Below are 72,089 nucleotides of genomic sequence, written 5' to 3'. Positions count from 1 at the left end.
TTGTATCCTTTTTGCATTAGTTATGAATGTAATGGTATGCAAAATAAATCAGGGTATATAACACCTGATGGGTTAAGAATTGTAGTTCTGTAAACATATGCAGATGCCATTATAATAGTTGCAAAAAACAAAATTTGGATAAAAGAAGTAATATTTTGCATAAATGAGTGTGTATAGGTGATAGAGATGGCTTTAAATAAAAAGAAAAGTAATAGTCTGGCGATGTAATTAAGATAGGGGGTCTATAATTTACAATGTATGAAATTTCTGTGATGGGAATAAGATATAAGTATAATTCAATGGGTAAAAAACAATAGAAGAAATAAAACAAACCTGTCTTTCTGGATAACCAATATATTGTCATTCAGAAAAAAAGGCTTAATTGATAAATTCAGTACTGACAGGAAAAAATGGCATACTTAGCAAGTACATTTATGTCACCAGCAGTATTTTAAAAGGAATTACTGCATATATATATTTTTTTCATATATATGGGGCTCTAGATTAAACTCAGTAAAAAGAGGAGTTTTGTATGTAAATGAAAAAGAATGAGGTTAAGAATTAATTAACCCAGTGGTATATACTACTTTATTAAATTTGTTCAAAGTGTTAAAGTGGATAAATGAAAGACATGAGGAATTTGTAGCAAAATTGTATAAATATAAGTATGAAGTATGAGAATTTTGGGGGTATGGTAGAAAAGAGAAAAAAATAGCATATAAATAAAGAAATAAAATGTTACCAAGAAAAAATATTATTGTGGAAAACAAAAATTGATGATATAGAAAAAGATTAATAAAATGATATAAGAATGTAATGGGGAAATTTGATAGATAAAAGCATTAAAGCTATAAAAATACGAAGCAAATGATATAATCAGAAAGTAGAATGTCAAGATTTTTTGTGAAGACAGGTAACAGCTACATTGGCAGTAAAAATAAATATGTCATATAAAAAGAAAAATGATAGAATATGTTTACATTGTCAAAAAGAAGAAATTATGGAACACGTGCTTTTGAAATGGAAAATAGTAAAAAATATATGGGGAAAACTATGGAAAGATGATTTTTTTGAAGATACAAAATAAGTGGATAACATAAATATGGATATGATTAAATATGGTTATTATAAGAGAAGTAAAGAATATGTTAAACAATGGATAACAAGTTATTTATGTTATATGGAATGAAATAATAAATTAAACTATGTTTAACGGTAAATGGATTTTAGCTAATAATAAGTAAAATTAGATGTTGGTTATGGAAAAATGATTGGGCGTCTAATAGAGATGAAAATTTAGTATGATTGTAAAGGAAATTATGAATATGTTTTAGCAGATTTGTATATCTATACATTTGTACATTTGTGAATATTTGTAAATATGTAAATTAAGTTCTAAATAAGAGTTCCTTTTGTGTATAAATAAAGATCCCCTACACTTTTTAATAAGTGACATGGGATCTTTTACATCCACCTAAGCTACCACCAACTCAAGCAGATGGGACCTCAGTTTAACATCTCATTCAAAGGATGAATTTATAAATCCTAATATTTAAATCACCCTGAATGCCTTAGATATTTTTTTCTGGGTTTTCTCCACATGCTGATGGCAGCCAGTTAAAAGCTAAGGCTCAGACTTTTATTCTTTTTCACCCCTAAACCCCAGAAAACTGATGATCTTTACAGAAAGGTGGTGGGTTATGGTTAATAATTATTGACTATCTACATTATGGTCTATTATTTCTGGAAATTTTGTGTTTATTCACATGTTACGTGGCTTACCATAAATGATGTTATAACTAATCTTTTTTTAATCTATTTTCCTTTTTATCTTTAGCTTATATTTAAATTCTGATTTATGATATTGTCTTAACCAAATGAGAAGAAGAAAGTCTGCAATTCCATATCTAGGTTTGTTTATGTGGACTCTAGTAGCCCTGGTTAGTACAGCCATTGTAATCAAGCATATACCCCTAACAAACCTATTAAAGTTGTATTTATTAAAACACTACACAAAGGTCCTTAAGAGACAATACAGCAACTGCACACACAAGATCATTTGTTATTACTTTTAATCTTTAAGCATCATCATTGTCGGCTAGTTAAACAACAAAGGTGACAACTGAAATCAAGTTGTGTAAAACAACTGAAAGAAAAAAAAGTTTGAGAGCACTCATCTGTTTGCACCTGAAATGGATTACCAAAAAAAATTGTTCCAACAGCTACAGTTAAGAGAGAGCAGATAAAGCCCCTCTCCACCTACTGGTACTAGCACTATAAAATCTAGATATTAATATAAGTGCTTAGTTCTGTCTTGTATTTAATACCCATGTATGTTGCCTCCTGACATAGCACAAAATACAAGCTGAAAATAACACTCATCTACAATGCACCCCCCCAAAAAAAACATGTTTCCTACAACTTCAGGCAATCATGACAATTATAACATACTTGCATATCAAACAGAATCCACAAACAGCATTTCCTACTAAATACTGTCCAGCAACCTAGAAAGGAAATATCAATAATAAAGCTGTGCTAGTTGTAACAAAAGCCTAATATTTTGCCACAGAATAAAATGCTGACCAACTACTCTGCTCAAACCCTATACCCTAGATGCTCCCTCCTATCTCTTTTACTGTTACATCAACCTAATCTGAGTAAACTAAATTCTGTACCAGACCTAGCCATCCTAGCTTTGATTTTTCAGGGATGACTCTTACCCTTTTATAAAGTACATTTTGTAATGAGAATGTAGCAAGGCAAAACTTCAAAACAAGTTAAAAGTCTCAGCACTGCCCTGGTTCCACTTACCCACCTTTGACAACATTGAGACAGAGCTGTTTTTCTGAGCAAAGCCATTTGGATTCTTTTTTGACCTGATGTATTTCTAAAATCAGATTAACTTTTATCTAATTTCTTGCTTCATGCTCTCCCTGAAGCAAATGTTAAGGCAACTGCTGCTCATACTAATGTTTTTTCTCGCTCTGTCCATTAGCTTCTAGTTTACATCTTTATTCGAGTCACATTTCTTTACATTTTCTCATGACTGCATCAGCGCTCTATATTTGAGCAAGTTTTCAGGTGTCACTTCATTTCTGTATACACATTGTCTAATGAGACATATTTTGTATGCCAACTTTTGTACAGGACATTTTCTTGACTTTGAGGAGACACTGCACATATTCTGTGTGAAGATATGTATAATTTATATGTGAAGTTGAACATATGACTCATACTTTTATCTTTTAAAGCAATTGGGTTAGAGCCATACTAACATATTTTTGGTGAAATCTCCACTGGCAATCTGTGCTCTGTGATATGTCTATATTTGCTGAATGTCTTTAATCTTTAAATGCTCATTTAATTCTGCTTACATTTGCCTTTGTAATTCACTTTTTATTTGCATGTTCTAATGGTTGTTTCTAAGCTCAAATCCACAGCTTTGAAAGCTCTACATCTACTGTAATGGCTCAACTTTCTTTCAAATGGCATTTTAAGCAGATAAAAAATGGGTAGAAAGAAATAGGTGTGATCAAGATCAGGAAAGAAGATGTTAGAAGTTGACTGTGGAATTTAAATACAGGAATAAGAAATTGTATATAGAGCAAGAAGTTATAATCAAATGTATGCATAAAAATGTGGGGAAGGACTGTATAAGATGCAGGAAGTAACAAATAAGGAAGAAGGTTAGTGTCAGTACTATATTAAAGGATAGGTAGGGGATGGAGGGAATAGTATAAATCTATGTAGTGTGGCTTTATATAGCTAAATTGATCTACATTACAGACTGACAGAAAGGAAATGGATGTGATAAGTTGCACATTGGTGGACTGGATCAAATGCAGGAGTTTGTGGCAATTTTAAGCCTCCAAGCTCATGATAGTGACCACCCAGTTTAAATAATTACTGCCCACTTAAAGGGCAGTTTATTCAGAGTCATTTTCTCTCAAGCAAATGTAACGCTCTCAAGAGTCTGTTTTTTAAACCTTTATTGAATTTTCACTTAAGACATAGGCAAACATACATTTATATAAAAGAAAACAAACCATGTCAACATGTTCACAGTTACAAACATTATATATCACATCCATGCTTTTATACAATTATCATCCATCCAGCACTTCATAAATTGATCAATTCCTGCCTTCCCTTAAACCTCACTCCTCCTATAAACATTATTCTGCATGTATTTCCCACATTTTTGATTTTTTTCTGTTTAATTTGCTCCTGCCTTTTTCTAAAGAATCCACTTTAGATTCTTTTTTCTCTTATAATATTCATTACTTCAGGTCTTCAGGTAAAGTTGGTTTAGACTACGATCTCCATTTTTTGTAACTGCTTTTTGGCAGCTATGAGAATTAAACATAACAAGGCCTTAGTATGTCTATACAGTTCAGATCTCATATCTCAGCTCAAAAATCATTTCCTGAGTTACATCCATTTGCCCACTCAACATTTCTGACAAAATTCTCTCTAGGGGATTTTTAAAGTCTGAGAACTCATTACATTCCCAAGACATATGCTCCCAGCTACCTCTTCCTTCCCCACCAAACCTCCAATAGTTGCTATCTACATGAGGAAAAATTCTTTGAAATCTGTTTGGGAATAAAAATATCTATGCAAACACTCACATGTAAAAATCCTAAATCCTCTACACTTTGCTGCAGATTTGGGAGCCTTGCATATACCTTCCCATTGTTTACTTGTGAATTGCTTATCCAGTCTCTCTTTCTAATCTTCTGTAACCTCCTCTGATTGATTTCTTTGGTTACTGTGCAATATGTTATATCCCATGCTAATTATCCCTTTTGAAGCAGCATCTTCTTTTCTAGATTCAACTAAAAACTTTACCAGAGGAGGTCTTTCACTATGGATTCCCCTATTCCTTTCTCTTTGCCTATACGCTATCAGTCCCCGATAGGGAAGACAGTCTCTATCCTGCAGTCCAAATATCATGTTGGAATCTTCCTCTTCTATTATCTTTCTCTCTCTAGTTATTTGTTCTCAATAACTTGGTTCCTTTGACAGTTTTCTCCAGTAAATTCCAACACCTTCTTGCCTATTCTGTGTACTTCTAACTGTAGACATCTCTTTTGGCAAAATCACTTTTCTCCATTCTCACATTGGCTTAATTCTTTCAATACCTTCTGCAATTTTATGACTATAATATTTGTATTGCTGTTATTCTTCTTCATAAGGATATGCATCCAAACTCCCATTCTCTCCCTAGTTCTTGAATTTCTCCTCTGCTTCATCATCATCATCCCTTTCACATTGAATTGTAGATTTCTGCTTGAGTGTTAACTCTGTAACTCTAAAGTATCCATACAAATCAATTAATCCTAAAACACCTTGTTCTACTGGAAAGTTCAACTTATCCAACTTGAACTTTACCCTCTTCCCCTTCCAGACAAAATCCTTTAGCTCTTTATTAATGTCTGTCTACAACTTCTCCTCTGGTTGATAAAAATATGCCTGACCTATATATAAAACTAAAGGGACTAAACAAACTTTTATTGCTTGTATCTTGCTATCCATATCCATAAGCAAGATCTTCAAGTTTCCCAGTTTTTGTATTATCTTTTCTTTAGTCTCTTCCCACATATCCTTACCTGCTATAACAGAATCCTTTATATTTCATTTTATCATGTCCTCATAAATATGGGTATTGCTAAACCAATTCTTGTGTGGGTACATATTTTGCAGCTATAGCCTTTGTTTTGTCTGCATTGGTTTTATATCCTGCAAAAAATTGAAACTATTGCAGAATGTTCCACAACACTGAAATGTCCTTTTCTGGTTTTATCAACTACAAAATAATATAGTTAACAAATAAGGACATTTTTTCTTGATTTCTATACCAATTGTATCCTTGAATTTCTGAGTCCCTTCTTTTATTTGCCAGTGGATCTAAATATAATGCAAATAACAAGGAAGAAAGATGACATCCCTGCTTGGTTCACCTATTCAGATACAACTTACCATAGATGAACCCTCCTACATAAGTTTTTGCTTCTGTCTCTCAAGTATCTTCCTAATTAACCTTATAATTGTAACAGAAAATCCAACTGCTGACATTGCCCTACTCATAAAACCCCAGCTTACACTGTTGAATGCTTTCTCTGCATCAAGACGCACCAACAACAATATTTTCTTACATTCTACTTTCCTCTGGTTCATCATTGTTCTGTTAATGCTGTCAAATGTTTGCCACCCCACCACAAAACTACATTGAGCCATATCTATCAATTTTGGCAACACCTTTGCCTTTCTTTTAGCTATTATACATCTAAACACTTTATAATCATGGTTTAAATTTGAAATGGAACTATATGAAGCTGGGTCTGATGGGTCTTTACTGCCTTTAGGTATTACAGACACCACAGCTTTCTTCCAAGATGTTGGTGGTGCTCTTCCTTTTAAAATGCTGTTAACAAAAACATTCCTGATCTTTATCACTTTCTTCCCTCTAGTTTCCAAACTTCCACAGGAATATCTTTTCCTGGAGACTTTTATGCAGATTGCTTATACAGCTCCATCTCTATCTCATATCCTCCAATCTTAGCTAATAATTGTTCACCATCTAACTCTCACCCTGGCATACATAAGTCTCCATAAATGTTTCCATTTGTACTTTTTATTGATTTCTACATCCCTCTGTTTTATACATATTTTCATAAGTTTTCTGAAATATCTGTAATAGCTCTAGAAGATCTCTTGTTATTATTCTTGTTATAGGCTCTCTAAGTTTGACGACAACCCTTTCTACTTTATATTGCCTAAATCATTGTACTAAGAGTTTTGCATTCTGGAGTTATCAAACAATAGTTGCTTAACAGCAATATTTCTAAACTCATGCCTGTTATCCAGAAATTCCCTTATTTTCTCTTTAGCACTCTGCAGTTGCACCTGTTTTTGTCCTGAGAGATTCCCCTTATTCTACAATATATTAACCTTTATCAGCCCCTCTAAATAATTATTGTTACTTCTTAACCTTAACTTTTGTTTTATTTCTACCCTATTTTTAAACTCCATTTTCATTTTATCCCATTCACTAGCTATAACTTATGAAAACATGTCTAGCTTCCCTAATAGTTATTGAATAATTTCCAATACCTATTCCTTAGATTCCTCTATTATTAAAAGGCAGGTGTAGAAATGCCAATGTCTCATTCTTACTTTATTACCATGCACTTAGTTGTTGTTGATTCATGATGTAAAATAGTTATTGAATGCGTCTCAAAGCTTCAATTAAATGCATATGCTCATGTGAAATTTAATTTCTGTCTAATCTAGCCCAGTTATTGTAACTTGGGGAATTGTAATTTCTCTTCAAATTCCTTCTACTGAATTCACATCTTCCATACCAAATATTTTCATAAATTTCTTCAGAAATCAAGCCGCTTTTGTTATATTTTACCTTCTAGGTCCCCCAGATACATATTCACCGTTGTAAATAAAATTGCAGTCCCCACCTATAAGTAATATTCCCTGTTGAAAGCTAATAATTTCTTCCAAAATGTTTTTAATCTTTATAATAGCAGTTTTAGGTGAAATACAAATACATGCCAGTGTAATCCTCCTCCTTTGCCAATAGCCCCTTAATTCCACAAATCTACCATTACTATATTTTTTCCTCATCAATCACTATTGGAGCTCCTTTAGCTATTAGTACATGTAGTCCTCTTTTTCTTTGTCCCTGATTTTTCTTCTGAATATTTATCCTGAAACCCTCTTTATCAAATTCACATGCACACTTCTTTCATAATGTGCCCCCATAGCAGTGCTATTTGCACACTGCTTTTCTTAATATAATTCAAACTCTTATAATTTTCTCTATTCCCATGAGGCCATTCCCATTCCAGAATAATATGTTTAGTGTAACCATTATGACAAGAAGTTATTATGAGGAACCAAAACACCAAAAATAACTTAAAAAAATCCAAACCCTGACCAAGGAGACAACACACTTCAGTTAACCACCACATGTATGCAACCAAGTGAAACTTCTCATCACTTTGATTTTATTAAATATACACCAGAATAACAGGTCCTTAAAACATATAGACTAACCACGTTTGTCCCTTACCAACTGTAGAATTTCATCAAAGTTAATATAAAACTTGTGCATCTATATTACAAGATTTAATGCTTAGGTGATCAAAAACCTAAGCATTGAACTTGTACTATTGAACCCAAAAACGTTGAATGGTGCAGGAAAATATGTCGGTTGGTCATTAGAAAAAAAATAACTTTACACCCAAACTAAGAAAGGGGCTTTGCCCCCTCCATCCCCCGATGTGGGGTGGGCTTTGCCCCCCACACCACCACTAACTAAATATACCAACTCCAAGATCACTCTATAGTAGACCAAATGGCAAAATCCAGCGAACAACCAAGGGACATCTTTCCCTGCATTAAATCAGCCAGTCACAGTTCTTTGCTTTTGATATTACAAGTTCGATGATTAGGTGTTTGATCACCTAAGCATTTGATGTTGTAATATAGACCAAAACTTGCATCAATTTCCTGTCTAAAGACCAAAATCTCCTCCCCTTAAATCACATGTAGACAATTAATCTAATAGAATTGTGTAAAATAAATACAAAAATGTATAAATGTTAAAACATGAAAATAAATACATCAATATTTTATCCTAACTACCTATAACAAAGTGGCCAGATTTGCTGCAAATCAAAGCGATATATCTTATCAATATCTCTCTTTAAAACACTTAAACTGGCTGGAATTTCCCTACCTGTTACTCCTCTCTCAGCTTCAGCTTATCCACTCTATCTTGTATCAACCATCTTTCTGTCCTAACTTGTCCCCTTTAATCTCACTCTGTACTCCTTCTAGGACTCTCTGTAGCTCAGACCAAGACTTACTAAAAATCTATATACTCAAGACAAAAATTGGTCAACACCTCTACAGCTATTACCCTACTATTTCTTGGAACAAACTCTCTGGGGAAATCAGAACACTCCAACAAATCAAAGAACTTAAATCAGCTACCAATGACTACCTAAAATATTGCTGGTCATGCCACTGTACTCATCCTTAATAATCTGTCTCCCTCTCTTATGTAGCTTGCTTGTCTTCCCTCATTGGTATTTTTCTGTCATGTGATAGCTCTCCTAGTCATCCTATCTAGGCAATTACCTGCTACTTAGTCTTAAAATATTTCTACTTATATACTACCTGTCAAATCTATGCCAACTCCAACTAGACTGGCTGTACTTATTAACTCTGCATACAGTCCTTGTATCTATCTAAAGTTAAAGGACAAATTTTGCTCTGTAAATTATTTTTATGCTTTTACGGCACCAACTTGAAAATGTTTATGTTTGTATATAATACTGTTTTTTCACTTACAGTTTTATTGTAATTTTGTGGAGCTTTTCTCCTCAGGCCTCTGATGAAAAATGGCTATTAGCTCAGCTGGACAAACCCAGTCAACAAATGTAAAATAAATAAATACATACATACATACATACATACATAATTAATTAATTAATTAAATAAAATCTAATCATATATAAAATTGAATGTTTTGCTTTAAAAAAACATTTTTAATCCCCCTTACTAAATACATTCCCAATACACAATGCAGGGATAGAAGTAAAAAAAAAAAAAAAAAACTCATCATATAAATAAATGAGTCACACTTAAAAATTAATTGACATAATTTTAAGAATCCATGCCATGGAAAGTCAACCATTCAAACCATATAGTCCAATGGCATTTGTTTTTAACTGCCACATCAGTTCCTTGACCTCAAGCTTTATTTTCCATTGCTCCCTTCATATCTAATTTGATAACATCTATAAAGAAAAAAAAACTGAATGCTCTTTATATTGTTTGATACTCATCTATAATGCATTACTTTGGTCCTTGGCCTTAATGTCACAAAAATGTTCATAAATTCTATCCTTAAGAGCTCTCTCTGTCTTACCTATATAAAAACAGGAACAACTCCTACATTGTGCTACACATACAATTCTCTGTGTAAGGCAGTTAAAATACTTGTTATTCTTCACCTTCCCAAATCTATATATCTGAATAATTGCACACTCCTTTATGTGAGAACGCTATTTAGATCTGCCACATCTGTATATTCCTAGCATATTATGCACATTTCCAGAGGTTTTTCCCATTCCTTTCAGTGAAGTGTTTTAAACACCAATCCTTTCTGAATATGATTGAGGTAGCTTTACCCACATTTTGTTGATCAATTCCACTAACCTCAAATATCTTCCAATTTCTTGTTCTAATATCCCTAATCACCTCCACATCACTATTGTAAGTAACAACAAACTCCTTGATATACCACTTATAATATTCTGTTTAGTTAATAACACCTGTCCTCACTCCATCACCTTTTTTCAAACCTAATAATGGTGTACAAAATCCACTAATTCTTTCATCATACACTTCCAAAAAGATTTTTGCAAAATCTGTCAGGGCATCCCCTACTGGTCAACACAGATCTCAGTTTATCTCCCTCCTTGTGAAAAATATCCAAGGGGGATACCATTCATGCCAACCTAACTAGATGTCTCACCATGATCTTTATATCTCTCATGAACTTTTTGATTAAACAATTGGTAATCTTACAAGGCTTATTGAGCAACTTACCAAACAGTTTAATCAGTGCACCCTTATACTAAATCAATGACATACTGAGGATTACAGTTATTTTATCAATTAGCAAACACATAGTAGTGAGAAATCAACATTGCACAAGCACTGGGCTATTCTACCAGCACAGTGTTGCCTACCAGTGCTACCTGAAACAACAGGCTCTATGTTAAATAGTAATCAAGTTTTCAGTAATGGTCATAACTGGTGTGAGGTGATCAATGAAAGGGGTAATATAAACTGGGGTGAATGACTACAAGCTAAAACTAAATTTTCCAATTTTCAGAGTGGTGAGAATATGGTTGGTATTTCCTTATCCAAACAGTTAAACATTTCTGAGAATAAATTAGTCAAATTTTGTAAACATCAATTAGAAAATAGATTTTGGGGAATGTATAAAACTGGCATTCTACCTAAGGGATTGAGGGTATCGAAATACCCTACATAAAGAACTGCCCCAAGTTTTTGATCAATATGGATGTGGGTTTATCGAATTTCAAATGAGACACAACCAAATTGCCATGGATGTTCTTGAAATGGACATTAAATAGTTGAACAATGCTACTACTAAAGACTTACTTTTTGATCCTCATAAGAATGATTATTGTAATATTTTTTCACATGTTGACAAAATAGTTAGTGATATCATATTAAGAAAAAAAAGTTATGACGTGATGGAGGGACTATGAAAAACATATAGCCTATTCCAAACCTGTTCCTCAGGAGAATGAGGGGCTTTAGGTTAATGAACCTGAATTGTCTCACACACTTATTAAAAAAAGTAAAAATGACCAGCAACAGGAACCTTTGGATTTTTCAACCCTCAGGGTATTGGAGAGATGAAAAATTAATAAACAGTGAAAAGAGGCAACATTCATTTGCAGGACCCCAGGAGGGGTCAATCATGGGTGTCACCTCAACCCCAGAAGGGAAGGGGAGTGGGGAAGTGGTACCAAACACAGAACTAAGCAACATTATTACTAATAGATGGGGATTTTAAATTTTATAATCTTAATTCTGTGAACATTACCAACAGTTATGCTGGCTTATTTGAGAAGGGCATGACCTTTGTGCCAACTAGAAGATGTAAGTTGGCTGATAAATTAATTGACTTAAAATTGTAAACCAGGAAGTTGACTTTTACTTTATTATTTTTTATAACCTTGATTATACTGGGAATATAAATAATTTTATGAGACTTTGCACCTATAACCCAACATTGTACCTAGCAATTATGTTATGTGAAAAAGTGTGCTAATGCAATATTAGACAGGTGTTAAAAATCATCGTAGATTATCCTCCCAAAACCTTATTGGGGTGAAAGGGAGTTTTTGGTGAACATTTGTGGGGATTAGTAGAAATGAATACATTGGGTTACAACTTTAAGATAGAGGGGATTTTGTTATCTGATCAATATGAGGACATTTCTAATAACCAGCTAAATATTCTATATTCTAGGATCGACAGTTTAATTTAAGATCTACTTATACAGGAGCAGCTTTGTGATCAGGATTTTAATTATCTCCATGTTGGTTACCCCTGAATTCCAAGTATTTCAACATTCTCAAAATTCACAAGAGTATCATGGATCTCCCATGTGAACAATAGTGGATGCAAAGAGTTCAGAAACGTATGGGATGTCAAAATTTATTAATATTAGATTATAGGATGCTTTGAACTGAGTAAGGCATATTTATAAGGTTTCATGGGAATTTTTGAGGAATATTGGGGAAGATTCATTCAGTGAAGACCATTAAATCAATTGATACAACTGGCATTTAAGATCTGTTTTCAGTTAAACTGACCTATTGACCAATAGGCGGAACCTTGACAGATTTTTACAAAATATCTTTCTGGAAGTGTATTTCAATAAGTACGCAGTGGTTTGTTGTTACTTACAACAGTGATGCAGAGGTGATTAGGGATATTATAACAAGAAATTGGAAAATCTTTGAAGTTAGTGGAATTGCACAACAGAAGGTGGGTAAAGCTCCCTGCATCATATTCAAAAAGGATTGCTGTTTAAAAAATTGCACTGAAAGGACTGGAAAAACTATGGGAGTGAGAATAATAAGATTGAGACATAAAGATGTGAAATACGTAAATAGTATTCTCACATAAGGGAGGGTGAATTTATTCAGATATATGGATTTGGAAAGGTGAAGAGTTCCAAGTATTCTAACTGCCTTATACAGAAAATTGTATATGTAGTACAGTATAGGACAGAGAGAGAGATCTTAAGGATAGAATTTATGAACATATTCACAAGATTAAGATCAAAGACTAAAGTAATGCATTATGGAAATACATCCAACAATATTCATGTATTTTTTTTTGAATAGATGTTATTAAAATTGATATGAAAGGGGGGCCATGGAAAATAAAACTTGAGGTTAAGGAACTGCAGTGGCAGTTAAAAACACATGCCAGTGGACCATATGGTTTGAATTATTTGATGTCCATGACATGAGCTCTTAAAACTGAGTAGCTGGATTTTTAAGTGTGATTCATTTATATAATGAAATTTGTGTTTTTTTTTTACCTTTTATCCTCACATTGTATTGGGAATATATTCTGCAGAGGGGATTAAAACATGCTGTTTTAACAAAACATTTAAGGTTATATATGTTTTAGATTTAGGATAAAATATATATGTATTTATTTTCATGTTTTAACTTTTATAATTTTTTTTGTGTTTATTTTATACAGATTTATTAGATTCAATTAATTATATACATGTGATTTAAAGGGAATATACTTTGAGCTTTAAAAAGGAAGTTGATGAAAGTTTTATATTAACTCTGAGGAAGTCTCACAATTGATAAGGGATGAAAGCGCTTAGTGTATATGTTTTTAGGACTTATTATTCTGGTCTATATTTAACAAAATGAACGGTGAGAAGTTTTACTTGGTTACATGCATTTGTTAGTTAACTGGAGTGCATTGTCTCCTTGGCTAGGGTTTTAGATTTAAGAAGTTATTGTTCACACCTACTATATGACAGCTTTTTAAAGGTCTGTTTCCAGCTTTTGTGTTACATGCACCCACTAATATTTGGCAGATTGATATCTTTTATGGTTGTTTCTTGCCATCTCCATTTGAACATATGTAACATTTTATAAGCCCTCAACTGAAAGACCAAACACACCCCTACAATACCTCCATAACCTATTAACCTAAAAAAACACATAAAGGTATGTATATCTTCAAATAATGAACATTAACCCTACTGATAGGAACAATTGTCCCAAATTGGCAACTGCACACACAGGTATAACTTAACCCAACGTTAAAGTTATGCAGGCTAACATCCATGTTAAAGTCTGTGCTCCTACATAGACTAATTAGCACCGGTTCTTGTCTTATCTTCATTCCTCTCCCTGATGTGAAAAAACAACTTATATGTTTTCAGAAACATTAACCATTAGCATTAAAAAGTGTTCTGGCTTTTATTGCTTCCCCCTAAAGTCAGCTTCTCTCCATGGAAACAAAACTACTAACAGTACATACAACTCTGCAAACCTCTCAACTTGCATGGAATCTTTAATTGACAAAGGAAAACTTTTCTTTACATTCAGCATCCTCTTACTTGCTTACACTAAAACAAAAATGTTATTAGATTATCCAAAGGCCATAATCCAGATATCCACCTATGCAAAAGTAAGAGAGAGAACATATAAACTCTACATGTGATATAATCTGTGCACTTTTTGACCACATACACCACCTCTAGAACTCAATATTACAGCATATTAACTTAAACATTCTTTTGTCCAGACGTTCTTCTCTTTTTACATTGTAATTCCCTCATTTCTTCAAACTATAATAGAAGAGAAAAGACACTTATTTGCTTTATTATTTTTATCACATACAAAAAATGAAAATATTTTACTTTATAACATGGGGTTTGTATCATAAAATGTCCTATACAAATGTTGTTAGGAACAAAATTTAACTTGCAGTATTATAATAGTTAAGGTTTTGTCTCACAGGCACTAGGTATAGGGTTTAATTCATACCTTTTGTCACTGCCTAGTTATTGGCTTGGCATGTAATAGTCTGTGGGCTGATTGCCTTCTATTTACTGATGAACCTATGATGTAACCTAATGTAAACAATCCCTAAAATGTTTCCTTATATTTTATGCATATTGTGATTTAATGTATTAATGAAAGGCACTAGAAAGGACTTAGAGAAAACATGTCATTTGGCATAAAGAAAGTCAATGTAATCTATAAAAAAAAAGTTGAAATATTTGATCATGGGCTAGATTCAATTAACCCTACATGGCTCACTAAAACCATGCATTTGTTGTGGTAGCTTGCTGATTTGTATTCAGTAAATAGCTCTAAATAGTGTGTAGAGCCGCACAAACATGCCAAACATTGTGGAATGCTAATTACAGCATAAGCAGCTGAATTGTATGCTAATCAACTATTCCAAGATGGAGGAGCTATTTAACAACCTATAAAGCAATTCTGTACACTCAGTATAGGTTTTGGCCTCAAATTCCTAAACCTAATGGAATACGCCCACAGAAACTACATTACAGGGAAAGAATTTTAGAGACTGTTCTTTTCTTCTACATGTATATGTGCAACAGGCTCAACTCTATGCTGCTGCTAATAGACATTGGCCAAGAAAGATAAAAAGAAGAAGTGCATTTAGACCCTGTTTGACTTTTCATGGTCTGCATGAGGTGGAAATAGTAGAGCACTATACAATGTATAGAGATACACTACAGGAGCTCTGCAACCTCTATTGTCCTCAACTGAGAACAAGGGCAAACTGAAGGGAACCAATATCTGTGAAGACTAAGGTGTGTGTAGCAGTTAGAATTTTAGCTACAGAAACCTTCCAGAGATCAAAAAGGGACATGGTGGGGGAGTTACAGTCATCAGCAACCAGGATCCTACATCAATTCCTGAATGTTATGTTACAGCATGCCAGTGACTACATACATTTTTTTCTGTACCTCCAAGAACAGAGCTACAACTATTCAGGATTTCTACCCCATATCACACTTCCCTAAATTCTTGGGTGACATAGACTACATGCACACTGAGATCAAAGCCCCACCCGAGGAACAAGGAACGGTCTAGATAAACAGAAAGGGCTTTAACTCCATTAACTGCCAGGTAATGCGTAACCCTAAGGGAATCATCCTGAATGTGTTGGCTGGCAACCCTGGCAGTTACCACAACTCCCATATCTAGCACAACTCTTATTGTACCAGAGGTTTTCCAGGAGGCCTATCCCACAAGAACATTTACTGGGGGATGCAGGGGATGCACTAGAAGCATGACTGATGACATCCATCAGAAAAGCACACCCACTCACCAAAGAATGCTATAATGAGGCACACACTCAAACAAGAAATATTATAAAGCATGTGTTTGGACTGCTGAAGTCATAGTTCCATTTTCTGAATACATGGGGGGGGGTCCTGAAGTATGATCCCAGTATATGTGCTAAAATTTTCACTATCTGTGCTATCCTTTACAATATTATCCTGAGAAAATGATTCAACAGGAGCACCAAGGGGAAGGGGCACACAACCCACCACCACTGGCAAGGTCACCACAGCCATACACAGATGATGACTCAGAGGGGGAACCACCAGTTGCTTTAGATGTAGGTAGATGTAGGTGTGCACTATATACCCTCACCTTGGCCATGAGGCAATGGATAGCACACATGCTGACCACCTATGGGGTACAGTTTTCACCCTACGCACATACATATAGTGATGCCAGGCAATACTCACAACCTTTATTTATCCTTGTAATGGATGTGTACTGCTAGCATCACACAGAGTCAGACCCAAATTAAAACAGTTGTAACTGCAGGACTATCAAGGAAAGTAGTGAACCTGAAACAGGATGAATGTCAACTCCTTGCATACTGTTACTTGCGAATGTACCTAAGTAGAAGGTGCATGAGTTTTATAGCAAAGACATTAATATGTGACAAAAATGACTTATGTTAATATATGTCTGATATTTATCAACTAATAGGCCTCATGCATCAAAGATACACACAAGAAAGCAGTGCAATTTTCAAAAAAGCATCACAAACACATATATAGTAAACACTGCATCAGAAAAAAAAGACCTTGTATCTCTGAATGCAAAAGATAGAAACAAGGAGATGACACAGTTATCAATTTGCACAGGGTGATGTTTGGGGGGGGCAGGAGGCCAAGGCTGACACAAAACGTAGTAAGTGCATGTTAGAAAGGCATAAAGGCATAAATTAAGCTAATTACTAAATGACCACTGAGACAGAATGAGCTGAAAGCCTTACAATGATCCATGTACCTGTATTGTGTGTGTTTGTCTGTATGGGCACTCCAAATGAAACATGTGTTAGTGTCTGCAAGAACACAGCCAAGCTCTGTGCTATCTCTAGTCCTGGAATGTTGGACAGGTGTGTGCATGCATGATTGAGGTAACTGTTCATCATTATCACCCCAGACCAAGAGAACTGGCTCTACCAGGAGTTGCACTAGTACGTCCATGCACATGGACAGATCTTTTGGTGCTACCCACACCAAGGAATACCACTTTATTAATGTATTATGTTTCCTACTGAAATATCAAGATGCCTACAAATTTTCAAGAGAAATGCACCTGAAACACACTTTTGTTCTGGCAACACACAAATGGTAGGTGGCTTCTCCACTCCCAAAATAAAATAAAAAAACAAATGAAGGTTTCTACAATCCAAGCAATACCAGAAAATTAAATGGGTATATATGCTTTCCACATAGTTATCATAATGGGTACACGTTTGCAACAGAACAGTCAATTTATAATTACTGGTCACCTCTCACTGTGCCCACCACTCAGCTGGAAGTGGCCTTGCTCCATCACAGATGCATAACACCTGTGTCAGTGACATGTACATTTATTTCTCTGCAATAACACAGAAGAATGTAAAATACAGTTTCAACAATAATACCTGTGATGAAAGTTAATAACCTGTCTATTAGAGAAATGTCTGCCAAAAATGCCTGTGCCTACAGTAAACTATAAGAAGTGCATATAGATAAAAGTTCAGTCTTCTCCTGGATGTATACATTGCTTAGCAACATGTTACAAAATCTAGAATGTACTTGAAGGTTACAAACATACCTTAACAAAATTATAAGCCTTCTATGCAGATAAATCACCTTCAAAGGAATAGCAATCTTTTGTTTTATTCAAATACTCAAGTGTCCTCACTTTCAAGTTCCCTAGCAGCTAGGGCATAGCTACATGGTTACTTTTTTATAGTGTAGATTTAAGCCTCTGAGCATGGTGAAGATGCAAATGAGGTGTGAAATCATTAGAATCAGTGAATTCCAAACTTTTGACTTTATGTATCAGATGTAAACATAGTGTAGGCTGCACAACACTGTAAATTGCTAATGGCTTGCCATTGTGAATGATTAGTAGGACGGAGAAGGAAGACTCAATAGCAATTCAGACTACCTTCTCTGCAGTGGGTGTGTCATTCAGGATGCATTTACTAAGTGTAGAATTAACTTTAGCAAGCTTTTAAATGGAACTAAACAACACATAGTTATTATTTATGTTCAATAGCAGACAGACTGTTCTGTTTTTCACTCTCATGCAATTTTTATCATATAGTTAAAAGAGAATGATAAAACATGCACTATAGACTGCATGTCTGAGATTACAGCAGAGATAAAGGGAAGAATGAATACAATACAAAGAGAAAATAGAGCTGCACTTGTGGAAAGATATTCAAAAATGGTTGTGTGATCACTCATTGCACTAAATATGTAAGCCACACATGTACAACCAACTGGCATTTCACACTGGTCTCCCAACATCTACTTCCAAACATACATTGATGATGACATCTGCTATAAAGTGTTCTGCAACACTATAAAAGTTAAACTTGTGCTATGGCATTTGCATTAAGTACTGTGGTCTCTACCCTGTAAAATAAGTTAGGTAGGGGTTCTAATCTCACTGTGGTTAACGTGTGTGTGTGTGTGTGTGTGTGTGTGTGTGTGTGTGTGTGTGTGTGTGTGTGTGTGTGTGCACAGTCAGAAGAATATGAGTCTGTAATCTACTGTCAGCAATCAAGTCTCATGGAGAACAAAAAGTTTTGTAGTCATACATGACTACACAACCATTTCATACAGACGTCCCAACATAGATTCATAGGTTCATAGATTAGTACTAAGCTAACTGCCCTTGCGAGCCATTTTAAGCCTAGCCAATTATCCCTTGTGAGACTTAAACCCTGCACCTTGTATTTGTAAGGCAAACACCTTAACCATTAGGCCAGCCTCCCAACCCCTTCCAAACATACACTAATGACATTGTCTGCTATAAAGTGTTTTTGAAACAGAGAAAAGGTCAGACTTGGGCCTTGGTGCTTGTGTTAATTATGGTGTTTCCTACATAAGTAGATAGGGGTGCTAATCTTACTGAGTCAACTTCTGTGTGTGTGTGTGTGTGTGTGTGTGTGTGTGTGTGTGTGTGTGTGTGTGTGTGTGTGTGTGTGTGTGTGTGTGTGTGTGTGTGTGTGTGTGTGTGCATTTGTGTTCAGTTTATTTATTTATTTAACATATGATTACCAGGAAGGCATGACTCGGACAGAGCCCATTTTAAGTCAAGGCCCAGGGAGAAATGCTCTAGAAGATGTCTTTGGAATGTGGTAGGAAACCAGAGCACCCAGAGGAAACCCATGTGAATGCAGGGAGGACATGTAGACTCCATACAAAAGGCACTCCAGCCGAGAATTGAACTAGAGAACCTCTTGCTGTGAGGTGACAATGCTAACCGCTACACCAGTGTGCCACCCACCCATGCACCCCAACAGTTAGCTATCATTGTGGAGACAGTTTTACAGCAGTGTATGAGACAGTGCTCCTATCATCTTCTCAGCACACACACTGATGATGTCATCCTATATAAAGTGCACTCTGACACTGGTTAAGTCTAACTTGTGATGTGTTGCTAATGTTATGTATCATGTTGTATGACAATTGTGGTATGGCACATGCACACCATCATTAAATACTTGGTGAGATATATCAATATGACATTATACTGATTACATAGATACAAACATCTTGTTTCAACCACGTGGTGTAATGCAACAGCTGGAGCAATGCCAGAATTTACACACAATGAAGATACATGATGTAAACAGCAAGTCATATGCAGAAAGATTTAAAGCCCTATCACTGTATTTTATCTCCAGTAGACTACTAAGGGTCGATCTGTGTCTGGCCTACAGGTCAACCTCCAATCTGGCCCTGATGGAAATGTTCCACATTGTTAATGAAAACTGCTCAAGGTTCTCTCATTTCAAGTACATTAGCCTAGCTTCTGACATAAACCATGTCGGAGTGAGAGATACATCTCTCAGACACTACCTCTTCTCGGGAACATGCTTGCCATTCACATAAAGCAAAGGCCTTTCCTGATCCTCCTAAAGTGCAACCTAGATCAATGGCTGTTTAATCACAATTGTACTCCTGTTGTTGTGCCCATGTCCCTCATGGATACAGTCAGTTGGTATTAAATAACATAGCATAGGCACATACCTGTGTGAACATTGTTCACATAGCTATTGAAAATTGTGTATGGCTAAGCTTTTATTGGATCTTGATACTTTAGCTTAGTAGTCTCCTATAAACCTATGAAGTGCAATTGTTTCCTAGGTACAGCTATAGTGTGACTGTGCAGCATCACACACATACCACATCAGTATTATCACTTGATAGTTTGCACGAATGCATATGCATGCATGCAAGTCAAAATTTCATGGTAATAAAAATGTTCCTTGGCAATGTAAGGGTGACACTGAACATGTAGCACATGTCTTGGGTTTGACATTTGTTGACAGAAAGTGCGCTCCATGTATTGTTTGGTATGTAAACAATATCACAGTGACAGCTTCCTCGTTTATTGATGCTAGACTTTGTAGTGCTGTAGTTTCTCTGCAAATGGGCATAACTGATGCACTGCCATCACTCTCACATAGTGCTGTACCATTCAATATAGTGGATCACTTCTTAATTCATATATCAACTGCAGATGGTGCATACAATATCCATTGCTATTACATGTGGCAGATGCATGTAATACCAAGCTGTATGTAGGAAATCTACTGATAATAGTGTTTTTTTAAGTGTTGTTATCCATATGGTTGATGGTTATGTCCTCCAGGAATGGTTTTCTCAAAAGTATCACATTTGTCACAGTGAGATCCCACACATCCTGTTGGCCATATGTAAGTAGTCTTTGAGATGTGATGCATAACCATTAGGAGTCGACAGTGCAGACTTCCCTTCAAGGTGCTCTACAAAATGCCTGTGTGATACATCTTTCTGTGATGCAACCAGTAAATACACAGCTCATTGACAACATTGTTGGCATGGGTTACAGTCTTGAAGTTGGGGACTGTGGCTTATGTGACATGCAAACCTCTCAACTGGCCAGGATTGCCTCTAATTTAAACTGCATGTGTAACACTGCCCTTGTAACAGTGTGCTGAATTCCACTTACATCTTGCTCTTGCTCACACATCATTACAGTTGTACAAGTGTGTTCCTGTAGAACATGCATAAAAACTTACAATCACATATTTTATGTCAATTTCACAGACTAATGATGGTATTATTTTTAAATTTTGCATGGTTGTGCCTTCCTCTGTCTAATGTTGTCCATGAGCCTGTTGGTGTGTGTCCCTGATTGGTTGAAAGCTATGCTGACTTTTCAGTCTTATTCAAGCAACTCATTTTACACATCTTCACAATATGCACATACCCCAACTGTATATATTGTCCTTGCTAAATGTCCTTTCCAGTGATCATGTCAGGATGTTTGTCAGAACCAATCATCTCCATTGATATGTAACCTTGTGTGACAATCACATAGTATACTATAATGTGTGATGATAGAAATATACTCATACAGAATGTGTAAACAGCAGTATGTATTGTGCTATGTACATCACTGATTAATGTTATGCTACTGAGTTATCTTTGGAGAGTATGTACATTGAAATGCCCTTACCTAATGCACATTATCATGTTTCACATGTCCTCTTCCTCTTTCTTCATTCTTACTGTTCAAGTCTGTGGCCTTTTTCAATACGCAGTCTTCCACAGACTAGTGCATTTATACTGCATTCTATGTATCCTTGATAATCACCACAAATCCTTTATTTCAGTATGCCAAAAACATGTTGTAGTGCACATTGCACTGAGTGCACTATTTATATAATGTGCTACTACTGCATTCATTGCATTCATTTTAGCCCTAGCCCTGGTGAGCACTGTGGCTGTCTGTACAATTTTGCAGAGCAAGTTTGCCCACAGATAAACTTGCCTGCATGTTCTATATGCATTTGTGCTGCTTTACACAGTTTCCTGGCTGGCAGTACTGTTGCTAGCCACAAAACCTTGCTTGTATTTGTGTAAGCGCAATGTGAGTCATGCATATGGGATTAGTGCTGCTCAGCCTACACAGTATTCATTGAATCCCTGGGCATGAGTATTAAAATAATGTTCTTCAACTGACATTTAAAAGCATTTATAATGAAAGTCATAAAGGGATTGATTGTATACTATGTCTCATGAAATTATAAAGTCAAAACTATATTACTGTAGCTCCTTGTGGGCACTGACTACAAAGATAAATGTTATAATAATAGAGCACATCCAGAAAATATTAACAATGCAACCACCATGGATAAATTAAGGCAGCAACACAGATTATGCAGTCTGAATATTTTCACTGCATTACTGATAGCTGAGAAGTTACTAAATTTATGTGCATAAGGGCTTGAACAATGCATATCTGCTAGAATGAGAATGAACACCATGGTAACAACCTGTTTTAAGAAAGAGTTATCAATTTGTGGAATTCTTTACCAGAATGCATGAGGCATTCTTTACCATTAACTATAAGGTAAAATATAAACTTAATAACCTTTTAAGGCAGAATTAGATACAGGTTTGGTGAATGTTGTTATAAGGGGTCTACTTCACATGACTGAAATGTCATTTGACTGACTTTCATTTGACCGAGACCAAAATACCTAACTTTCAAAACACGGGAAACTCACTTGACTGAAACTCTGAAACCTTACAATGCTAAATTTCAAAGTACTAACTTTTAAACCATAGACATGCACACTTGCAACACCAATGACTAACTCTTTCCAGAACGTAAAAACTACTTACGTACCCTCTTAACAGAAACCAGATGATATAAATGCAAACTAGGTGGGGAGCTACGCTACCACACCACCCCTATCTATATATACTAACTCCTGGATCGCACTACAGTGGAGAAAGGGACATATACCTTTTCCTTAACTTACAGTAGTCTACATGCTGCCACTACTGCTGGGAATGCACAAAACATCTGCCATATTACTTGAGATACCTCCCATAAAAATGTACAAACATACCCACATTTAGAAATACTACAACACTACTTTCTACATAACTATTGGTATTTTGACAATCAGCACTATAAGCTGCAGTAATTCTTTTTATTACAAGCAAGTCACAGGAGAAGGGAAACCCACGTCATGTCTATTGCTTACAATTCAGTATAATGAGATTCAGTCAAATGAGTTTTCAGTATTTTGAAAATTCAGTATTATGGTCTTGGTCAAATGAAATTTCAGTCATATGAAGTAGACCCGTTATAAGATGTTCTGAGCAGGCATTATGAACAAATGCCATTGCCTGTATATGGGATGAGTTGTGAAGTAAATATAATGATTAATACCTTACATTACTTTCCTTTTTGCCTGCTTACGTCATGGACAATTTCGAGAAAATAAAAAGAGACTGATATGGTTCTTTACTGCCTTTAAAATAAACATAATAAACAACTGTAGTCATTCAACTTTTGGAGAATGTTATAAAATAAAGTACCATTTCCTTGCAGCTCACCTACACACACCCTTAAATTATCCGTGTTACTTATTATATCAAAATTTAAAAGTATGACTTGGAAGGTCATTCAGCAATCAAACATCATTTCAGCAATCAACATATATCAGAGTGACTTTGGTTCAAGAACCAATGAATAATCATCGTTTGGTGAAGGAGGAAAATCATTATGACTCTGGAAGTCTTTCCATCCATGTAGCTGCATACAGATACTTTAGGAATAGCTGAACAATCATATCTTTCATGTTGTAGAGTTATGGAGCTGTAAATACGGCCCACGCATGCCAAGATTTATTACTGACTCAGGTAATTGACAGAACTGGTAGGCAGGATCCTGAGAGAAAAGTTTTAAGCTGGTGGAGATGTATACACATCAAGCTCCTTGGTATGTGTGCATGTGTGTGGTTAAGGGGTCTGTGCTAAAGTGATCACAGGACATGCTGACTGGCTTAGGATGCACTTTGCTTTAGGGCCAGGACAGATACATCTTCACACGCCACATCTCAAGAACTGTATAGCCTACATGTACATGCACATTAACACATTATAAATAGTGGGCTAGGAGAAACACATGCTTGGCCACTTTATCATATCCCCGGGTCCCATGTTCCTCTCCTCAGTCATGGGAGGAATCATAGCTATTATGGCTGAAGAAGATGATCCTCTTCAAGGAGATGAAATCCATGCAGCAAGGGGTAATGGCAATATCATTCTATTTTGTTAGCCATGAGAAACAGAGGTAACAGAAAGGAAATGTGGGGTATGAATTTATTGAAATCCTGGCAATAAAACTTGTATATATTTTATCAGCCCAGAACAGCATATCCTTAAGATGGCTAGTAGCTTCGTATAAGTTTAGGATATATATATATCAAGAAGTAAATGCTTAATCCACCTGTGAATAGTAACATTCTGTGAAAGCAAGATTAGAATCATGTGATGTCCATTATGGTTTAATCATTATTTTATTACTCATTTATTATAGCAAGCACTTCAGCTGAATCTAAACTGTCTTTAGGTGATCATTATAATAACAGAAAAAAAACATTGTTTATCTGTATGACAGCCGTAATGCATGCAGCCTTAAACTTTTATGGCAATGCTGCAAAATTGAAAGGCACATCTTAAGTGAAAAAAATTAATTTGGTCACCCTGTTGTTTCAAGACTCAACACCACCCAACAAAAAAATCATAAAGCTATATCATTTCAAAAAAATATATATTTTTTCTTGGGTTAGGACTTGGATACCAATCATTTATCCTTACATTTTGTAGGAATTAAAAAAACAGATATTAATATGGGTCTACTACTAAATTTTGAAGTTTCAAAATAATTAATTTCTTATGGTCAAGACCATAAGATCAAAGTTTTGAAACCTTGAAATGTAAATTAAAAAAAATCTTTTATTTTACTTTTTTGCAGGCGGCAAACCCCCTGCACAACCCCCCTCCGCACCCTTGCTAATATACCAACTTCAAGATCACACTACAGCTAGGAAAACAGTAAATATACCATTCTGCACTGTATGGTGATCTTCATTTAAATAGTTCAAAGTTTCAAAATTTTCGATCTTATGGTCTCTACTATAAGAAATTCGAAGTTTTGAAACTTCAACATTTAGAAGTAAACCCATTAATATACATGACACTTTGTTTTCCTGATGTAGTCGGCAAGGAACTTGTGCAATGTCTGTGAAGGTTTAGCTATACTCACTGAACCAGTATACTACTGATAAAAAAGTAGTGTTATCTGTTGCCAGATGAAACATTTTTATAGCTACCAGAAATTGCAGTATCCCTTAATTGTGTCATTTGAAATTTTCCTGATAATGCAGTGGTTAGCATGAGTGTAAAAAATATCCCCTACGGTTTTACTATAGTAGGGGTGATTAAAGTGATTTTCATAGCTGTGCATTACTATTCATTCCCTTAGTGATGTTAATTTATAAATGTTATTGTTTTGCTAAAACATGTATTATTACCCTTAATGTACAAATAACACACATGGGTTTATCATCTCAAACAGAGAACGGCACTTTGAAATTATTGTTTACCTATTTGGATTAGATCTTTTTCTATCAAACATTTCTTGTGCAAAAGAATGGAACTAAAATCATGAAATGTGTGGGTGGCCAGTCAACCTCTACTCAGCATAATAAATCCGAGAATAATAGTATTTGTATTACAAATGATAAACAGATTTTACAAATAGATTGCAAATAGATTACATATCACAAAAAAAATAAATAATACACATATATTATGTGTTAAAAAGAACATTTTATTGTTATATTTGTCTGCAGCTTGTCAAATAGTAAACATATTTAAGATTATTTTGCAACACTGCCAGAGAGAGCATTGTTTTAAAATGTAGATTTAAGTAATGTAACAATTTTCCTGTTATAATTCCGTAAAACATAAAATCTTGAAATAAGAAAGTGTGTCAATGTTATATCAATGTTATAAAGTTTAAATTAATCTATAAAGCATTTTATAAGAAGCTTTCTAAAGCACTTATTGCTATTATACTTTTGATCTTTACAACAACAGACCATGCCTACTTTTTATGCATTATGTCACGCATGAAAAGTGTTTGAAATACATTTTGGAAGTTTGCTTTCTGGGAGTCTGTCCACTGTTCATAATAATTTTGGACAACTAAGCAAAGATGGCATGCAGTATACCTGTGCACCACAGCCGATATTGATCCATATAGGGCAAGACCTTCCACAAGATCTTGACCCCTTGTGTACAAGCAGTATGCAATTCACATATCACTCATGCTATCTGCCCTGTTACAGTATCACATGTGATTCAGAAAGCAACACCACTAATGTACAAGAGGTCCTACTGGAACAAGTCATGCATGTTTACCTGCAAAGAAGTAGCTGGTATATTTTTTGGGAGTACGGTGATCTCTCTTCCTCCCAACATGATGCTCACCAAACAGAGTTGAATGACAAGTAAGTGATACTATAAAATATAGATATCTTAATTTAACATTTTATTTTTTATCCCTATCTTGCTCTCAGCTGATCATAAGCTATTTGGTGTTTCTATTCTCTTCCCAAATTAGTGCTCCCAGTGTCACCCTGGCTGTCTGAGAGTTAAAGGAAAAAAAAAAACAAAGAACTATCAGCAGTCTTGTGCCTTATGGTGCAAGCAGACCTGCTACCAAAACTGAATATATCCTGGCACTCATAGTGATGCAGCAAAGCTCACTCCGAGTGAGTTTGTAGAGTGCCAGATTCCTTTATTACTGTATTATGGTAATGGCACTATCTCTGCCACTGTACCTAATAACTGTGATATCTTTATGAACCACAGGCAAGCACAACAGAGGAGTACAGTACAAAAAGGGATGTCTCTATACTAAAGACAACAATGCATAGTATATTGGTGTTCTTTACTGAGTAGTGCTATGACTGAATGTGTCAATGTGCTACAGCACAGCACAACAGCAGTTTGGTTGCAATCAGACACAGGAATGAAATGGACATTACTGTACCAAGTACTCCACAGCACATGATGTGTTTTGTGCACAATTCATGAAGAAGGGGCTCTGAGGAACATTTCCATTATGGAATGAAATTCATGTCTAAGAACTGCAGTCTTGAATGGCAAAGTACTAACACAGTGTACAGTGGGCTTATATACCTCAGTGCTCTATGTGTGTCAATTCTGTGGTATGATTATGCAATGTCATTGGTAATGGTAGTACTCTGTCATTTATAATGTACAAATTCATTTTCAGTATCCTGCTATATAGTCTTCAATATTATTTTTATTATTTTTGAAGATTTCAGCTCTCATTAATTGCTCACGGTGTCTGTTTATTTAGCAATGCTTTAATCTGCTCAGCATTAAAATACAAATTATGGGCAGGATTCAGGAAGGCTTACACAGAGTTCAAGAGTAGTGTAAGCCTCCGTGTAAGCCTCCCAATCCAGGAACAGCCCAAACCTCCGTGTAAGAGACAGCTAACACATCTCTTACATGGACTGGACATGGAAATGCTCAATACCTCATTTGCAGCTGAAAGATATGCAAATGAGGCATCTGAGTGATCCAAGAAGCCTAAACCAGTCCATGTAACGGACGTGTTAGCTGCAGAAATGTACTCAGCTGACAACTGAGTACATTTCTTCAAAATTGACAACGGAGCTATGTCAGCTCCAAATAAAGGGTGCATATGTTTCATTTAGCATGCCAATGGCCAAATATGTGGCCATTGGGATTAAAAAGTGTTGCAAAACAATTAAAAATAACTTTTTTTTTTTCGTTGGATTTTCATGTGTAACTGCAGCACACACCCGCGCAAACGGGGTGCACTACTTAAAACTGAAAACCGAAGCTTTTAAGCCCACAATTTTGGGTGTAATGTATTACATGGAATGACAATGCAGGGACTAGCAGACCAAAAACAATATGGCCTCTGTGTAGTGGTTGTCAAGGGGGGGAAGCTCCGTGTAAGACATGTAACTAAGCATTACTAGGCAATCCTATGTAAATGAGGGTTACAATACTGAATCACACTGCCACATAGATAATGAGCACTTTCTGAGTAGTGTAAGAGTTATAGAAGGGGGAGGAATAGAGTAAGAGGTAGGTGACATCACGGGGGGGAATGATAGAAATAAGTGTATCACATTGGAGGGCAGTGTAACATGAGAGATGACAGACAGACATCAGGGAGAGGGGTGTGTCCCAACAGAACACTAGGAAAGTCAAGCAATAGGGGGTGCACACTATCCCTACACTCAAACTTTCTTGATATACGTGCATGCGCGTGTGTGCACGCATGTAAGGCAGGCTCACAATGTGGGAGCGTGTTGCAAACCGTTTACAACGGTTTGCGCGGGCGTGCACGTGTGCAAGGCTATGTGCGCACGTTTTAACATGAATCAGCTAAGTTCACACCGTGTAAGGATGTGTGCGCGTGTGTAACACCATGTAAGGATGTGTGCGCGCGTTTAAGTAACTGTGAGCGTGTCTAAGCTGGTGTGCACATTGCTCCCCCTGAGGAAACAGTGAGGAAAAAGGAAACAACCAGATTACAAGGAAGCTGCCAGAGGATACTGCTGGAGTTAATTGGTTGAAACAATTGGAAGCAGGCAATTACACAGGCAGACTAGAAGCCCAACCCAGCACTTAAAACACTGAAAACAGCAGTGCAGGATGTTTCTCACAAGAGATACTGCAAGAAAGGAGTAAGCTATCAGAATTGAAAACTGACAAAAGCTGAACTCAGAGCAGAAATGCTAGGGACTGCCATAGCTGTTATTATCAGGCATAGGCAGATTGCTGAGGGTGGTGACAATGCAGATGCTGACAGACAACCCAGAGTGAGGAGAAGGAGAAGAGTATACAGGTCCAGGGTCACCTACCATGGGTTACATGAGCTGGAGATAGTAGAGCACTAAAGAGTGGACAGAGACCTTCTGCAGCAAATTGTTGAGCTGTGCAGGCCACATCTCACACACAGAACCAACAGAGGGGAACCCATCCCAGTGGAAACCAAGGTATGTGTTGGCTTAAGAATACTAGCAACAGGTACCTTCCAGAGACCAACTGGTGAATTGATGGGGATATCACAGGCATCAGCCTCCAGGGTACTGCACCAGTTCCTGGATGCCATGTCAGCACATGTCGGTGATCATGTATATTTCCCCAATGACCGTGAGGTAGTGGCCAGCAATATGCTTCTCTTCCAGCAAATAGCGGGATACCCTGAGGTACTGGGTGCAATAGACTGCACGCACATATGCATCAAAGCACCAGCCGGTGAGCGGGGTAGAGCCTATATTAACCACAAGGGATTCCCCTCCATCAACTGCCAGGTCATGTGTGATGCCCAGGGCATAATAATGAATGTGTGTGCTGGCTGCCCTGGGAGCTACCACGATTCCCACATCTGGCATCTGATGCAGCTGTACCAATCATTTGCCAGTGGGGACTTCCCGCACGGACACCTAATGGGGGATGCAGGTTATGCACTGGAGCCGTGGCTGATGACACCCATCAGAAATGCACACACACCTGAACAGGAACACCATAATGAGGCACATGCACAAACACATAATGTCATAGAGCATGTGTTTTGGCTGCTCAAGTCACGGTTCCGGTGTCTGGACACATCTGGTGGAGCCTTGCAGTACACACCAACTACATGTACCCAAATGATCATGATATGTGCTATGCTACATAATATGATCCTGCAGAAACAGCTGCAGCAGGACCAGCATAGGGCTGGGACAAACATACCCCCACCATTGCCAAGGCCACCACAGGCAGAGGGTGACTCGGAGGAGGAACAACCTGACCTTGCCCCAGTAGGCAGAAGGAGGCGTGCCCAGTATGCCCTGGCCTTGGCAAAGAGGCAACACATATCACATACACTGGCTCAGTAGGAACACTGGGACAGATACCCCCTCTGACACACTCACATAGTAACAGGGATGCCTAACATGACACAACCTGCTTCCAAACATGTACAGGGAGTGTAGTATGTGCATCCGACAGAGGCAGCCCTGCAGCACCACCTGAGGCATGAATGCCATGTGTTAAGTAATGTAACACCATGTACCATATGCACACCTGAGGACCCTGACTAACAGCCACCCTCACCAATCATAAAACACAAAAACACAAACCCACCTGCATAGGTACCACAAGGGATAGGAACCTAGATGTAATGCTACCCAATGCCAGAAGTATAAATAGCAAGATGTGTGCAGTGTAAACGCACACAGTATAGAGAATGTAGATATCAGTGCTGCAATAGAAAAAAGGGTCAAAGCCCACATCAGCACCCTAACACTACCAGGTCACACCCCATACAGTGATGTACAGCTGCAAAAACATGTAACAAGCTACAAAATCAGGGTGACTAGCAATAAATGTCATGGATAACCACACCCCCATGTTGGTACCACAACAAGAAGCAGCATGGAATAGCCATGGTCAAATACCAATGGCTAAAACTGCCTACTACTATATAGCTTGCTGCAGACCACTGTCCTAATAGCAGGAACTGCACCAGGCCTATGTTGGAATACAGGAAGATATCAAGCCCCCCAAACCACAGTATATTGCTTGACTGAAAATACCTACACATACACCATAGCTTCATAGTTAACTACTAGGCTATCTGCCCTACTGCATTCATAAGCCTAGCCATAGTGATGTGGCTATTGCCACCCTTTATAATGGTAATAAGTGTACAGAATAGATTCCGAATATTGTGCCTCTGACATAGTAGTGACACATTATGACCCCCTTACGTAATCGAATATCATGACTGTGCCTCTGTCTAGTAGTGACACAGGGAGGACCCCTGGGGTAAACCTACAATCTCACATCCAGTTGTCCAGAATTCTCTTGAAGAGAGTCAGTGAGGGACTCTGTCTAACATGAACTGGGATTCTTTGCTAGAGTGTGAGAAGCCTCTGAGTTTTGACTCTGTCCCTCCAGCTTGTCCTATACATGTATGTGCTGAGGTTCGAATCCGTAGCTCTCATGGCTCTGGTGGATTTGGATTGCTTGCAGTGGAGCATGTCCACCAAATCCTGATTGGACATGGTCTTGTATGTCAGGCATAGGTCACCTGTAAGTAGGCGGTATGCTACTGAATAAAGCTGGATTTCCTTTAGTCCGGAAGCATATGACATGTGTTGTAGACCCGTCATCCTCTTGGTAAGGTACTTTTGGGGTCTTCCCAGCTGTTGCAAGTGCTGGGTGAGGTACATACCAAATGGAGATTTGTATTCAATCATGGGCCTGATAAGGGAGAAGTATAGTGGTACAATGACCTCCTTTGATCTGGATGTAAAACCCGTCATGATAAGGTGGGCAAGATCGAAAGTCTGTCTATCCACCTTGGCAACATGGGTGTCAAATGAGATGTCACTATCTAGATGTATCCCTGGTGTCTGATTTGTTTTCTGTGCTCAGTGGTTTGCTGTCTATGTATTGATTTGTGGGTACTGTGTTCCTCCCAAAGGGGATGACTACACATCAGTTGCATTCAGTTTCAGGCCATGATTCCGGCACCAGCTATCTGTCTTTGTGATGGCAGTCTTTAGGATGTGTGTGCCGGCTGATGTATTCACTATGGTGCCTAGGTTGCAGTCATCTGCAAACTTTCTCAGCCACAACCCTCCCATGTTTGCTTTCACATCTGAAAAGTAAATGCCAAATAAGAGGGGTCCCAGGACAGATCCTTGTGGGACACCACTTGTGACTGGCTTTGAATCTGACAAGGCACCTGCAATGTCCACTTCATGGGTTCAGTTTCCTAGCCATTTTGCAACCTATCCTGTGACATATGGTTTTATATTTCAGCTGTTGAGCTTGTCTATGATGCCTGAGTGGGGTATTGTGTCAAAGGCCTTGGCCAAGTGCAAGTAGGCTGTGTGGATCGCGTAGCCCTCATCAATGGCCCTACTGACAGTTTCAAAATAGTCAACTAGGTGCAAAAGACAGGATCTGCCCTGTACAAAGCTGAACTGGGTGAGATCAAGGGTCTGTAGGTCACCAATGTCTCTGTTTGAGAGCTCCATAATGACTCTTTCCATAGCTTTGCAGACAAGGCTGGTTAAGCTTGTGTGGTGGTAGTTGCCAGGGTCTGTGGAGGCATCTTCCTTGTGGAGTGGGACCACTGTTGCTGTACGCCACTGTTCAGGTACATATCCTGTAGCAAGGCTAAGGTTAAATAGCATTTGTATATACGGGTTTAGCTCCTTCTGGAGTTCACATAGCACGCAACTGGGGATACCATCAGGTCTCATTGATGCTGTGTTCTTCTCTTTGTTGAGTGTGGCTCTCACATGGACATCTGAGATGACAGTGAGGTTACATTCAGCTGTGATAACTATCTTCCTTTGGGGGTGAGGGAGGGGGAAAGTTGCACTGAACCTGTCTGCCAGAATGTTGCCAATATCTGTCAGGTCACTGAAATATATGTTGTTGTGTACCAACTCTGAGCATATCTGAGGGTTCCCACCCAGGTTTCTGACATAGCTGAAGAAGGCAGTATGGTTATCTCCATTGTCTTTGGTGATTTATGTCTCCAAGTTGACCTTGGATGTCTGTATGAGAGAATGTGGCTTTTTACTAGTGCTAATCACAGCTGCCTTCCCTGTAGGAGATGTAGCTCTGTCTTGCATTAGTATCCACCATCTGTTATACAGTTTGTTTATGGCTGGGGTCCACCAGACAGGCCACTTTCTCTTGGTGGAGAGGGTCTTGGTTTTATTTGTGATTGCATGGTCCATGCTTTCTCGGAGATGTCTGTAGAAAGCGTCTGTGAAGGAGTCACCATTGTGTGTTGTGGTTTCCACTGGCCCAGTGGGCTTAAAGGATACCATCTCAGTCTGAAGACGTGTGAAGTCAGCTTCCGAGATGTTTGTCGCTATATTCTTTGTATTATACTAGCACTGACACAAGTGTAGACAATTTCCCAGAATCCATCAAACAAAGTGGACATGCAAAATGTAACACTTCCACAAGAGGGGTAAGCATACTGGATGTGATAATCAGAAATATGTGTACTGGATGTCAAGATGAGATGTGTATCCCTCACTGGTAAGACCAGACCATAGAGTAATCACACTGTAGTTACACATCCCAACCCCAGCCCCTGGCCAGATTACCACAGTGAAACACATGTATAAAGCATAGCTTGCACCCCTACAAACCAATGTGGAATCCATGAAATGCCCTGTGCAGGTTCAGAATATGGGACACACTGCAGAACATGTTATACAGGCATACCATGAACACAGCCAAGAGTGCTTGGAGTCTGCAATCACAAACAACAAGACACAATGCCATACACCCAGGCATCTGGCATGCAGAACTCCAGCAATTACTAAACCATTGAAGAGAATGAGGAAGCTACCACATGATAGATCAAACATAAAAAGTGAAGTAATCAGTGATCACTACTATGGCAATGAAATGTGTCCACACATACAATCCACTAAGGCCAGGCAAAACAAGTAGAATCTGTGAATCAAGTGGCAATGTGACACATGTCCCAAGTACACACACAACAACAACTCACCCCAATAAATACAAATGTATGTGACAGATGCAACCAGGTAGCCAAACTGGAGCCTGAGCACCCCCAAAGCAGTACTGTAAAAACTAGTCAGGACGACAAGGTAACCACATACACCACAAACCCAGTCCCACATAAACCTACAACGACTGTAAACCAAACACATAAACACAAAAACATTCCCAGAGGCCCTAATTACAAACACACAACACCAACACAAGCCTCCAAAGCAGACACCCAATAAAACAACCTCCAGACATAGCACATGTAACACATAGTACACAAAGCTGGTGTGCCAAACAGTTACAGGACAGAAGGAGAAACAACATGCCTGATACAGTTGTAATAGGTGACTCCATAGTGAGACATGCTGCTGTTCCAGGGATGGCTTGCACCTGTCACCCATGAGCGTCTGGATATTGCCTAAGGCTTTTGCAACCTACAGAGATCCTTCCGTAGGCAAGGCTGAAAAGAACAACCCACCACCATAGAAAACAAAACTGGAAAGAAACAGAAGGGTAATGCTGATCAATGCCAGATGTGTAAACCTCAATATGCATGCTCCTGAGGCCCTCCCCAGTATGGAGAACATTGATGTCTGTCCAGTGATAGAAACCTGCTGCAAGCCTCATGACAGCACACCAGCACTACCAGGTAATACCACATATGATGTGTTATGGCCACAAAACCTGGAACAAAACATAAAAGGAGGGTGAGTATCCATATTCAGCACAGACACCCATACGTCCAGTTAACTGACAATGCTTATGCCATTGCAGTCCACCCATGTGCAACTAACCATAGGCAAGACTGCTGTACAGTCTGTAGCATGCTACAGACCACACCCTCACACACAGGAACCCCACCCCACTGTCCTGAAGATAGTGGACAGTATGAATGTACCACCAAATACAAGACAAGGTACACACAAATTACCACATAGGTGGTAAACCATTATGTGTGGAAGGAGTAATCAGGGACCTAGTGACACAAGTGGACAGTCACCTGTTATGTGACAGTCACATCGCCAATTTGTCTAGGAAGACTGTCTATATTGGACACTGTATCATGAAAGGATTCACATCTATGTCAACAAAGATCATTGTGCCCCCATACTGTTCCCCTATCAGACCATATTGTAGTACAATGCCTCATTTGGGATGTACATTACCTGGCACCTGCAGCAGTTAGAAAGACCTCAAAGGTACCTCAGCAAGAGTCAGAAAGGGTCTCAAATATATCTCATATGCTGCCTGGCTGTAGACACCACAGCTGAATGCAGTCACATACTGCCTACACAGAGGCATTGCATGTCTGTTGTACAAGTCCATGTCCAACACAGAAGTAATGGACATGCTCCACCCCAGACACCTCAAAGCCATTGGAGCTGTGTGAGTCAGAGATGTCAGCCTCAACACATAATCAAATAGGATGTGCTGGAGGGACAGATACCTAACCCTGAGTCTCTCCACACCCTGGAACAGAATACCACTACATGTTAGGCAGAGCCCCTCAGTGACACTCTTCAACAGGAAGTTAGCAAAATGGATAGATAATTGTAGATGTACACTGGGGGTCTTTACTGTGTCATGTCCAGACAGAGGCACAGCTAAGTAAATCATAAATGGCCATAATATTCAGATAGCAAGGGGTGGCAAAAGCCACACACACTGTGGCTAGGCTTACAAATGCCCTAGGGTGGATAGCCTAGTATGAACCTATGAACCTATTATGATACAAATTGTACAGGACACTAAGGATACCCCCAAGGCTGCTGCAACTGATGGTAGTAAGCATGTTGTGAATTCCCAGATATGCTCCGGATCACACAAATATTACAAACAACATACCAAGCACACACACACGTATTGCCAACATACATCCTGACAGGTGCAGTGCAAACCCCCCCCCCTCATAATGCAAAATATCTTTCCCAGCAGACTGCTGCCTCCCTGACATTATGTCAGCCTTAACACAGGATATGTACCCAAAGAGCAGTGTACAACAACAGTGGTCGTTCTCAAGAAAGGTGTCGCCTGAATGAATACTAAAAACAACCACCCCAGACTCCTGAGAAGCTTGGTCTGCACAGCTATGGAAAGGATCAGCATGTACGGCAGACATAACAATATTGGGGATCTATTGACACCCGGCCCTACCCAGTGTGGGTATATTAAGTGCAGACCCCGCCCCTAAACATGTGTGACTCAGTTGAAACAGTAATTGAGGTCACTGATGAGGGCAATGTGTTCCACACAGTGTAGCTGGACCCTGCAAAGCCTTCCATACAATACCCTACGTGTTCAATATAGATATGCTCACCAGCTGATATATACACCCCAATGTCACTAGAGGGGTTGCAAACCAGACCAACAACAGAACTGACATGGTCAGACATGCTGCAGCCATGTCAGACTACAAACCACATATAACAGGTATCCCACAAAGCTTGGTCCTGGGACCTTCCCCGTCTGGTATGTATGCCCCATAGGTAGAGGCCAGCATGTAAGGACTGTGCCTGAACATGTTTGCAGAGGGCTACAAACTGCCTAACATATCTGACACTCCAGCTGACACAAGCATCCCACAAAAGGGCCACATAGAAACAGACAACCGGTGCCATAGCCATGTCAGCATGATAAATGGAGAAAACTGTATAGTCAACCTCTGCAGATATACAGTAAGTGACCACCAATTACCACATAGGTGTTAACCCATTACATACTTAACATGTAATGACAGACCTGGGTACACAAGGTGATAGATATCCTGCATTGGACAAACATGTGGCTGTAGTATTAACAGAAACAATCCATATACCAACCTAATCATGAAGGTTATGACATCTAGATAAGGGGAGGTCATTGTGGTTCTGCAGTTATCCTTCATCAGCATTACAATTGACCACAACAGCCCCTGTGGGGTGTACCTCAGCAGACACCTCCATCAAATGTAAAGTCCACAACAGTACCTCACCAGGAGTATCAAAGAGCTTGAACAGACGTAATGTGTTGCCTGATTAAACAGAGTGCAACTGCACACACCGCCATGCTGGCCACCCAGACGCAAGCTGTGCCTGATGTAGAAAGCCATGTCCAAGCTGGAATCAATGAACATGCTGCACCTTGTACAATCTGAATGGCAGTGAGCTATGCACATGAGGGACCTAAACCCCAGCACTGACATACATAGGACAAGCTGTACTGCATCATCCATAACACAGAAGCCACCCCCACGCATGAGTAAACTACCAGTACAGGTTATCCATAGAGTCACTCGTTGATTCTCCTCAACAGGAATCCTAATGAGTGGATGGGAGATGTTAGGTTTACCCTGGGTATCACTGTTATGTCATGGGTAGACAGAGGCACAGTATACTAAACAAGACATATGTCATGGCAAACCACACTTACAATGTGTCGAAGGACAAACACACTCTCTGACTAGCATTAGAAATGGCCTAGGGCACATCAGCAGTGTCTGCCAATGTACACCTATGTTGTGGAATACACTACTGATGTTGGATGAGGCTGTTGTAAGTAGTTCATATCTGAACATAATGCAACATGGTCAGATAGGTGCATAGGTTTATAGGTTTACACTAGGCTATCTGCCTTAAGGCAGTTATAAGCCTAGCCCAGTGTTTTGTGGCTTATGCCACCCCTTACGTGGAAACAATACTGTGCCCATTAGTTTGTTGTGCCTCTGTCCAGCAGTGACACAGAGACGATTCCTGGGGTAAACCTATGATCTCACATCCACAGGTCAAGATTCCTCTTGAACAGAGCCAGCGAGGTGCTCTGCCTCACATGGACCAGGATTGTAGTCCACAGCATAGGGAGTCTGAGTGATAAATCTATCCCTCCAGCATGTCCTACGTATATCCCTGCTAAGGTTTAAGTCACTTGCCCCAGTGGTTCTGGTGGATTTGGAGATTTTGAGGTGGAGCATGTCCATTAATCCCTGGTTGGACATGGCCTTGCATGTCAGGCACATGTCACCTCTGAGCAGACGGCATGCGACTGAATAGAGCTGGAGTGTCTTCAATCTGGCAGCATATGACAGATGTTGGAGTCCCTTTATCCTTTTGGTGGGGGACATCTGGGGTCTCTCCAATTGCTGCAGATGTCGGGTGAGATACAACCTGAATGGGGCATTGTACTCAATCATTGGTCTGATACGTGAAGAGTATAGGGGAACAATGACCTCACTAGATCTGGATGTGAATCCCTTCATGATCAGGTGGGCAATGTAGAAGGTCTTTCTAACCACTTTAGCAACATGAGTGTCAGAAGAAAGGCCACTGTCAACCTGGGTCCCCAGGTCCATGATAACCTCCTCTGTGCTTAGAGGATTGCCACCTATATGGTAGGTTGGGGTTACCTTGCTTTTCCCGAAGGGTATGACTATACATGTTTTGGCATTTAACTTCAGGCCATGGCTCGGGCACCAGCTATCAGTTTCCGTGAGTCCCTTCTGAAGGATATCCGTGTCTGATGCACTGTCCACTATGGCGCCCAGTTTGCAGTCATCTGCAAACTTAGTCAGCCAAAGTCCTCCCATGTTGGCCTGCACTTCTGAGAAGTAGATGCCGAACAATAGGGGGCCAAGGACCGAGCCCTGTGGGACACCACTTGTGACCAGCTTGGAGTCTGACATAGTGCCAGCAACTCTAACCCTGTGGGTCCTGTCCTTAAGCCAGTTTGCAACCCATCTTGTGACATATGGGTTTACATTTAGGTTGGTAGGTTTTTCTACAATACCCGAGTGGGGTATTGTGTTGAAAGCCTTGGCAAGGTCAAGGTAGGCTGTATGGACTGCCTTCCCCTCATCAATGGCCTTAGTGACTGTTTTGAAGAAGTCGACCAAGTCCAGAAGGCATGATCTGCCCTTGACAAAGCCAAACTGGGACAGGTCCAATGTCTGCATGTCCCCTATATCTTTGTTTATGAGCTCCATTATGATCCTCTCCATAGCTTTGCAGACTAGACTTGTTCAGCTTATGGGGCGGTAATTACCAGGGACCGTAGAGGCACCGCCTTTGTGCAGATGTGCACAACTGGACCCTAACCAGGCCGTTGTGCTCACTATGAAAATGTAAAGCAGTGATAGGACTAAAGACCAGGATACCGCCCACCACAGTGAAAGTACTGAACCACTACACTATACAGTACTACAGTGTTAGGTCAGTATGAACGGATGTCGACAATTGTATGCAAAGTATCCCATGCAAAACCTGCAGGCACAGTATAATCCCTGTTGTGTTCACACAAAAAGCATTTGGACAGTAACTACACAACATGGCACAGAACACACAACCATAAACTGGAGATATTTGTTGAAGTTCACACTCATCCACAAATGTGATGGGCTGCAGAGTTCAACATATGGAAATCTCACACTGGGCATGCTCACACACTTTGATAAATGGGACATCTTTCACACAACATGCCATGGGAAGGCTGAACTGGGCATGCTCACACACTTAGTGCAAATATCAGTTTAGCATTTTGCCACATATATCTGGTATCCAGTAACAAACAACATTATAGCAATCTGACCAGTGCTCACACTTAAATGACTACAGAGACATACATGATATAGTGGATTTACCCCATATGCAAACATCGTCCACAGATACACAAGTTGTTCATACAAACAGGAACTGTTATGGCAATAAAGACCTGCAAACACTGCCATAGCAAACAAATAATGTGCATCTGACAGGTAAACATATGGGTGTAGAGGTCAACACTAGGCTGTTTGCCCTAGGGAATGACAGCTTATCCAGAGTGTGTGTGTGTGTGGGTGATTGTGGTTGGTCTGTGTGCAAGTCTGTGTGAGGGAAATGTTCCTCTTAGCAACTGTGAAAACACACCACAGGATGCTCATTCCCCTTTCTAAACACCGATGATGTCAGCACCCTATAAGTAAATCAGGAGAAAAAGAATCACCCAGTAACCCGAATAGCGTGCTCTGCTAATGCGTCAGTCTCTAGCATCATAACATAGTTAGGTAAGGGTTTGAATCCAGCAAGTGGCAAGTGTGTGTGAAGGGGGGTAAGTGTGTATGAAAGGAACATCCCTTTTGGCAACTGTGGAAACACACCACAGGATGCCCATTCCCCTTTCTAAACACCGATGATGTCAGCAGTATATCAGGAGAAAATAAATCTCCCAGGAATGCGAATAGCATGCTTTACTAATGCGTCCGTCTCTAGTGTCATAATATAGTTAGGTAGGCGTTTGAATCCAGCAAGTGTGTGTGAAGGGGTGTAAGTGTGTATGAAAAGAACATCCCTTTTGGCAACTGGGAAAACACACTACAGGATGCACATACCCTTTTCTAAATGATATCACAATTATTTATGGCTTTTGATTCCAGACATGTCACGTGTGTTCTGCTCACACAGAATGCCCATGTGTGCGGGTTGTTTCTCACAATAATGCATGACATCAATTGAAACAGTTATGGCACTGCACACATTATGTATGTGTGTGCCAAATACACATATGTACCTATGACCTTCAATAGTTACCATGTGTGATGCCTGCCACGTGTGAATACATGGTATTTGCACTGGGTAACATTATGACTGTGGTCTTCTGTGCAGGTGCTGCATGTGGGATGTGTATATACAGTGTGAGATGTAGATGCTATCAACCTAGTTGTGAGGGATACACACCTGGTCTGGGGCATATAGTCTACATGTTGTTGATGAACAGGTGCTGCATGTTTTCACCTGTTGTGGGAGTGGTAAGAAGTTGTTCCATAGCAATGCAGTGACCGCATGCTACGAACCTGTCAGCTAGGGTGTTGTAGCTACAGTAGTTCATTTGCATTCAGTAATATGTCAGCATTCCTGGTGAGGGTATGATGCCAACCAAGGTCAGGGTTCTACCAGCCTATGCCACATGCTCAGTGAGCCCTTCCATGTTCCCTATCATGTATCCCAGTGAGGGACATCACACATCAGCTGTAGTGGCATGGACAATGACCGAGTCATATGTGTGCATGCATCTGACTGACCTGTATGCTTCTGTTATGTGGTGGACCATAGTGCCCCATGAGCATATCACTGTGACCTTCACCTTGTCCAGCCTGGTGAGCATGACCTCACTGTACTGGACAATAAAAGTACCTAACACAACTGCAGCAGTAGTGTTGTACAGCTGTACAGACTGTGCTTGTTTGGCACACAGGATTTGTGTGCTATGTGTTATGCGTGCTGTGTTGAGGCCTAACGTATGCCTGTGTGCCAGCTGCAGAGGTGTCTGCCACTCAGGCAGGATGCTATCCTTAGGCTCCATGAATGGCCCGGTGTGTTTCTGTGCTTGTATTGCTGTCAGTGTAGTTCCACATCAGACTGGTATTGCAGTCACTGTAGTATTTCATGCCACCTGACAGGTTATGCCAGTACTGGGTTCAGAGTGCTTAGTCCACAGTTTGGCCATGTGTTTCCATCACATACATGTGTTGTACATCCATGGGTAGGGGATAGGGTTGACTGTGTACATGTGGCAGCTGTGACATTACTACATGACTCACATATTCCACAACTGTACCATAGAGGTGACTGATAACTGACCTTTGCACATTAACAGCACATAGGGCCAATGGTGAACAAGATACATAGGTTCATAGGTTCATACTAGGCTATCTGCCCGAGGGCATTTATAAACCTAGCCAGAATGTGTGTGGCTTTCACCATGCATTGTAAATCTATCTTGTTATGCCCTTTTCCAAGGTTAGTATACTGTGCCTCTGTCTAACAGTGACACATAACTGATACCCAGGGTAAACCTACAATGTCCCATCCAGTCATTAATATCCCTCTTGAAGACAGTCACTGAGTGACTCTGCCTAACCTCTATTAGGATAATATTCCACAGTGAAGGGAGCCTCTGAGTTATGAATGTGTCCCTCCAGCATGTCCTATGTATATCACTCCTGAGGTGCAAGTCTTTCCAGCGTGTAGCCTGATGGGATCTGGATATTCTGAGGTGCAGCATGACCATTAAGTCAGGGTTTCACATGGCTTTATATGTCAGGCACAGATTGCCTATGAAGAGGCAGTATGCCACTGAGTAGAGCTGCTGACTCTTTAACCAGTCAGTATGTGGCATCTGTTTGAGCCCTTTGATCCTCTTGTTGAGGTACTTTTGTGGTCTTTCCAGTTGCTGCAGGTGTCTGGTAAGGTGCATGCCGACAGGGGCATTGTAGTCAATTATGGGCATGATGAGGGATGAGTAAAGAGGCACAATGTCCTCCCCTGATCTACATGTGAATCCCTTCATGATGATGTGGCCCATATTACATGTTTTCCTAACCACTTTGGCCATGTGGTTGTCAAATGAGAGAAGGCTATCAACTTGTGTACCCCAAGGTCCATAATTCCTTCGTCTGCACTTAGTGGATTAACACATATGTGGTACTTTGTGGTCACTTTGTGTTTTGACAAAGGGGATGACCATACACTTTTTGGCATTCAGCCTGAGGCCATGGCTGCGGCACAAGTCATGTGTTTCTAAGAGGCCCTTTTGGAGGATGCGTGTGTTGGCTGGGAGTTGATTATGGCGTCCGGTTTGCAGTCATCTGCGACTTGCTCGGCCACAGTACTTCCATGTTGGCCTGTACCTCTGATAAATATATACTGAACAAGACAGATCCCAGGGCTGAGCCTTGTGGGACACCACTTGTAACTGGTTTCGAGGCTGACATGACTCCAGCAATTCTAACCATGTGTGTTCTGCCCTTGAGCCACTGTGCAATATCTGTAGTGACATAGGGGTTAATATGTACACTGGTGAGCTTCCCTAGAATGCACAAGTGGGGTATTGTATCAAAGGCTTATGCAAGGTCCAGGTAGGCTATGTAGACCACCTTCCCCTTGACAGTGGCCTTGTTGACTGTTTCAAAGAAATCTAACAGGTCTGAGAGGCAGGATCTGCCATTAACAAAGCCAAACTGTGTATGATGAAGTGTCTGTAGGTCCCCAATATCTATATTTATGAGGTTTATGATGATCCTTGCCATAGCCTTGCAGACCAAGCTATTCAGACGTATGGGGCGATAGTGTCCAGGATCCGTTAAGGCACCACCTAAATGTAGAGGGACCACTGTTGCTGTATGCCACTCTTTGGCCACATATCGTGCAGTAAGGCTGGGATTGAACAGTAGTTTTATGTTGGGTGTAGCTCTTCTTGGGGTTCATGTAGGACACAGCCTGGGACACTGTCTGGTCCCATTGATGCAGTGTCTATTGCTTTGGAGAGGGCAGCTCTTACCTGAGCATCTGAGATGTCAGGGGGGGCAGCACTCTGCTGGGAGAAATATTTGCCCTTTTGGTGTGGAGGGGGGGAGAAGGTAGCAGTGAACCTGTCCACTAGGATGTTGGCAATGTCTGTGTGTTTGGCATTTCTTGTGACATCATGGACTACAGCTGAGCATATCTGGGAGTTACCACCCAGGTTCCTAACATAACTACAGAAAGCCTTGTGATTATCCGCAGTGTCTTGTGGAATCTTCTCTCAAAGATGGCCTTAGACAATCTTATGAGTGGCTGTAGTCTTCTTCTAATACTCATCAGTGATGCCTTCACATTGTGGGTGTTTGTTGTATCATGTAGTAGCTTTATCCTTCTATTGTATAGTTTGTTTATGGCTGGTGTCCAGCACACAGGATGTCTGCCTTTGGAGGATTGGGTCTTGCTTTTGTTTGGGAATGCATTATTGCATGATCCATGCATTCCTGAATGTGTCCATAGAATGCCTTTATACAGGTATCTGCAGTCTGGTCCATATTTTCGGGCTTCGCAGGTTTCCAGATCATTTATGAGGAGTGTGAACATGCTTGACATGAGTTGTTGACTGTATTCATCTGTGGTGGGGGGTGGCCTTGGGATGTGAATATCCAGTGAGATTAGTTTATGGTCTGATCTTTCCAGTGAGGGATACACTTCTGGTCTGGAGCATAGAGTCCCCATGTTGGTGATGATCAGGTTCAGTATGTTTTCATCTCTTGTGTGAGTGATAACAGGTTGTTCCATAGCATATTGGTATATAAATTCCAGTAATCTGTGGGCTAGGGTGTTGGAGCTACAGTCATGCTCCCAGTCTATGTTTGGGTAGTTTAACCCACCCAATATAATGGTGTATGGACAGACCTACATATTTCCAACTGTTTTCAGGAAGGCCAAGTGCGGTTCTTGTGTTTGTGAGGGTGGTCTGTAGCAGGCTATAACCTGGAAGGCAGTTTTACCCATTGTTACCTGCATATGGATAGTCTCTGATGTTTGGTGCTTTGCCACCAACCTGGAGGTGTGGGTATCTTGGATGAATATCAATACATACCCTCCTTTTGTGGTTTTGTGCAAGTTTTGGGCCTGAAAAGCATGGTATGAGGTATAACTTGGTAGTGCTGGAGTGCTGTTGGTAGCCCTGAATCCGGTATCTGTCACTGCACAGATAGTGATGTTCTCCATGCTGAGGAATGTTTTGAGTGTGTGCATCATCAGGTTTAGAGTCCTGCAGTGGCATATATGACTGCTCACATGGACAGATGCCAGGTAAGTCATATGCAAAGTGTCACAGGCAACGTACATGTGCACAGGAGAAACAGTGACATTTTGTCAAGTGAGACATGAACATACATATAGTAAGCTATGCAGATGTCACTAGGAGTCCACAGAAGCTGTGTAACTCTGCATGGCAGGTTGGATCAGTATTCCAGGGTAACTGCAAGGAAACATGCATGCAAACATAGCTACTGTAAGCAGGGCTGCATGTAGTCCATTGTACAACAAACAAGCTGTACCACTATCAGTAGGTAACACTGCAAATGCTCACCAGCTGACATATGAATACCTATGTCACCAAAGGTGATACTTACCAGACCACGGACAGAAATGACATGGCCAGACACGCTGCATCCCACATGAACACATATCTCAAGCAACACAGACCTCACAATGTCAGTGTTCATAACAGGCACAGCCCATAAGGCGAAACATAATGTGTGACACACCTATAATAGGTGATGCCATAGTCAGACACACTGACATCTCACCCTCCAGACTGGGGAAGGTGAGGGTCACATTTAGCAACCTGTCGGGTGATAGAATGTGCCACATAACACAAGCACTCAGGTCACTCCACAGCAAGTACAAGTATGAGGCAGTCATTGTCCATGCTGGTGTGAACAACCTGAGACGTACCTCCCTGGACCACATGGAAAGAGACACAGAGGAGCTCTTACATCACCCTCTCAAACTCAGGAATCCCACACAGCCTTCATGACGACACAGAAGAGTATAGATTTCTCTGCAAACACCATCATACTGGGTGACGTTAACTACCCAAACATAGACTGTGAACATTACTCAAGCCACAATACCCAAGCTCTAGGGTTCCCATAGTTCAGAAACTCTTTAGCTATGGCACAGGTAGTCAACATTCCCACAAGAGGGGTAAATATACTAGACCTGATCATCACAAACATGAGTACAAAATGCTCACCACTTGAAGTATATCCCTCATTGTTGCAATCGAACCATATACTAATCACACTGGAGTACTGGATCCCCCACATATGCAAACCTCAAACACATCGATGTGTGTGTGGGAAATGCCCCTATTAGCAACTGTGACAGTACACTACAGGATGCAGATTCCCCTTTTGAAACACTGATGATGTGAGCACTCTATAACTATATTATCTGAATTAAAGTTCTCCAGTAATTTGTATAGCGTGCTCTGCTAATGAGTCTTTCTCTGGTGTCATAACATAGTTAGGTAGGGGTTTGAATCCTGCAAAGGGAATGTATGTGTGTTAGTATGAGTGGGGTTTGTGTGTGTGCATAATGCTGTGAGAGAAAAGTGCCTTTTGCCAACTGGGAGAACACACTACAGGGTGCGCATCCCTCTTCCTAAACACAGATGATGTCAGCACCCTCTAAGTACAGCATTAGAAAAGCTTTTTCCTATTAATGCAAAGAGCACACTCTGCTAATGTGCTTGTTTCTAGGGTCATAACACAGTTAGGTAGGGGTTTGAATCTTGCAAATGGAAAGTATGTGTTTTAGTGTTAGTGTGTGTGCACAATGCTGGGGGTGGGATGTGGCTTTTGCCAAATGGGGCTATGGACTGCAGGGTGCACATTTCCCTTAACAAACAGTGATGTTGACAGCACCCTATACAAACAACATGACAACAGACAACTGCCAGTACTCAGCATAGTGCTACATGCTGCTGTAACATGCACATGTACCAGAATATACCTAGATAGTGTTTTGAAACCTGAATGTGGCAAGTGTGTGGATGTGGGATATTTCTGCGTGTGCATTTCTGTATCGAAAACATGCTTAATGTGGCAATCAGGGTACCACAGTACCTGATGCACATTACACTTTTAAACTAATGAGGTTGCCTGCACCCTGTGAGCACTTTTCAAATGTGTACCTGTCATGTATCGACAGCTACTCATGTAGGATAATAAATAATGGAAATGGCAGGTGAGCATGTGCATGTGTGGGGGTAGCAGGGTGTGTGTCAATGCATGTGTGACAGAACAGATACATATAGCTGAATATACAATTCAGCACATGATGCACATTCCCATAGTCAATGGTAGCATATGATGGTGTGCAGCTGGTACACTTTGGTAAGTAGTATGGGTGCAGATAACAATTCAGGACATTCATACAGTTACTGCAGCAGGAATGCTGGGATATACACACAATCATAGTGGAACAGTGAACAGTTACCAACATGTTACTACTTATACTCGTCTATGTAGTCACACTGTGCATCAGCAACATGTTTACCTTTTCCTGCACTGATGTTGTAGTATGCAGGAGGTGGCACAGTGTCATCATATGCACAGGGTGTGGGTTAGGTATGCCCAAGCCAGCCACTGGTACCACCAATTGACATGTGTGTGTATGTGTGTTTGTGAGGAGCAGCAGTACAGGGTGGACCAGTGTTGGTGCAGTGTGTGTGTGTATGTGTTTGCCCTAGGTGTTAAATTTCTGCATGTGTGTAAGCATGCACACAGTCCCACATAATGGCTGCCATGTACAGGGTTTTGTGGACAGCCACAGACTGCACCTGTCAGGTCATCCAGATCAGTGTCTGTGGGCACGGACACGGTACCTGTGCCTGGCAGGGGTGCTACGGACCATATCTGGTACTAACCCAGACTGGGTACTGTCATCGGAAGCGGGGGTGTGTTGACTGGACACAGTTCCCTGTTGGGACTGTCCAGAGCCACGTGCACATGGTCTCCTGGGGCGTCCTGATGACAGCACTGACCCAGCATTGCTGGGGCTGGTGCTGGCACTTGAGTTGCGTGAGTGGGCCTGTTGTCGTCTGCGGCCACTGCCAGCTGGTGCTGTTGCCGGCATATGGCCACGTCGACGTCGCAAACGCACACCATCGCTTTGGCCCATGGACATCTGGTTGTGGAGCAGCTGTTGTATGTCCCCACAATGGCTGTCAACGACATCTGTGAAGTTACGAATAGCATTCGCAATGTCACGCATGCCGTCTGTCATGGCTGTGCGACATGCTCTCAGCTCCCCCAGACCCTGTCTGGTGTACCTTTCCATACGCACCTGTGCCTGCATAACAGTCCGAAACATAGTGGAGGTTGACATACCTCCTTGGGCACGTCGGCCAGAGGCAGTGCGGCCACGGATGCCCCCACGAGAACCCATGGGCGACTGTGTGGTACCATTGGAGAACCCTGCTCATGGCTGCTTTGTGGGGATGCATGTACCACGGGTACCACATTACCCTGATCTATGCCCAATGCATACTGTCCATCTCCTAGGGACAATGGTGACAAAGGATGTAACGGCAGGATGACTGTGAGCATTGAAGGGGTTGACAGCTGTGTACTGTCAATTGGCTGACCAATGGCAGACCCAGACACACCTTCCTGCACTATTATAGACATTTCATCATCATCAGTACCTGGGGCACAAGATTCAGGTTCCCTGCTGCAGGTCACCAGAGCAGCACCAGAACCTATGGGAGGTAAACAGGGAACACAGATTACAGTATCAACACATATTTTAAAGTGATGCACTTCAATACTAATGCACACATTCAGAAATGGACACGTGCACTCATGGACACACACACATGCACACATGGGCACAGGCACACTTGCACACATGCACACCCCACAGTACACACACACATCAGTACTGAGTTACACTACTCTTACTAGTGTTAACCTGGGTATTGCAGGTATTATTAAACACACTCACCAGCATGTATACTACAGAGTTACACTACTCTTACTAGTATTATAAATTGTTTTTCAGGTAATGTTAAACACACTCACCAGCATGTATGGCCTGCCTCGTTGCTAGATGGGAGGGACCTGGAAATATGAAGAAAGTAATGTCAGTGGGCACAAGTGTGCCATTTGTTTTGCATATGATACAGTACAGTAGTACACCAGTTCCCTTATACACATCAGCTGCTCATAATGTCAGTATCACACATGCACAATTACATATCATGATGACAGATACATACCACGTGCACACCTTATGCATGCATGAAGTAACAGTGTACAGAACAGTTATATGTACATACAAGGAGTTAACTCTAATCTCACCCTTACCTCTCTTCAAACAACAAATCAAACTGTACTTCCAAAACCACTGGCTTTGTTCTTGTAGTACTCCAGGCTAACTTCCCTCTCCCACCCTCTCTTTACCTTTAACCCCTCATTGTGCGTAAAAACTAGCTTCTACCCTGTTTCTTTTCCCTTGCTGTCCTTCTATGCTCTGACCTACTTCTCCCATCTCTCCCACCTCCTCTTGACTGTCTTCCTTCTTTTCCTCTCTTCTCTTCTCTTCTTGACTCCTGCCTCTTCCCTATTATTTTATCTTTCATACTCCTTCTACTTCTCTACCCTTCTGAGCTTTAACTGTTATCTATATGGCTTTTGCCTTATTGCATAACCTTTATGCTTTAGGTAAAATTGCTTTGAAACCGACAGAACATTGTGTATGAGTTTAAACTGTTTGAGTTTCTTAAATGTATGTTGATTTTATTAACAAGTTGATTTATATTTCTATTATTTTGTATGTCTTTATTAACAACTTGTCTGTCTGTCTTTATTATGTTATGTGTTGAGCTTTTCTCCCCGAGCCTCTACTGAAAATGGACATATATCCAGCTAGACTAGCCCGGTCAACAAATGTAAAATAAATAACAAATAATAAATAAACATGGCATCTTACCTGCACGCTCGGTGTCTTGCTGCTGTGTGGCTCCAACCTCCATCATGATGCACATCTGATGCTGTTGTTGTTCTGGGGCTAGATCCACAACACTTAGCAGTAGCACCTCCTGTCTGGTGAGGAGGGGATGTGTGGCCACCCCCCCACCTGTGGCAACCTGTTGCCTGCGGATATCTGCAGCATGCTGGCGGACATTTCTAATCAAATCACTGCAGTGATGTCTCACCTGCTCATATGTCCTATCATGCATGCCAACATCATTTATTCTGCTGACAAGGTTTTGCCACAGTGCAGACCTCTCCTGCTGATTCTGGGTGGTGCGTGAAAACAGGATGTCATAGTCACGCACCAGGCTCTGGTGGATCACTTCGTCCTCTGCAGCAGAGTAAGCAGGGTTCCTTTTTGGAGCCATATTCTCCTGGAAAAGTACACAAACAGGTTATCAGCAGAGTATGTCAGCAATATATGGTACACATTCTATACAGGGAGTATTAAATTGTACTTATTACTGCTTGGTTGTAACTTGATTAAAGTGTAGCTATCATTCTAAGTCTTTTGGATTAAGCACTTGGCATTCAGACCAGTTGTTTTACATTAGGGAGGTTTGTGGCAAGCACTGTGGTGGCAGGACACATAGCTTTCATCCTTCTAAGTTGGGAACTGCTGATTGAGAGCCCAGTGTCCAAGTGTATTAGTTCTGATATAAGCAGTTGGCCTTCAGGCCAGTTATTTAACATTAACAAGGTTTGTGGTCTGCATTCTTGTGTGAGAATAGGCTGTACTCCGCCATTCATAGCTGGAAACTTCTGGTTTCAGGTTTATAGTGCCTGCATATTTGAACTGTATCTTACTGACATTGGTACACCTTGTTTGCTGTAGCATACACTATATCCAAGCCTCCTGAATCTAGATTTGTTTATATGCTTGTTATTTGTTAGCTTGTTATTTCACTGGTACGCTACTTCCACATAATACACAGCTTCTCAGCACTTCTGTGAATCACTACTGATATCTGCATTGCTTACTGTACGTATTTACTTGTTACACTTGACAGCAAGTGACTGCTTGTCATTTTTGCATTTACTTAATTGTAACACATTGCACTTAAGTTACCTGGCACTTGCTCACTGAAGCTATTGTATCAGTCAGCAGTAGTAAGTAATATCAGTACACCCTCACTCCCCACTGGACCTTGTTTTCAATTATTACGGAATTCACAATAGTATTCTAGCATGTCCAAGGGTCAGTTGTCAATCTCCTCTCCAGTCCAGCTGGTGAGTGTGGTAATCCAGAGGCAATGTTATAACAGCCACATGTACACAGACAACCCCCTCCTCCTAACAACAAACTCAAACACATGTGAGTGATGCAACCATATACCAAACTGGATGCTAGGCTCTCTCTACTCAATACTGCCATAACAAGTCAGGTGGAGAAGGAAACCACACTCACTACAATTCCAGTCTCACATAGACCTACCACGACAACAAAACAAACACATAATCACACAAAAACATACTCGGAGGCTCAGAATAAAGATCTGCCTAAGCAGCAGAGACATCCAAAGCAGACACCCAAGCAACCACTACCACAATAACAAACACGTGCAACACATATCTCACAAAGGCAATGTGCTGAACACTCACAGCCCTTAACAGTAAACAAAACACCTCATACACTTGTAATAGGTGCCTCTATCATCAGGCACACTGACGTCACATTCACCAGGCTTAATGAGGAAGGGGTCACAGTGTGCAGCCTGTCGGGCACTACGACCCGCCACATAACACAAAGACTCAAGTAACTACAAGGCTAGTACAAGTATGATTCACTCATTGTCCATGCTGGTGTGAATGACCTGACACATACCTCCCTGGACTACATGACATGAGACAGAAAGGAGCTCTCTGAGCATGTAGCCCAAGACAGTATGACCCCGACCTTGAGTAGCATCTTACCCTCACCAAGAATGATGCCACAATATCAAGGCAAGATGATCACTTTCAACAATTGACTGAAGTACTGGTGTCATTCACAGGTGAGCCAATGCCTGTCAGCTTGGGATGATATGCTGTACAAGCCACGGTGCTTTGCTAGGGACAGCTTGCACCTGTCACCCCTGGGCTTTTGGATTTTGGCAAAGGCTCTTGCTACACCCATAGTGCCTTTATTGGGCAGGGATCATAAGGCAAGCCCAAATCCATACGTATCACAAAGGATGAGGAACTAAGAGTAATGCTACTCAACATCAGAAGTCTAGACCTCAAGATACACGCACTCAAAACTCTACTTAGCATTATGGACATCGATATCTGTGCAGTAACAGAAACCTGTTTCAGGTTTCCCAGGAGCACACCAGCACTACCAAGTTATACCTGTTACCATTCTTGTCGGCCCCAACACTTGGACCAAACAACAAAAGGAGGGGGAGTATCAATATTCATCAAAGATTCCCACACCTCCACATTGGTGGCAAAGTACCACATAGGTCTTAAGCCATTAAGTACAGAAGAAGTAAATGGGGACCTGGGGAACAAACTTGATAGCAATCTGTCATTTGTCAACCACGTGGCCAAAGTGGATTGAAAGACATGTTATATAGCCCAGCTAATCATGAAGGGATTCACATGTACAGCAGGGGAGGTCATCGCGCCTCTTTACTCATCCATCATCAGGCCTATAATTGAGTACAATGCCCCTTATGGGATGTACCTAACCAGACACCTACAGCAACTGGAGAAACCCCAACAGTACCTCATCAAGAGGATCAAAGGGCTCAAACAAATGCCATATGCTGCCCAGTTAAAGAAAATCCAGCTGGACTCAGTGGCATACTGCCTGTTCAAAGGCAATCTGTGCCTGCCATATACAGCCATGTCCAACCCAGAAGTAATGGACATGCTGCACCTCAGGAAATCAAACTCCCATACAGCCACACACTCAGGAAACTTGAACCTTAGCACTGACATAAATAGGACATGCTGGAGGGACATATTCCTAACCCAGAGGCTCCCTTCACTCTGTAATGACCTCACAGTACAGGTTAGGCAGAGTCCCTCATTGACTCTCTTCCATAGGGATCTGGATGAGTGGATGGAGATCATAGTTGTACCCCGGGTATCACGTCTATGTCACTGTTAGACAGAGGCACAGTATACTAACCTCGGAAAAGGGCATAGCAACATAACCTTTGATTGGGTGGCAAAAGACAAACACATTCTACTAGGCTTATCAATGCCCTAGGGCAAATAGCCTAGTATGAACCTATGAACCTATGTGTACTGCTATAGTACTTCTGCCATATGTTGCATGTGTGTGTGTTGTGGGGGATGCGCAGGTAATGGCCAGATATGTCTGCACAGGCAACATGTCTGAAACACTCTGGGTGTTCATCCCTACATACTGTATGTGTGTTGCCATTCAACCCTGTGATGTGGACACACATTACTCAGCCTGGATATACATATCCCAACAACACCACAAGCACAGTACACTACGTTGCTATGTATGTATGTAATTACACAGTTATTCACTAGTTAGGACTGTGATGCTATCCATGCAGCCCACTGGGCCAGTGGAAGCCACAACACACACTGCTGGCCCCTTTGCAAAAGCTTACCACAGACATCCCACATAGTGCATGTAATGTGCACACACATATCTAACCCAGACCGTATGCACACGACTTATTTATCCTGTCCAGTGGACTACAGATACAGGCACATTGTATGACAATAGCAGGAGGCTACTGCAGCACAGGGCAGATTCACATGAAGGCAAGGCATCTGTGGTCAGCAGTGGTAAGATGCTTCACATTCACCAAATGCACAGATATTGGCAACATTGTTGCAGGCAGTTTAGGTGCAGGTATCCCCCCCATTCTCCTACACAAGTGGAATTAGTTATCACAGATGACTGTAACCTCCCTATCATCTCACATGTCCAGGTGAGGGCCATCCTCAACATTGCAGAACACACAGCATCACTGTTACAAAATGGTATCCCTGGATGTGTGACACGTTCATCCCTAGAGGACATAGCACCACATTACAGACTGATATTAAACCCTGGCCATACTACAGGATATGTACCTGAACAGTGCCATACATACACAGTGGTCCCACAACAATGAGGAGGAACCTCTACTGACCCTGGGAACTACTGCATCATATGCATAACTGGCCTTGTGTTCTAAGCTATGGAAGTTTTAAGTATGGACGACATGTACAGCAATATTACATATGTATATATATCAGGACTATGTACACACAACCTATCTCATGGACATACCTATAGATAGTGAACTATGATACATTTGGAGGTTTCACAGTAAACACAGTATTAACCTGCTACTTTGCATTACCTGTGTTTGTGTCAGCTGTTGCTGTGCCAGTGGTGCTACTTGCCGTTTGCTGCTGCTGCTGCTGGTTTTGTTGCTGGCTGTCTTTATTTCTTTTTTTTTCTCTCTCTGTCTCTCTCTCTCTCTCTTCCTCTGTCGGTTTTGTGCAATGAATGTATTGCATGTGTGGAGTGTGAGTACTGGATGCTTTTGTATGTATCTGCATAGGTCCATGTGATGGCCTCTGCACCAATTGTAAGGCAGCATTTGCTAATTGCATGCAGCCAGTTGTGTACTGATTGCATGTTTCACTGTGATTTCAGGACAGTGCTATAAAAGGGTATGTGAGATAGGCGTTGCCCTTTCAGAGTGTAAGGGCGTGGACCATGCTGGTATGCTGTCGACAGTGTTCTGTGAGTGTGAAGGTTAGTACGTCTCTCATGCTTCATGCTGTGTTGTACATTCAGGTTGCTGCATTTCTCTCACCTGTTCCCTGTAGTGAGTGTGTATGCATACTGACACCTACAACTATATTTCATATGTATTGATATATATATATATATATATATATATATATATATATATATATATATATATATATATATGTACATATACATACTTTCATATATGTACATTAGCTGACATTATTGGGTACAAGCTAACAATTAGCAGGGCTGTTTCTGTTAACACTAAACTAGTATGGGAATCCAGTAATTGGGACAGTAAAAGTCTACCTGACATGCTTTGGGTAGTACACATCCTATATTGCCTTTATCTTCATTCCTACTATTACATGTTCTACTTATTTTAGCACTATATTCCTGTATGAGAGTCATGGCTTACTGGTAGGTCATACAGACTACTGTTACAATGGTCTTGTGGTAGGGCCTACTAGTATGCTTTTATTTTGCTTTCAAATTGAGTACAGGGCCTGTCAATCAAAGTGCTGGAGGCAACTTTAAGCAGTTAAAGGGGTTAGTATGTCTCACAGGGGTCAGGCTGTGTTGCAGATTCTGGTTGCTGCATTTATCTTCACTGTTTCCTGTAGTGAGTGTGTATGAATACTGACACCTACCACTATATTTCATATGTATTAATATATATATATATATATATATATATATATATATATATATATATATATATATATATATATATGTTTGTGTACATATACATACCTTCATATATGTACATTACCTTACATTATTATGTACAAGCTAACAATTAGCAGGGCTGTTTCCGTGAACACTAAACTAGTATGGGAATCCAGTAATTCAGGCATTAAAAATCTACCTGACATGCTTTGGGTAGTACACATCCTATATTGCCTTTATATTGATTCCTACTATTACATGTTATATTTATTTTAGCACCATGTTCTTGTGTGAGAGGCATGGCTTAGTGGTAGGTCATACAGACTAGTGTTACCAAGATCCTGGGTTCGAGACTGACAGTAGGAATTTATTTTTCTTTCAAACTGAGTATAGGACCTGTCAATCAAAGTGCTGAAGGCACCTTTACGCAGTTAAAAGGGTTATTAAGTCTCACAGGAGTCAGGCTGTGTTGTAGATTCTGGTTGCTGCATTTATTTTGACTGTTTCCTGTAGTGAGTCTGTGTGAATACTGACACCTACCACTATATTTCATATGTATTAATATATATATATATATATATATATATATATATATATATATATATATATATATATATGTGTGTACATATAATACTTTCATATATGTACATTACCTTACATTATTATGTACAAGCTAACAATTTGCAGGGCTGTTTCCGTGAACACTAAACTAGTATGGGAATCCAGTAAATCGGGCATTAAAAATCTACCTGACATGCTTTGGGTAGTACACATCCTATATTGCCTTTATATTGATTCCTACTATTACATGTTATATTTATTTTAGCACTATGTTCTTGTATGAGAGTCATGGCTTAGTGGTAGGTCATACAGGCTAGAGTTACCAAGGTCCTGGGTTCAAGACTGACTGTAGGGATTTATTTTTCTTTCAAACTGAGTATAGGACCTGTCAATCAAAAGTGCCAAAGGCACTTTTAAGCACTTAAAACCAGGTCTGCGCTCGTTTGCGTGGAGCTCACGCATGCGCACTGGCGGTGAGCTCCATGCACACAAGCGCACACCCGCGCTATTTTCTTTGAAAGAAAAGAAAAAGGGGTGACAGGAAAGTGGTGAAAAAGGGGTCACAAAGAGGGTAAAACACTAGGGAAACAAGCTTGGAATTTGCAGGAAGGATGTAGGTGAGGCCCATAGCTGCCCATGTCTTTCTCAGCAACAGCTGTGCATTTGTATGCAATTTGGTGTGACATTTGGAACCTTACACCCCTGAGAGAGGTGTCAGGACAACATTAATACCTGTTGTACAGCCAATTGTAATTAACAGTTTCAATGTCCAGCGGACATGTGTGCAACATGGACAGCTATGTATGGGGCGTAATTTTTTTGTGGGTACAGAGTGCCCTTTTTTGTATTTTTTATCAGGTGAGAGTGGTATGTCAGGTGAGGTAGTCGGTATAGCTGGGGAGGTAGGTTGGGTAGGTTAACAGACAAGACAGACAAGACGCATACAGGGGCGGTGTATGACACATGTGGGGGGGTTACACAATTGACGGGGATGGAGGCTGGGATATCCAGGGCACATGAGCCCATAGATGGCAACAGTGGAACTGATATCCCCACCCATAGGCAGTTGCCACTGTTCCTTCACAGCCCAGGACGGGGCTGTGCTGGGGGCTGTGCAGGCGGGACAACGGGCATGCCCGTAAGCTGTGCCACCCGGGCCTCAAGCTGGTGTAGGGGCCCAAGAACAGAGTCTTGGATCTCCCTTCGCACCACAGACCGGACACCTTGGAGGGTGAGTGGACGAGCTCCTCTGGTCACGCTTGCAGAGGGGGGACAGGCCCCATCCCCTGCAGCGCTTCCACCCGAAGGTGGCACAGGGCCACCGAAGGAGGGTCCAGCCAGGGCACTAGTGCCAGGTGCAGTCACCAGCTGAGGTGGGAGAGGTGGGTCCGCTGGGACCTGCCTTCCGAAGCGTTCTAGGTTTGTGAGTATGTTATGTTAGTTTGGGTTAGTGGCATATTATTCCATTCAAATTAGTTGTAACAGCATGCATTGGTATTCCCATTAAAAAAAAACACCCAGATATTAACACCATTGAACAACGGGCATATCAATATCACATGCATTATTTGAACGGAAATACACAATCAAACAACATGCAGGGTTGGTTAATGGCAACAGGCCATCATGTTTGCAGGTTTGCAGGTATGAACAGGGCACATGCAACAACAGACACGCATATATTTTTGAAACAGGACAAATGTCCATGGTTAATGAAACGTTTACATACCAATATTTAGTGAGTTTTTTAATTTGCAATTATAGGGTGGGGTGGAGAAAGAAAAAGATGACACATTCATAACTTATACATTGATATACATTTGTAATAGAAATACAATTAACTTGTGGGTGATAGTTTCCAAATGATTTTTAATTGACTGTCATGCTAGATCTGTTACAGATACATCACTATCCTAGTTATTTTGAATTTGATCAGATTTCATCAGATACATCATCCTGCTACACTTTGATGACAGGGCAGGGGACAACTATGGATGTTTATCATGTCAGACAATCATTCATTCTATCTGCAAATTGCTGACTGTGATCACCATATACAGATTTTGGCCTGAACATTCAAGAGTCAGACACACTGAAATCAGTTTGGGATGTTAAGTTTTAATTCCCACATGCATTTAGTTCTGTAGAACCACACTGAAGCTTATATATTCAGGAGTTATTACTACTTTATTCATTGATACATGACCCTTTCTATAACTCTCACACATCCTGCAATTTCACAGTTCAGGTTGGTACTTCTAGGCTTTGTTCACATATTAGACCTGTGGTGATTCCAGCACTTTCCAGCAGCCTCACTTCTGTCATGATTCAGCATTTCAACAGGGGATATATCTCACATGTGATTACCTCAGATTCTGAAGCTGTACTCTTGAGACTACTGCAGGTTATACTACATTTAATTAATGATGGGACATCTGTATTACAGCACTATTTATTTCTATCACTTATATTTCCAGTTTCACTTGCATACTGATGAACTTGTTGCAGCCATACCTGCAGACTTTCACTTGCTTACACATTCTATTACTTTTAATCAATACACTGCAGTGTTCTGCTACATGCTACACTATAATATTTATTTACAAGTACTAGGTGGGGTTACTAACCTGCATGGTGGCGCAGCCGCGCCAGCCTGCGGTCATGTGCCTGTCGATTCATAGAGCGGACACCTGCAGCTGTAATACAGAACAAGTAATATTGGAATACACATCTCCATGGTATCAGCTAGTTGAATTCCTTACATACATAAGTAAAATGTAACTTAGTAGTGGGGCGTTGGGCATGTCCCGGGCCTCCTGGATCCATTCGGTCAACTGGTCTTGCTTACGTCGCTTCAGGTCCGCATGGTCGTGACAGACCTGCTCACCAGTGCGTGGAATCCAAGTAGCACTAGTGAGATCATGAGTCAACTGGTCCCATGCCTCCGCCCTGTACGCTCCCCATGAGACCTGGCCCTGCATAAGTTGGGCCTCATGATGGTGAACTAGGAGCCAGACCATGTATCTGGACTCCTCAATGCTCCACTGCTGTGCTCGAAAGCAACGTCCCTCCCCTACTCCACTCAATCTGCCTGCAGGTCTATTCTACAATCGTTTATGCTGTGCATTCCCTCCTATGGGGCTTATATATGCCGATTTTCCCGCACATTTCTATGATTGGCCGTTTTGGAATTGTATCTACTTCACAGAAACTGCTTTATCATGCTCCATTTTGGATTACATCCTATATATATGCTATTTCTGCATTTCTGAGTACTGCTGTCATGGCTTAGTGATTTAGTAGCTTGACTCTAGTGCATGGTATCCTGGGTTCGAATCTGACCACTGGATTTCAATTTTATGACTGTCTAGAAATGACTTCAGGACCTGTCAATCAAACATGCCAAAAGCACTTTTAAGCACTTAAAACCAAGTCTGTGCTTGTTTGCACGGAGCTCACGCATGCGCACCGCCGGTTAGCTTGTGGGCACGGCACGCACCTCCGCGCAAATGGTGTGCGCTGGGTTACACCTTAATTGGCTAGTAACACGCATGTTAAGCTAAGCACAGCTAGTTGCACACAGTTTGAGCCTGTTAAACCAGTGCTTAGCTACGGGCAAGCAATTTGCAGTTTGTGAAACACTACTCAGCTACGGGCACTCTCTCACTGCAGTTTAGCTATCAGTACATTTCTAAATAATTTTATTATTGTATTACTTGGAAATATATGCTCCATTTCATTCCATTTTACAAAAAGAGATACTTTTACATTTGTACAATACTGTCGGGGGCCTTTTTAGTGCTTACTTACAAAAAAAAAAAAAAAAGGTTGCTGTGTGGGTTCGAACCTTGCCTGCCTGCTCTTAGGCCAACAACTCTACCGCTATGCTATTACTTCGTGGCTTACTTTGCATATGTAGTTCTTATATCCTTTTCCACTGATTGCTAACTGCAGTTGCGCTAGTAGCACACCCGCGCACATGAGCGCACACAGTAGCAAACATTTACGGGGTTTAAAAAAAATAAAACAGTTATCATTTTCATTTTATAACATCTGTTCACTCTTTACATTGCTGGTCTGTGGGGGCATGTGTTGTGTAGTGTGTTTATTCACATTTCCATGGCCTTTCTCGTGGCTGTTTACTTTCAGCCATTATAGACTTCCGGGGGCGTGTCCGCTTGCATGGCTTAGCCAACGGACACACCCCCTACTGTCTTACACGGGCCGTGTAAGAGTTACAGTGTGATTCAGCATGCCTCATGCACCTCATGCATATGCATGACATGCTGACATCACACCGTTTAACTGCAGCCTCCGTGTAAGAGTTATAACTCTTACACAGAGGCTTCCTGAATCTGGCCCTATGTTTTTTTCTCTTTTGCAGATGAATAATACAGTCAGAAACTGCAAGAGAGTTAGATGGCAATTACTTTCTGTATATTTTTTTTACCACTATTGTAGAGATCTTCAGCTAACTAATCCAATATATTATTTGCTTTATATCAGGTATGACGTTATCTGTGCAGTCAGTAGCAATGCTATTATATTGGATGTTGATAATGTATCTTCATGCTATAATAACTTTATTTTTGTTGTTTTAAGTAAACAGTTAAGACTTGCATATTTTTAATTACAGCATTAACTCTTTGCCTAATTAGGTAAATAGCATGATATATATATAGTAAAAAAGTGAAATATTCCTGGAAGCAGGACTGTAATGAAGCCAGTCAGTGATACAGTCTCTCATCTGAGTATTTTGTGGATCTGCTGTTGAGCGCCACTAACATCAATGAATGTGACCTTGGGAAAGCTGATGCAGGACAGTGAACAGAGAAGAAGATTCTCTGGAGAAGAAATATATGTTCATCATATTGATCACTGCTGTAGTAACTTATCTATACTGGTTATATCCTGCCAAAGATATAACAGCCAGACAACTTCCAAAGCTTCAGGGTACTTTCCATACTCTCAAACCAATAGTCATCTTTTAGCTGATGAAAAGGACAAGTTTGAGTGTAAAGTCCTTCAGGGCTTTTCTGCTTTTAAAGAGTATGCTCACCTGCTGGCTTTCGAGGATTGACGATTGGCTTATGCTGGTACCCTGCTGCGTAGATAAGTTCCCTTTGGGGAAAACCTTCCACATTAAAAATGTATTTCTTTATTGTACTTTCCTGATTTTAAGCTAGTAGATTATGTTTTAAATTACTGTCATGAGACTTAACTGTATGAGACTTAACTGTACTTTTAAATGGGAGCATTCTTTTTTTCTGTCAGTTTAAACATTATTTAAAGTAGTTGACAACCATTTTTTTCTGTGGAGAAATTGTGTTTATTTTACTTTGTGCATCTGGAAAAGTAAGTGTTTTTTACTGTGATTTTGTGTGAGAAAAGTGACTCTTAAAAACTTGAATTTTTTTCCAGCTTATGCTGGTTGTTTTTCTGGGGAAGGAGGCACCATTTTCAGCCTAAACATGGAACAATCTACCTGTCCCACAGTCAGTTCTTCTTCCATTGACAAAAAGAAAAAGTCAAGCAAACAGCCTTTGCCACCACATCAGACTAACAATATTTCCTCAGCCACAGGTGGGTTACTTTGCTGTGGCCAATACTGGTTCCTCAGACCACTCATCTTTTACCCAGGATCCCTCTTGGTGTGGTACCTATAGTAACTATTGACCAGGGGATATCCATGTCCTTTATGTCTGTCGGGGTTCCCTCAGTGGATAAGGGAGATATACTCTTGTCAATCCTGGGAGAGGCAACAACAATGACTTCCCTGACTAGTCAAAATACTGTGCCCTTTCCTGGGGAAGCTGCTGCTGTCATTAATAGCACTGTTTTTCTCATTTTTCCTGTCAAAAAGAAACAGAAAACTAAACATATATCTCCTCTTCTTCCTCAGATTTTCTTAGACAGGAGTAGTTTACTGGGTTTGGCTTGGGGTTTAATTCAGGTTATTGATCCTTCCTTCCTTCCTATTAGGTTGTTTCTGGGAAAAGAAAGAAGGGTGGCTCTTTTTTTTTGAGATTCAAGATTCTGAGGGTAGATACAAAGTTTTGTCCTCAGTTTTCTGATTCAGACTGAGAGACAACTCAGTTTCTGATTCGCCTTGCATGTATGTTTTTTAATCTGAGACAATTGGCAGAATGTGTCAGTGTTTTCAGCAGGAGAACACTTGAGTTTTCTCAGTCGCTCAGAAAATCAAGAATCTGCACCCATTCCTCACATTCTGTCAGATTCGGATGATGTGTGCATCATGGCCTACAATTTTCCTGATAGTCAGCCAACTCCCCCTAAAGAGGCAGACAGATTGTATAAAGCTCCTCAGCCTTTTAAGTTTTTATACACTCATCCCAAACCTGACCCAGAAGCTATAACTTTAGTTAATCCTACTGCTGCTAAACAGTTGTTTAATTCCAACCCTATTCTTTCTCACAGGATAAGAAGAGCATTGATAAGTATGGGAAAAAAGTGTATACTTCTGCAAGTTTGGTCTTCAAAATTTTGAACCTGCAGGTTTATATGTTAAAGATTGTTCTGACTAATTGTTTTAATAATTTAGTTCCATGTTACAGGTCGCAGCTCATTGTTTCAGGGTGTGTATGACTCCGTTAATACTTCCAGGACTATGGCCACTGGTACTGTTTTGAGGAGGTTTGCCTAGATGCTTTCCCAGAACCTCCCAGATGATGCGAAAAATAAGATTTTAAATTCTCCTTTGGATATAGATTTAGTCTTTGGTTCCTCTGCTGCAAAGGTCTTCAAAAAGTGTAATGAAAGGAGTAAGCTGATACAGAGAAGCTCATGATTTTTCAGCCCTCTTTTCCCAAATTTTCTAAGCAAATCTCTAGCCCTTTACCCAGTTTCAACAAAAAGCAAAAAAAAAAAAAAACTGTCTAGCCAAAATGTGGGAAAATAGATGTTTATGAGGAAATAACTTGGGGTTTCAAAAAGAATTCAGGAAACAACCCCTCCAAAACCAAGAACAGTCCAGAAAGTAAAAATGACTATTTAAGGGATCTTGATCCCCCTCCCACTCTATTAATCCCTTTTCCCTTCCAGAAAGCCTGAATCTCCACTTTTCTCTTTGGCAACAGATCTGAAGAAGTGCACCAAGGAAAAGTGCATGAAAGCGCTTACAATAAATTGTTATCTGTGGATTGCTTCCGTTTTGCCATTCGTTTTTTCTTTTTTCCAAGTTTGGTTTTATTTGTTTTTTCTTTGGCAACAGATAGTTTCAGACAATTTGGTTCTGAATATCATCGATCAGTGTTTCAGATGGCAGTAGGAAGAAATCCTTCCTTCCTTCCAAGAACGTAATTCCTCAATACCAGTCCAGATTCATCTATTTCCACCTGTCCTTCAACACATGCTCTCTCAGGGAGTGATAGAACCAGTTCCTCTTTCCAAGGTTGGGAAATGGTTTTATTCAAGGATGTTTTTAGTGCCAAAGAAAGAAGATGCATCAAGACCAGTTCTGGATCTTTCTTTCCTAAAGGCTGTTACTTCAAGTCCTGTTACCTATTCTTCCCCATTTAAGTTTCTTGGTAACACTAGATTTAAAAAGATTCTTATTATTTCCCTATTTATCCAGACTTCAGAGGTTTCTTAAAGTTTTGTATATCTGTATCACATTATCAGTTCTCTGCCTTACCCTTTGGACTATCCACTGAACCAAGGGTGTTCACGAAGTGTCTAGCTCCAGTTACAGCTCATTGCAGGCTACAAGGTATCCACATTTTCCATATTTATATGACTTGCTTATCTTTGTACAGCCTTTTGCAAAGTGTCAAGAATCTACCACTTTATTGGGAAATCTCTTACATAGCTAAGAGTTCCAAGATAACATTCAAAAATCTTTTTTGACTACTAAAACTTTGGTTACTGTGAGAGAATACATCAGGATTTTTGGATTCATGGCATCTATGATTCACATGCTATCTCTGCCAAGAATCCACATGACAAAGATCCAATGGTATCTAAAGTCTTTTTGGTAACAGATGCAACATCCTTTACCTTTTCAAATCTCAGTGCTGGGGTTCATCAGAATAGATATGTATTGGTGGACACAGCAAACTTCCCTAAACGCAGGTCTCCCCTTCTCCTTCACTACTCCAAAACAGTCAGTCACCACAGAAGCCTCTGACTTTGCTTGTATACCACCAAGTACAGATGCAAGCACATAAATATAAAAGAAATGATTGATCCAGTCAAGGCACTCAATATCTGAATCTTCTTTCATTCCCTAGACCTCCTCAAGTTGTTACAGGCAATACTACAGTCATGTGGTACATCAACAAGCAAGGGGGAACCAGCCGCTTTGGAGTCAACCCATGTTAGCTTGGGATAAAGATTCATACAAAAATCTCACTCTACAGGCAATCTACATTCTGACAGAGTAAAACAGTGTGGAAATAAGCTGAACAGCCAAATAACCAAACAAATGCCTCAACAATGGCAAACACCGCACAAAGCCCAAATAATTCAAACCTTAATTTATTACTGAGATGTAGCACTTTTGTCTCAAAATAGACTTCATCAGAATAAACAAAGCTTTGTATTTAAACCACAGGGAATAATATTATTGGTTCAAAAATAAAACATAATTTCCTGTTTCCCAAATTTTATGTTAACATAAAAATGAAAAATAAAATAAGTATTTATCAATTGATTAAATGTATAAACACCTTTTTACCCTAATTCACAAATGTAAACCATTATAATCATTCTATATCCAAAGGGAGAGGAAAGGATTTTTTTTTGCTCATTTACTCAAAGTTCCCTCGTGCCTGGCTTGGATTGCTTCTAAAACCATCTGATACAAAGCTGATATAACTATATATTATTGTACTTGCTATAACCATTTCAGTGATATTTAACAGTTCTGTGATACATTCATTAGTTTGCTTGAATTTATTACTGTTTTCAACCTGCACTTGTTAAAAACTCCATCTATTTTGCAAAGTTTTTGTGTTGTGAAAATTTTTCAGGGTTAGTGAACTTATTTCCAAGGATTCCTGATTTTGCAAGAGTTATTACTAAAGTATTTGTTACTGAACTTCAGCTCAAAGCCAGCTGGCTTTACATTGGGGGATTGTTTTGCATTCTCTGGTGGGAGCAGGGAGCAAAATTCAATCCATCCAAAGTGGGAACTACTGGTCAATAGCTTTTTGTGTTTCTATCTGATTGACCAGAGTGTTTAACTTTAGAAAAGTCTTTCATCCTGCTGCTCTCCATAGTCTCCCACTGTTAGTATAGACCCTTTATAGAGATCCCATTAGTATGACCCTGCTTAGTGCACCCAGTTATACCACACCCTCTCCATTTTCTCTCCTTACTGTGAAAACTGGATGTAACCTAGCATTATGGATGGTCTGTTTCCCTCCATTTCTCCTGCCAGCCTGATTGACATGGGTAACCTGAGGCATTGTAGCAACTGCCTCATGTACACTGACATCCATCTACTCTTAAATCACCCAAGTACAATTTTTGAGAGATGCATCTATGCTAGGAATCTGGAATCTTTGCTCTCTCACACACAGAACAGTAATACTGAACAGGTTGTCAGCCCACATACTACACCTCCTATTCAAACCATGCATGCAACATATAAACCATCATAAGAAGAGATACTCACCAGAAACCTACCTAAACATGAGAGACCCTCAATACACAAACATGCTACACCTAATAGAGCATCTACAAAACTCAATACACATAAAAACAAAAGCACCAGTGTCTCATCAAATAAGCCCCTAAGGCAAAGCACATATAAACCAAATTTTTAGTCATTTAGTAATAGGTGATTCCATTGTGAGACACACAGATATCCCACTCACCAGGCTGGACAAGAATAAGGTTATGGTCAGCTGTCTATTGAGTGCTAGGATCAATCAAATCATACATGCACTCAAGTCTCTCAACAACAAGTACAGTTATGACTGTCATAGTTCATGTTAGTGTGTATGACTTGAGACGTACCTCTCTAGGTTATATGAAGAGAGATATGATTGAGCACTTTGAAAATGTTTCCCAGGCAGGTATGTCCATAGCCTTGAGCAGCATTCTACCCTCACCTAGAATTATACCGCAATATGAACAAAAAACAATTGACTTCAACAATTGGCTTAGTTTCTGGTGTCATTCTAAGGGGATCCAGTTCCTGTCAGCCTGGGATGACATGATTGATAGAACACGCAATCTCGGCAGAGATGGTCTTCACCTGTCACCTCTAGGTTTTTGGTTACTGGCTAAGGCATGTGCCTCCCCCCATAGATTTTTAGACAAGGTCTCAAGAACAAAATTTCTGATGTGAAAATATCACTCACAAATATATTAAGGGTTATGGTACTAAATGCTAGGAGTTTAAATCAGAAACTGCACTCTCTGTAAGCACTTTTTTCCCTGGAGGATGTTGACATCTGTGCAGTCACAGAAACTTGGTTCAGGGCTGCAGAGAGTACCCTGTCCTTGCAAAGCTACAATGGAAAACAAACAAAACCACAAAATGAATGTGTGAGAATCAAAGGAAGAGTATCTATCTTCATCAAAGATAAATGTACCTCTAGACTGGTTAGACAGGAAAACTCCATGGAGTTACTCCAAGTTCAACTAACTGTAGGTAAGACCCCCCCCCCCCAAGTCATCGTTAGTTATAGAGCAACTTCAATGAAGCAAGATACCCACTCTGCTTATTTGGACCTACTTGAGTCAATCAAATTACAACCAAACACTCTAGTCATGGGCGATTTTAATTATCCATCCATTGACTGGGAAAGTTATATGAGTACCAATAGATTCCTGGACTTTGTTAACACTAATGCCCTGGAACAAATAGTATGCAACCTCACAAGGAGCTGAAATATTTTTGACCTGATGCTCAACAAAATGAGTGACTGTTGCAACACCACAAGTATAGGATCCTCACTGATTAAATCTGATCACAAATCAGTCACATTTGAAGCACTTATAACACATGAATCCATCTTAGGTGAAATCAGGCTAAAACATTTCACCAAAGCTAATTATAGCTTTCTAAGGGATGATATAAATAACTTCCAAGCTCCTGTTCCTACAGACTGTATTGAAAATTATACTAAGATATACACAAACACTCTGTGCAATCACTTATAGAAATGTATTGATGCTGTTGTACCTGACATAATCGAAACAAGATCCTCAAGAAAAAAACAGGCCTCCCTGATGGACATCTAGTATTAATAAGTTATACAACAAGAGGATGAAGTCGCTGTCTAAGAAAAAAGAAAGAGAGGTCTCAGCACTGGAAGAACACACTCTTCTGCTTGAACAAACAAATAAGACATTTTTCAGCTATATCTGTAACCTAAAAGGTAGGACCCAGACGTGTGCTGAACTAGCTCTGGACGGCATCACTCATACTGATCCTGTGAAAATAGCTAACCTGTTAGCTGACAGGTTTGGCAAACATTTCACCCTCTGTCCCCTCCAAACATTCCACAAACATTCCCTCTACATCTCCCCCACCTTGCATCTACAAAGAGCATGTTATTAATGCTCTCTCCAAAGCTAAAAGCACAGCCTCTATGGGGCCAGATGGCATCCCAGGTTGTGTTTTAAATGCTCTAAAGCATGAGTTAGCAATTCGTTTAGGTACTCTGTTCAACCACAGCCTGAGTACTGGTTTTGTCCCTGCTGAATGGAAAACAGCAACCATCGCCCCCTTTCATAGGTGAGGTACAGCAACAGACTCTGTGAATTACAGACCCATAAGCTTAACCAGCCTTAAATGTAAGACCATGGAACAAATTGTTATGGACCATATAAATAAGGCTATAGGTGATCCTCAGTCCCTTGATCCAACACAGTTTGGTTTTGTCAAAGGAAAAGCATGCCTGTTAAACCTGGTGGACTTCTTCAAAAATATCACCAGAGCCATAAATGAAGGCAAATCTGTGCATGCAGCCTACCTTGATTTAGCAAAGGCCTTCAACACAGTCCCACAATTGGGCAACATTGATAAACTCTCCAAGTTGAATATCAGCCCTTATGTCATCAGGTAAGTTGCTAACTGGCTCACCGACAGAACACACTCAGTCAAAGTTGGGGACTTTTCCTCATCCACCAGACCTGTCACCAGTGGGTTTCCACAGAGGTCAGTGCTGGGCCCCCTATTGTTTGGAATATACTTCTCAGGAGTTCAGGCTAAAGCAGATGGGCTCTGGCTGACTAAGTTTGCTGACAACTGCAAATTAGGTGCAATCGCTGAATACTCAAATAATATCAATATACTTCAAGAGGGACTTACACAAACCAGTGATTGGTGCCAAAGCCATGGCTCAAACTCACTGCTAAAAATGCGTTATCATCCCGTTTGGTAAAAACAATATCCCTGCAGACTGTCATATAAATAATAATACCCTAAGTAACAACCCAGTAGTGAGAAACTTCAGAAGACAAGTTGACTGTATCCTAAACTTTGACCACCATGTGTCTACTGTGGTAAGGAATGCATTATACATTGCACACCTCATTAGCAAAGCCATTGCCTCAATAGTGAAAGAAGTCATAACTCCTCTGAACTTGACCCTCATCATGCCAATCATTTAATACAATGCTGCCTTTGGTATGTACCTTACCAGGCACCTGCAGATACTTGAGAGACCTCAGAGATTTCTAACCAAGAAAATTCAGGGACTCCAGCATGTCATACACTAACAGAATGAAGTCAATTGTCACAGTACTCAGTAGTGTACAGACTACTTAGATGAGACTTCTGTCTAGACTACAGAGCAATCTTGAATCCAAACCCAATGGAAATGCTGAACATCCACAAGTCAAATGGGACAAGAGTCACACACTCTAGGGACCTTAACCTGGCCTGTGACATAAATAGGACCTGCTGGAATCAGAAACAGATATGCCTGTCAGAGGTTGCCACTCCTCTGGAATAGGCTACCAATTCACATCAAACGCAGCCCTTCTATGGCACTGTTTAGGCATAGCCTGGATGATTGGATAGGAAACCAGAAATTCCTGATGGGGATTTCACCTATGAGTCTCCTAGATATGGGCAGTCATTGTTAACTAAGATCTCGAGTTTAAGTACGATCCTTTATATTGGGTTTCTCTAGTATTATATTGGAATACACATGACTAGGCTTACAATGACCTTTGGGTGAATAGTCTAGTAACCACCTATGAACCTATATATACACATATATTCAGACAGTCTCTATTGTTCAGAATACGTTCATAGTAGCTATTTATAATTAAAGTTTTGCTGCCATTAATTTTAAAACTGGGGTTAAAGATATTTGGTTATTTAAACCTAGCAGAACACTGACATTCAATCTCAATTGCCAGAGCAATTCATGATACTCCAACAAGGTTTCCCACTGACACCCGTGGATTAGAATCAACCTGCTGCAGAAGCCAAAAAGAAAACCTATTATTTTTACATGTTATGGTGTACCTATGCAGAGCATTTGTTTCAACTTTTTTATTAATGTCATGACAATGCTTATATCTCCTGGTTTTCAGTGCTGTGTCAATTTTCCCCACATAAGTAGGATAAACAAACTTACAATAGGCTAAATAAACTCCCCACTTAATGGAGCAATTAAAGTTCTTATTTGCCTTAAAGGTCATATCTATACTATAGAGTACTAATTCTTCACAATGTGCCACACGTGCATTGGTGACACATACCACATTTATGTTTCATTGTGTCTATTGTTGTCTAATACTTGTTTCACTTTTCTCCCCTTTTCTAGAATATTTTTTAATGTTATATCCTCTCCTATATGTGTATACCAACACTTTAAAAAATATTTACATTATTAGGTATTTTTTAAAACATATTCTAATATTTAGTACTTATCTTTTGGATGTCTCCCATGTTCTGATTACATTTCAGTATGAGAGACCTATTGTTCAATTTGAAAAATCATTATATTCCACAAAAGGCCAAGCCAATAATCTAAGGCCCTTAAACCAACTTCATGATAGTTAGACATATATAAAGACTTCCGATCCATTTTACAGTGGTACTGCTGTCATTCAACATTCATTTCAGATGTTAAACATAAGAATTTAGTAGCATTCTTCAAACAGGCCCTTATATGAACTAAAAAGGTTTTCAGGCATATAGTAAGAAATTCAGAAAGAGGTTATTTATTCATTTCAGTTTGTTAACATGGGTAAAGCACTGATCACAGCTGCTGAACGTCTGTCCCAGACTGCTGTGTGCAGAACAATGAGAACTTCTTTGTTACGTAAGTACAGTAAGAGATGAATTCTACAAAACAGTTTTCAGAAATATGCAGAATATACATGACATATAACATAGCTCACAAATGAAATAACGCTGAATTTCAAAGGGGGAGAAACAGACACATGAAATACAGTTGATAGGTTATTTGACCATGAGGAATGCATTTTCCTATAACTTGAATTGTTAAGGGATTTTAGCAGTGCATGGAATTTTTCATGATACAATATGCCACCCCAGCAGGCAAATCAAACACTTATGTATCTCAGACAAAATATAAAAAAAATACATTTAATTTTATCGTCTTTATGATACGCTTACTTTTTGAAATCATTTCAGCATTTAACAAAGCAACTTTTATTACTGGGAAACAAGTTAACCTTGATGTAAAAGCTGACCTTGAAGAATAAGTTCTCATAGCCATGGCTTACTGCTTTTGAAAAGAAGTGTTTATCAAAGTATATTTATTTTAAATGATGCTGCTTATATTAACACTTGACAGAGAAATCTACTGTGATTCTTTCATTTTTCCTCATTTCTTTACCTTCATGTGCAATTGTTCCTTACATTGCTAATTATGATATAGTGAAAGTGAAAAGAAACAAGGTTAACTGGGTGACCAGTAGGCTGATGGGGAAATAATTGTTTTTGGAGCCAGAGGATGCTATGGATGTTGATATATTTTTGTCAAATTTTGCCATATTTAAGTGAAACTATACATAATAAATCCATTTCATCTTCTATTATCACCTGAATTGCAGCTCCTCCTAGCCACAGCAGCAAGCTTCTGTTTTGTATCATGCAGATACATGTTCCCTCTCAGTTCCAATTGCAGTCTTAGACACACGGCATTTATCATAAAATTGCAGCAGCAGTCATCAGAATTGAGACAGTGTTTTCAAAGGTTAAAACATTTACTCCAAAGAGCATTGAAGAAGGGTTAACCCCTTACGTCTTTCCTAGTATGCTAGTCATTAATTGTTGATAGTTTCCCTCCTGTTGGAGTCTGACTCCAAAGTAAGAATGAAAATGTCAGTGCAACTTGTCATATCTATGATGATAATTTTGTAAGGGCTGCCATTCCACAACAGTATGACGATATTCATAAGAGCATAACAGAGGATCCCATGAATATTATTAGTGATAAGTGGACTGTGAATGGAATACAAAAAGCATTAGTGCTACCGGTCATTATTACGTTTATTATTGATGTGACTGATGTTCTTGTGGATATCATTAATGATGTGGATACTGTATATAAATTGTAAATCATATTGACATCAGTAACTACTTTCACATTTCCTTGGAATGTGAATTATACTCTTATACAGATCATTACCAATATAAGAACCATCTGTAGTTTGCAGGATTCATAGATATCACTGGCAGTTTTCATATTTCCTGTCAATAACCCCGCCATCTTTCCTCCTCTCCTGCCCATTAATATCAGTCATGTCCTAGTCCTGTCATGACTGCAGTAATGTTGGAACTTAGGAAAGTAAGCAGGAATTTTCAAGGGTTTGCCAACAATGCTGCAGCAATATTATTTGCTTACTAAAATACAGGACACAGAGTTTAAAATACTATTGATAAAATTGAAGATATGCATATAGGGCAGTTACATGGTGATTTCCTGAAGCAGGACTTAGTTTATCTGAAATATTACATGTACAGTAAAAGCTGTAACACCAAAATCTGATTAAAATGCCCAATTATTATATAATGTGAGGAGGCGGATGCGATATAACTAATAAAGTAATAATACAGGTATGTATTTTAAGGAACCCTGCACTACAGTTTCTAAATGTGCTAGCTACGTGGTTACCATGTCTCAGAGTAAATTTAATATTCTGTTTTCGTACAAATACTTGTATTCATTTTACTCTAAGATAGTGAAGTCTTGAGGCTGTATACTTGGAAGTGAGGCTGCTGAGGTGTACAGCTCTTCATATGGTGGAATCCTGCAGAGTATTATCCCATGCAAGGAACACAATATGACATTACTTACGTAGCAAAATGAAATCATGTACCTTATATCATTATTCTTAAACTTTGTATAATACATTATTGTCACTTATATATTTGTGTTGCTGTGAGTTCACATCTATGTGATTTTTTTTCCTTTATTGTTTTGCTATTCTAGGCTTTTTCAATTGACAGTCACCATTACAATAGTACTGCGTTGCTACCAGAGATTACTAAATGAATCTCAGAGTTTAAGACTTTACGCAAGAAAATTATTTAAACATTAAGGCTCTCAATAGAAAATTTTGATTCTTTGCAAAGGGCTTTACTGTCCATTTAATTTAAGATTCCAAATCAATATGAGAGAACACCAGTAAAATAATCATTTTCACATGCAAAGAAAGCAAAATAACAGTTATCACTCATAGTGGAGCAGTTTGCAATTGATGGAGATACTTGTGTCTTTTGGATGGTATGCAAAAGTTTAAAATGATGAGGGGTGTCCAACCTTTTGGCTTGCTGGGGCCGCATTGAGTGAACAGAGATGGTCTTGGGGCCGCACATAAAATATAACATACAGTTAACTCTTTCGTTGCTCCGGAAGACCACAGTCGACCTCCTGGCTGTACTGTAGGTGCATTTGAACAATGAATAAATGTAATTAATGCCTAATATTTGCCTTAAAATTCTAATTCTCATTCTAATTCTGTAATCTAACAGTTAACTCTAACATCTTAGTTAATATATCTATTTATATATATATATATATATATATATATATATATATATATATATATTTTTTTTTTTTTTTTACAAATAAACAGATATTCACTACAGCACTAGCATTTCTCACTGGGTAAACCATTCCAGCAGTCCAACTATGTAAAATGTCAACATCAGCAGTCCTACAATACTATAATCCACAAAAATAACCCAACAAATTTGCAATAAAGTAAAGAATTCACATTACTGA

Source organism: Protopterus annectens, chromosome 5.part1, assembly GCF_019279795.1.
Source record: "Protopterus annectens isolate FY-2018-M chromosome 5.part1, PAN1.0, whole genome shotgun sequence".
Taxonomy (NCBI): Eukaryota; Metazoa; Chordata; order Ceratodontiformes; family Protopteridae; genus Protopterus; species Protopterus annectens.
This window is presented reverse-complemented; position numbering follows the sequence as displayed.